This window comes from Chenopodium quinoa, unplaced genomic scaffold (genome assembly GCF_001683475.1).
Source record: "Chenopodium quinoa cultivar QQ74 unplaced genomic scaffold, ASM168347v1, whole genome shotgun sequence".
Classification (NCBI taxonomy): Eukaryota; Viridiplantae; Streptophyta; class Magnoliopsida; order Caryophyllales; family Amaranthaceae; genus Chenopodium; species Chenopodium quinoa.
In genome coordinates this window covers 9,557,116-9,628,286 of record NW_018745024.1, presented here as the reverse complement: position 1 = coordinate 9,628,286, position 71,171 = coordinate 9,557,116, and the positions used below count along the sequence as shown (strand labels likewise).

Sequence of the window (71,171 nt, the reverse complement as noted above, 5' to 3'; positions counted from 1 at the left end):
TAGTAAACGATGTTGAACATGTTATAACAATGGTCTAATTAAACTTGGGTTATGGTTAATTTTTTTTTTCAGGAGTTTATAAAACAGAAATAAATTCAGAGCAAGGGAAGGTGACGGTAACTGGGAGCGTAGACCCAGAAATATTAATCAAAAAGCTTGAGAAAAATGGCAAGCATGCTGAGTTATGGGGCCCAGCAAAAGGCTCTAACAACAACAATAACAACTTCATGAATCAGTTTATGAATGTTAATAATCAGATGAAGAACTTCAATTTAGACGTGGGTAAAAATGGAAAAGACAATAACAAGAGTCAAAAGGGTGGAGGTGGTGGTGGTAAAGATCAGAACAAAGGTGGACAACAACACCAGCAACAACAACAACCACCTCAGCAACAGCTGCAACATTTGCAGTTTCTTCAGCAACAACTTCAGCAACAGCAGATAAAAGCAGGGCAAGGTGCAAAAATGATGGCTGCTCCGCCGAAGGAGCAGCAGCAGAAGGCGGTGAAGTTTATGGGTCCACCTGAGGATGATTTCGATGACGAGTACGACGATGATGATGAGTTTAGTGATGAATTTGACGATGAGTATGATGAGGATGATTTGGATGATGATGTTTTTGGTGGGGGGCATCACCAGCATCAGGCGGTGAAGAGTGGAGCTGTTATGATGGGTAAGGAAGGAAAAGGCGGTTCGGGTGATAATAAGAAGGGGAAGAATGGAGGTGGTGGAGGTGGAGGTGGAGGTGGAGGTGGGGATAAGAAGGGTAAAGATGGAAAGGGTGGTAAGAAGGAAGGCGGTGGAATGGCTAGTATGATTAAGGGTATGTTAGGGGGTGGTGGTGGTGGAAATAGTGAGAAAAAGAAGGGTAATGATGGAAAGAAAGATGGTAAAAATGGTGGGAATAATAACAAAGGAGGTGGTAAAAATGGTGAGCATGGAAAAAATGGTGGGGGTGGGGGTAAACAAGGTGGAGGGGGTTTGGGTAAAGTGGTAAAACATGTGACATTTGAGAGTAATAATAAAGGTGGGGGTAAAAATGGTGGTGGTGGTGGTGGTGGTGGTGGTGGGGGTAAAAATGGAGGAGGGGGTAAAAAAGGAGGAGGCGGCGGTGGCGGTGGTGGAGGAGAAGGGAATATGATGAGTATGGGGCAAAAGGGTAATTTCCCAATGGCTCAAATGGGAATGGGCCCGGCCGCGGCAGGGTTACCAGCTACTCACATGATGATGAATGGTGGTGGGCCCGCAGGCGGAGGTGGTGGTGGGTATTATCAAGGGATGGGTCCAGGTCAAGGCCCAAGTCCAGCCCAATTCAATTCCCAGCAACAGCAGTATATGGCAATGATGATGAACCAGCAGAGGATGAATGGTGGCGAGGGTTATGGGATGATGGCGCCGCAGGCGGCTCAGCCGATGAATATGATGTATGGACGGCCACCGATGGGGCCGATGGGCTACGCACCTTCAATGGTTCCTCCTCCGGGGTACCATGACCCTTACACTTCCTATTTTAGTGATGAAAATACTGATAGTTGCAGTATTATGTAAATTCTTCTCTGTAATTTTTAATTTTGGTAATTTATTTTGAGGATATGTTTTTAACTAGGTTAGATTAATTAAAAATCTAGTGTGTGGGTTTTAGAGCCTAGTAATTTAGTTTCATGTGGGCTTTTAAATTTTATTTAGGGGTAATTTAGTATGAATGTAGTGCTTTTATTTAGTTCAACTTGAAGAGTTGATAATGATAAGTGTCATTCTCGTGTAAGAAGAATAGGAAATGGAAGTTTTTGTTTATTGGTAATATATGGTACTCCCACTAATCCACTTGAAATCTTTTATTGTGATTTTCATGTTACTTTCATTTTCATGCTAGTTTCTCCATTGTCTTTGTCCAACTTTTGATGTCTTTGTCAATTCATTTCGTGAGATTCATAATTTTGGTGAAGAGTTAAGATCGTGTTTTCATTTGTCTATAATAACATATCATTCCGCCAATTATTTAGAGTTTTCGAGCTCATGAAATGTGAACATGATTGTATTTATTAATGTGACAACTAAATTTGAATAAAGTGCAAAATGATTTGAATAAAGTGCAAAATGATAAGTTTTGCCAAAACCTTTGATTTAATTTTACTACTCCGTAGGTCCGATTATTACAATCCAACTGTGCTTCTAAAGCTGGTCCATCCAAAATAGAGTTTTTGACCCAAAGATGAACTTTAAGTTGACAGGATGAGTTCTCCCAACTGAGTACTGAACACCTGATCAGGTCATGTGTGGTATTGACTTTTAGATTAACTACATTGCTTTTTTGACTAACGGACTGATTTGGGTGAATTTGGCGTGGTTTACCAAATTTTATAAACTAAAGCTGTTTTTTTCGATTTTGTCACAAACTCACAACTAGTTTAATTGTTTAAAAAATTAATTCATTCTTATTATTATAATGTAGGTTTATGGAATTATGGGCATTCATATGGTACACTATTAATGTTTCAAAATTGCCACAACTATTGTGGAGTGTGCTATTTGACACTTGAGTCCCGAAAAAAGTACTAAGGTTTTTTTTTATTATTTTTTCCTTCAAATATCATAGATTATGGCATTATAATTTTTATTTTTTTTTGGGTGTTGCAATATTGGGCCTTTTATTTATTTATTTTTAAATTCGACTTAGGGCCTGTTTGACTGTTCTCTTCAGCTTATTTTCAGTTCGGTTGACTTCAGTTTTTTAATTTTCTCTCATAAAATATTTATTTCAGTTCAGTTCAATAAATCAGAACAAACCCTTATTTGGCTTATTTAGACCCAAAAACTCTTAGATAAACTGGAATATATTTCAGAAAACAAGTTTCGAATCTTTCAACAAGTTAAAATACTATGTTAAAATATTTTTCCCCTACACACAAATTCATTGATATCTAACAACGTTTTTATTTTTATTTTATTTTTTTATAAAAAAACAATATAACAATGCAATTATTTAACAAAGTGGGTCCTTAACTACGTACCCAAAAAACAATAAAAGAAATTATCAAGTAATTAACTAGCAAAATCGATAATTGATGATTTGGTTTGCCGGTGTTCCTTTTTAGAATTGGTGTGAAAAATTCAATTGACAAGATCAATATGTTATATTGGAGTTAAGTAAAATAAAAGGGACTCAGTTCTTGTACAAAGTGGGAAAAGGAACTCTATTTATTTTATAGAGAAAAAGAGGATTAGGGTTAAATTTTCGGTGGTAGAAGGTATTTTTAGGTGACTTAACTCACATTTAACCCAAGAAAAATTAAGTCCCTTGTAAAGAATTGAGTCCACTCATTATAGTTTTGATTAAACCAAACAAATAGCCCCCAAAAACCTTTAACGAAACAATTTTCAACACGTAAATCGATAAAAAATATTAATAAGTGAAAAGTGGTCCCCACTAATGAAACTTGTTAACGGCAAGATTTTTGTATAGAAACTAAATGTATTTTGGGATAACAGTGTGGAAAGTTTTAAATGGAGGGGTACAACTTAGAAAAGTGAAATTTAGAGGGTTACTATATAGAAAAACTCAAAAAAGAAGCCAAAGTATGTTTTTCATATCCTTGGTTTATTGTAGCTTATTTGTCTTGCATTTGTTTAATTGTGTGATTATATTAGGTGGTAGGTTTGTTGACCGTCCCCGTGAGTTAGAGTTAGGGATTGTTCACATTTACTGAACTGAGTTGAACTGATTGGAGCTGAATTGAACTGAACTGAAATGAACTGAGCTGAAATGAATATTTCATGAGAGAGGGAAATTAAGAACTGAACTGAAATGATTGGAGCTGAACTGAACTGAAATTAAGTAAATGTGAACAGACCCTTAGCTTGTGAGATGGTCGTGATTTTAAAGAGAAATGTGGAGTTGTAATTCTATGCCGTATGTTTGTTCCAAAAAGAGGAAGAGACTATTTTTTATTGGTCTTAAATTAAAATATTAAAAAAAAAAAAATTAAAACAAAGGGACTCAATTGTTTAACCATAGGAACTCAATTCTCTCCCTTATTTAATTAAAACCCACTGAAAACCTAAACTCATTCTAGCCCTGTCCCTTTTCCATCTCTAAAATAAATAGAGTCATCTTTCTCCATATTTTGCAAGAATTGAGTATCTTATTATATATATATACTACGTGTGTGTATATATATATATATATTAAACAGTTCCTTATTGTATACTTAACTATGTGATATTCGTTTTTTTTAACTTTTAAAAATAGACCGAATGAAATATCAAACCTCAACAATAATTCCTTTTCTCTAATTCAAGAAACCCGAATTGGAAGTTGCAGAGGTTACCAAAAATTGGATTCGTTATAGAATAAGAATCAAGGAACACTCATTCTTCTCTTAAAAATTAGATTACTTTGAAGAGGAATAATCAAGGAACACTCATTATTCACTCAAAAGAAGCTGCTTTCCCTTACAATTTCAAAGGGACTTTACATAATTGCACATAATAATAACCAAAAAATAAAATAAAATTGTTCTAACAGATAATTTTCCAATTATACTATGTCCAAGAATGAATTTTTTGATGGCCAAAATTGAATAAAAAGTTTTCCTCTTTATACAAATGTCTTAAACTAAAATACAAAGTAGAAGTATAAAAAAAAAATGTCAAAATTTGTACTAGAGATTTATTAAATAAAATGTCAAGTTGATACAATTTGGTGAAACAATTAATAGAGTATAATAAATAAAACCAACTAGAAGAGTATAAAATATGAGAGGGTATTTGACAAGTGAGGGAGCAGGAAGTGATAAGGTACTGGCAATTGAAAGCTCCATATATGGCATTACGCAACTTGGGGGCACATGGAAAGGGGTCCCTTCTCTTTAAGTTAGTACACCATTATATCAACAACACGTAACTCTTAAGCTAAACATGGCAACATGCTACCAATTATTGATAATTTGAGTTGGATTAGCTTCTTCACTCGGTTTTTTTCGATCGCAAAGTCATTGTGTAGATAAATTACATATAACATTTAACGGATATACAATAATAAGTTGGAAGTTTCCGTAGCAATAAATAATGAGACTGAATAGAACTGGTCATGAATGTGACTGTAAAAATAGGACAGGTGAATGAGCCTAATCCAATCCGTTGAGATTAGTGGGTTAGTAAAGGATAGTTTAAAAAGTAATAGGTCTATTATGTTGAGTCCCACGTATGTCATGTGTACAAACGTGTTGTCCATGTCTCACATAAGTTACATTAGATAAGATTATAAGAGGAGTAATAATCACTTAATTTATTGCTAAAAAAAATATAGATGTATCGTAACCATATGATTCAAGCATAAATTGTTTGAAGTATATATTAGAAATTAAGAGAACTAAGGGCTTGTTCACATTTATTGAACTTAAATTAGCTGAAATAAACTGATTGGAGCTGAGCTGAACTGAACTGAGCTGAAATGAATATATATTTTATGAGAGAAAGAAATTAGGAGCTATACTAAAGTGAACTGAAATTAAGCCGAAGTGAACAAGCCCTAAGTTGTATTCAAATTGACTTGAATTGAACCAACGTGATTCATAATGGCCATAAATTGACTATAGTATTTGGTTTAAAATTTACAAACATCCATAAAAGGTTACTAATAGAGCACATATGACCTAACTCAAACTTTAGTACTTGGCCATACCCGATTCAAGATCAAACTAAACCATTTAACAACTATAGAAATATAAACAAGATGGTCATAATCAAATCAAATATTGTGTCACTAATGAATTTGAGGGGTAATTCCTCAACGGATAATTGATTTGAAATAATAATACTTCGTCTATATCTCATTTGAAGTCATAAGTAATCTAACTATTGTCTTCCGTGAGTATGTACGTTATAGGCCATTTCACACATCCTTAAAATTAATCATAATTAAAAATTAAGTTTTCTACAAGAAACAGAAGATTCCTAAGGTGTCAAAGCATGATTAATTAAGCTTATGATTAAAGAATAAAACGAATTTCAAACTTTTAATTATAACAAGAGGGATATTTTCTTACATATCTCTTTGTCGGAAAATATTTCTCGGGGTTCCTTGTAAGAGCAAATTCAATGCATCATATGATATTCATTTGATTTTATCTTTCCTCTCCTAAAATTACACGTTTCATGATAATTGAACTAAGATAGACTTCTTAAAATCAATAAAAATGAAGTGGTATTACGTATTAATCCAAATGGGGCAGGGAATTGAGAGATTTGCGGAGGTTAGAAAGCATTCAATGTTTTCGTTGGGAATGAGATGACATCTTAGATTAGACCTTAGCTTCTTCCAAAATGGACAAACATTATGCATGTAATTTTTAGTTTGGGGGCTTTTGAACATTTTATTGACTAAGGAGACGTTTTTTTGTTCACTTCTCAACGTATCAGGTTTTTCACAAGGTATTTGTAATGTGTGAACGATCCCTTTATTCGAGTTTATTTAGGACCTACGCATTATCTTCACAAATGAGTCACTCTTGTATTATCTCAGTTTCACATTATGTATAACAATGGAGTATTATTTGTGAGAGATAAAATTATATTGTTGATGGTTGAGGCCTAGGAATATGTTTTATACTCTATCACTCCCCCTCACATGAAAGGTCCTTTTGGGCTTGAAATGTGGATGCAACACAGGCCCACCCATACCTGATGCGAATTAATTCCACTTTGAAGGAGGGGCGGATGAGATTCGAACCCGTGACCTTTGTGTCACGCTGGCTCCGATACCATGTTAGTGGACCAACTCAACCAAAAGCTTAAATACTCTATCATAATCATTTAAGTAGCATTATTTTATCTAATAAACCGACAAGATTATTTAAATTAACAATATAGTTGTGACTAAAGTGAATAACTTATATTAAACGATCTTTGCACTTATAATTATAATGTATATATCTATGTTAACTGCAATTGTTTGTGTATTACATATCCCACATTGGAAGATAAGGTTAAGATTTCATTAAGCACAACCCCTAAACTTTGTAAGTCAACTATCAAGATTAATACTTAGTAATCGGATATCTTATTAAAAAAAGGTCAATTATATAAACTATATCAATATGTCAATTATTTTGAAATGGAGGCATGGAGCGGCACGAGGGTATGCCCATGATAAAATAATTTTTCAATGGTTAAATTTGTTGTTCAAGCTTCTAAGGGATAGTAGGGCTATAGGGGCCAATGTTCAACTCAACAACGAATTGAGTAGGTACCTAAACTAGGATGCTAAATGATCAAGATTTCTCAATATAGACATGTGATGAATTCAATTTCCCTCTCTTTCATTTTAGGCGCCAACAATTAGGAATATTTTGCATGTGAAGATAATTTAATTTCACTTTATTATTTGGTGAGATTTGGGAGGGGGCTATTGTTAGTTAAACATAATTAAGCTTCAAGGGTAATTAAACCACCTATTTTAGATAATTATTAACGATTGCATATATAGGTAATGGTTACATATCATTTTGTACTGTATAATCTTATTTGATCACGAATCTATTTTTTTGAGTGTTTTAGAGAGCCACAAGTATAGTTGATGAGAATCTATCCCAAAATCTATTGTAACCGGGAAGAGATCTCAAAGCACTTGAGCTCTAACCCATTATTATCACGAATCTATGCTACCGATACTACTTCTTTTGTTCTTGACTTATGTATAAGAAGAGTGGGAAGCATAGATAGGGTGCCCATTTGCCCAACTTGAAATAACAAATGCATTCATAGAGGAATATCAATTATTCAATTAATTAAGCCATATTAGATATTAAGACCTAATAATACGTAAACCTTAGGACAAAGTAACATTAATTAGAACTTCAATTGAAATATTGAAGTGATATTATAGGCAAAAAATGGGATAGATAGATTACTTTAATATAAATCCTAGATGACACAATTAGTAGCTCCATGTGGGCTTGTCCATCATATTATAGTAACGATTACTTCGTTCTAGTAAATTAATTACATTTCAGAAGAATATTTATCGTTCAATAGAGAAATGCACGTGCTACATACCTATTATCATGTATGATTTGTGCGTAATTACACTCATAAACGTACAAGCAGCAGTCAATTCTAGACCAATCTTATAGCCTAATAGGTTGTTTCTTGTGTAAATTCCCTCCTACGTACCGTATATCAAGACTTTAACTATAGTAACATGATCTTGTCACACCTAAAATCTTATAGAAACCTTCACAAGGATTATATTATTCACATGATACAAGTAATAATTGCCTATATATTTTTAGGATGTTTGGAAATAATGGTCATGTAAGTAACGTTTTAAAATTGATTTTATTATCATCATATGAGCTAGGCTAAATAAACATCAACTTGATCTCTTACTAGATAATATTAATTATACACTCGATTGATGATCAATGCATTTAATCAATAACATCATCAAACCATTACATTTATCTCTTTACAATTTCTTAAAATTACTACAGATTTATTGACGGAAAACGCTATAACTTATTGATAACTTCAGCTTATTTATATACGTACCGTTGAAAATTTGGTCAAGATCTCAAGTTATACATTGTCATTCTAATAAGGTCTGTTCACATTTACTGAATTGAGTTGAGCTGATTGGAGCTGAATTGAACTAAATAGAGCTGAAATACTACGTAAATATTTATGAGAGAAGGAAATTAAATTAGGAGCTGAAATGAACTGAACTGAACTGATTGAAGCTAAACTGTACTGAACTGAAATTAATCTGAAGTGAACATGCCCTAATTTGAATCGATACCCACATAAATTGCTTCACATTTCAGTATACATCACGATTATTTGAATCTGTCAACCATCAACTAATGTTACGACATGTTACATTGAGCTAAAAAAGTCATTAAAAATATAGAATATCAAGCAATTGAGATACAAAGTGAATATTCAATTGATTTTCCTCACTATATTTGACCCTAATTTCCAAAAAGAAGGGGTACATAAAAACAAGAACAACTCCCACCTCATTGAATTTCTCCCCATAAACGCATGCAATTTATCCCCATACAAACTGAATATTCAATTGAGTTTCCTCAAGTTATTGTCGGAGGCATATATATAAATATAATTCCATGCTTTTTCAAACCATAGTGTATAATTAATTATTTGAGTATCAAAACTTTGAGACTTGTATAATTTCTGCGTCGTGGGGTGAATCGCATCTTAGTTGTACAATAGTACAAGAATCTATATTACCAAAAAAGGTGCAATGCATATGAAAATTAATGATTACATGCGCTAAATTTATATGAATTGAACCAAAAATAAAAAAATCTAGACCCACCAATTTGATTGAAAATTGTTAGTGTTAGGCATATTTCGCATTCTATTTCTACCGACCAAAGAGCCGTGTGATTGTCTTATAATATATGATAGATAGATGTAACTTTTATATGTAATGTAACTTTCATCATAATCTCTAATTTAATTAATGTATGTAACTGCCGCCAAGAAATATGAGGCTTATGTTACATAAATTCATCATGAGAAGTTGTACATTTGTGTGGTTAATTTTCATAGTTAGTCAAAGGTTTGTAAAGGTATTGTTGTATTGATAACTTTGTTTACATGCAATTATTAAGCACTTTTGGTTGGAATTCCATTAGTGTCAACTACCAATTATTTTTTCTTACAAACTCCAAATATTATAATATTAAATATATAGTCATTAAAACAAGAGGTTTAATACCTATTGGCGAGTTTTGGATTATGATAAGGTGGGACCGAAAACACATATCGGAGTTTTAAAGTTGAAATTACTGTGTTATTTTTCTTAGTGCGTTTAAAAAATGAAAAATATAATTTTTGAGTCTACATATTTATTGCGTATGTGGATATGCACAATGTATACGGGATATTGTTATGATTCTATTAAATAACCAAAAGATAATTGCTACTCATTACTTAAAAAGTTGATGAGCTCTTATTAAGCGCAATCTCAGTTAAACTTAAAAGATGTCCAAGTTCAAACTTATACAGTCCTTCACTCCTTCTGAATCTAATAAATGCATCACTTTGAATAATATATGTGTCAATGCATAACTTTGATAACTAACATCTTTCATTTTATATTGGTTTAATTTATAAAAAAATAATACTACTTCGTATGTTTTAGGAAGATATACATTGTGAGTTTATGACTTATTCAATAGAATTTCAAGTTTGGGCTACTCACACAAAATTTCAGAGTTTAGGCTCAACTTAGCTCTATGGACTGCTAGCAGAATTTATGGGCTTTTGTACATTTGGGCTATCTCATGTGATAGGCTGGCAGCCTATCATAAATGAACTTGTGCAGCATGTTTTAGTGATGGGCTTTTGAGTATTGGGCTAATTGACATTTTTTCTTCACCACTTGCTGATCATGCTTTTCAATTACAACAAATTATTTGCAATGAACCTTTTGGTTAATTAAATCCAGTTAAGCCACTAGGTGACTAGGATCAATAGATTTCTTAACTAGAAAATTCCTAAGGTTCCTAGCCAAATTTTTATTTCAAAAAAAAAAAAAAATTATATTAAATCAATCTCCGCCAAAGTAAGTAAGCTTTGGGGGAAAGCACTCGCACATAGGAGTTCAGAGTTAGGATCAGTAACCCATCGCGCAACTAAATGAGCTAATGAATTCCCACTACGCCTAACATGCTTACATTGAAAGGAAGAGAAAGAATTACTCATATGGAGAATATCCTCATAAATGAGAAAAATAGGAGCAGCACTCTTCTGATTTGTTTGAATAGCTTTCGTAACTTGCAAAGCGTCACTCTCCAGGATCACATCAGCATACCCAAGTCTATGACCCAGCTCCACACCAAACCTTGCAGCCCCTGCCTCAGCCATCACAGGACTCCAGCAAGCTCTACAATTCTTCACAGCAGTTGCCAATAACTCCCCATCTGACCCTCGAATCACAGCCCCAAAACTGACACCGCACCCCTGCGAGACATGAGCCGAATTTAATTCACCAAAAACCATGCAAAACGCTTCACACATTGCAGTGCTTACAGACCAAAACCCTCCACTAAAAACCAAAAATAAAAAAATAAAAATCCAGGTCATTGGACGAATGACGGTCATTAGTGAGCAACCGGTCTTACATGCATCCTTATGCAGCTAGGAAACATGCAACACCAGCCCAATAAAGAAGCAGCCCAATTGCTAAACTCGCCCAAATGCTTCAAAACGAAAACGCGACCCAACCGAATCCTTCACTTCCCAAAGGAGACCCACTCCAAATCCATATTATGGTTTTTAATTTACTATTATTTTTTTTAAAAAAAAAAAACCCTTTTACTTCTCATTAATTTTTCAAAAGGAAAATTCTGCAATTAATATCTCTGATTTTCTCTCTCTAAATTCCATTCTTCTCTCCTCTACATGATTTTTCTTCACTAAAAACTGAAAAATCAACAATGGTATGCGAGAAGAGATGCAAAATGAAAAGGATTGTCCTAAAAAAATGGTAGATTTTATCTGATTTTTGTCCTAATTTATGTAAATTTTTATGAATTTCAATGACTTTCATCGTTAATTTTCGTCAGAATTTTTCGATACTCTGTTTGAATTTTTTGTTTCATAATCATATTTAGAAACCAATGCTTATGTTCATATTTTGAATGATTATGTTCACTTTCTAAAATGCATATGTTAATATTTTTTAGGAAAATTTGTCAAAAATAACACCACCTTTAAGCGGTCTTCCCTAAATATCACCACCTTTTGATTATTTCACAATAACACCACCTTTGATACACATCTGCCAAAATAAAACATGACCGATTGGTAACCTATTTAACAGGTTACCTTGGACACGTGTCACTCTATCACTGGTTAATTTTTTTAACAATTTTTTAAAAAAATATCCTTAAAATAAAAAAAAAAACTTAAAATTGAAAAAAAAAAAAACAAAAAAAAGGAAAATCCCCCACCACCGCCACCTGTCAGGGTTGCCACCACCACGGCGCCTGAAAACCCTTCCCCGTGCCGGCTTAGCCTTTTCGCCGGTCGTCTGCACTATAAAATCCACCATCACAAAGTCGAAACCCCTAAACCACTTGATGATTTGGGGTTTTAAGGTTTTTGGATGGTGGTTCAAAGGGGAAAGAGGTGGAGACGGCTGATGGAGGGGCGAAATGGGTTCGCCGGTACAGGGAGGCGGTTTGTCCCAGGGGCGGAAGATAGTAGGGGCCAAAGGGGGCCAAGGCCCCCCTCAAGTGAATTGCTTTACATTGGTAATATTTGGATTTTAGTACAAGTAAAAGTATAAAAAATTCATGTGGCCCCCGCCAAACAAATAAAAAAAAATTAATACAAAACCAAACTCACACTTTATGTACTAATATTAACGCATGTGATGAGTTTGGTACTTGATATTTCTAGATTCTACTATATTATATTGTTAGATAAGACAAAATATAAATATTGCAACTAAATAAAAATAAAAGATAAAAGAATTATCTAATTAAAAAATAACAACTTGCAAACATTACAATTCACTTCAACACAAAATTACAAAAGGAAAGCAGTGAAAACCCCCAAAGTGACGAAACAAACAGTACATATCACCATTGAAGTTTCTTGCTTGCTGTTGTTGATTTTCCTTAATTCAGGTAATTTAATTATCAATTTCTACTTAATCTTGTTTGTTTACTTCAATTTTCATATTAATTACAGGTTTAGTGTGTTGAATAAATAGTTAGAGTGAGATTTTGAATTAGAAATTTTGGGGTTTAATACTCTAATTGTATATGTAAATCAGTAAATGTGTAAATCCAAACAATTATATGAAAATTGTGAATAATTAGAATAATTAATACAATTGCAATTATACTTGATATATTGCCCAATAATCATTAGATTTGATTATGCTTTTTTTGCTGTTAATTTTTGTAATTTAGGAATGACAAAGAGGACTATCACTTCTTATTTTCTTCCACAAAAAAAGGGCAGGGGTGATGAAGATATACCTGTTGTTGAGCCAAATCAGCCAATTATCATTGATAATGAAGAAGTCGAACGTAATATTAATAATGACAATGTTGATGAGCAAATGCCTAATGAAGAAGGTATTGGTCTTGATTTTTTAATGCGTGATCCTGGGTTGCGTAAGCAAATTGAGACATATGATTCAGATGAAAAAGATTTGATTAGGAGATCCTACATTGATTTTGGGCCATATCAACCTAAACTTGATAATTATCCATACTCTGGTTCCGAAAAACACCCACGTAGGTTCCAAAAAAGTTGGTTTGTGAAGTTTCCTTGGTTAGAGTATTCTCCCACAATGGATGCTGCTTATTGTTTCTATTGCTTTCTTTTTGCTAAAAAGCCTCTTGGAAGATGTGGTTCGGATACATTCACAGTGAAGGGCTTTAAAAATTGGAAGAAAGTAAATAATGGGAAGGATTGTGCATTTTTGTGTCACATGGGGAAAGATTCCAATTCTGCTCATAACTTTTCAACAAAGTGTTATTTTAATCTCAAAAATCAATCCGCTCACATTGAGAAAGTAGTAGAGAAAGTAACTGCAGAGGAGATTGTCAAGAATTGTTTACGCCTTAAGACATCAATAGATGCTGTTAAATGGTATTAGTAGTGAGATATGTTGATAGAAGTGGATTGGTAAGAGAGCGATTTTTGGATTTGGTCCATGTCAAAGACACTACATCAAAAACATTAAAAAGGGAAATTTGTGCTGTCTTGTCTCATCATAACCTTAACCTTCAAAATATTAGAGGTCAAGGGTATGATGGTGCAAGTAATATGCGTGGAGAGTGGAATGGGTTACAAGCTTTATTTATGAAGGAGTGTCCTTATGCCTATTACATTCATTGTTTGGCACATCAACTACAACTAGCTCTTGTTGCTGCATCTAGGGAAGTGCCACAGATTCATACTTTCTTTCAACAATTGATTTTTGTTGTTAATGTGGTCACTAGCTCTTCAAAGCGACATGACGAGTTACAAGCAACTCAATTGGCTGAAATTGAACATCTAGTTGAGATTGAGGGGCTTGAGACGGGAAAAGGTCTCAATCAAATCGGTACATTACAACGACCAGGTGATACTAGATGGAGCTCGCATTACAAGTCAATATCTAGTTTGTTAAGAATGTATTGTGCTACTCGCTTAGTTCTTGCTAACATAGCTAGTGAAGGAACAACTTATGCTCAGAGAGGAGATGCTCTTAATGGAGTTAAGTTGTTAATGTCATTTGAATTCGTATTTAACATACATGTTGTGAAGGAGATTATGGCCATCACCGATGGACTTTGTCAAGCACTACAATTGAAGACCCAAGATATTGTAAATGCAATGCATTTAGTTTGCACTACAAAGACATTACTTCAAACTTTAAGGAATGATGGGTGGGAGAGTTTGCTACATAATGTTAAAGTTTTTTGTGAGAAAAATGGTGTTACAGTTCCCGACATGGACTCTCCTTATGTTGATGTGCTTAAATCTATAAGGCAACAATCAAGACAAAAAGACAATGTGACAATGGAACATCACTATAGAGTTGATATATTTATGGCTGCTATAGATCGTCAATTGCAAGAGCTAAACGCAAGATTTAGTGAGCGAGCTACTGAACTTCTCATTTTAAGTGCGGCCTTGAATCCAAGAGATGGTTACAAGTCATTCAATATAGAGCATATTTGCAAGCTAGCTCGAGATTTTTATCCTATTGATTTCACAGAACATGAGAAAGATCATTTGAGTTATGAATTGCAACATTATTGGCTTGATATTCCTATTCATCCAGTGTTGAAGAACTTAACTACTCTTGGTGATTTATGTCAAGGATTAGTGACTACAGAAAAAATAAAAGATTATCCTCTTGTTTCAAGGTTAATTCGTCTCGTATTAACTCTTCCAGCATCTACTGCAACAACTGAGAGAGCTTTTTCATCCATGAAGATAGTGAAAACAAACCTTCGAAGTAAGATGGAGGACGATTTTTTGAAGGACTACTTAATAGTGTATATAGAAAAGGAGATAGCGGAAACACTTAGTGAAGATGCCATCATTGATGCTTTTTATATGATGAAAGAGAGACGAGCACAACTAAAATGATATAAGATAAATGATAAGGTATGTTTTTCTTCATGTAGTACTATGGTAATTTTTTTGGAATATGTTCTATAACTCTATATTCATTGCTTATATAAAATATATTTTTGTTGTTGTGATATGTGGATTAATAAATTGATGTGTGAAAATGTTCATTATTTTTATCGTCATCGTAGTTCCCTTTACTTTGGCCCCCGTTAAATAAAATTCCTGGTTCCGCCCCTGGTTTGTCCGGCAACCGATGAGAGGAGGGGGGTTTTCGAGGGGAGGGAGAATGGTTTTAGGGTGGAGGAAGGTGGTTTATGGGAAGGGGGGGAGGGGCTGGGTGGTCGGGCTGGTACCGCCGAGTACGTACAAAGCTCTAGTGAAAGGGGAAGGTGGAGACGACCGGTGGAGGGGAGGAATGGGTTCGCCGGCATAGGGGAAGGGTTTGGCCTGGCCGGTGGTTGGTGAGGGTAACGGGGTTTCCCAGGGGAGGGAGAAGGGTTTTAGCGTGGAGGAAGGTGGTTCAGGGGAAGGGGAGTGGCTGGGTGGTCAGGCTGGTACAGCCGGGTACGGAGCTCTGGTCGCCACGTGGTGGCAGCCCTGGCGGGGTGGCTGTGGGGTTGTTGTCGTTAAGGGGGAGGGGTTTTCTCTTTTCTTTTTTTTTTTTTTTAAGTTTTTTAATTTAAGTTTTGTTTTTTTATTATTCATTATATTTTAGAAAATTTGTAAAATTAAAAAAAAAAAAATTAACCAATCACATATGTGACATGTGTCAGATCTAACCTATAAAACAGGTTACCGGATTTTTGTTTCATTTTTGGCAAATGCAAGTGAAAGGTGATGTTATTCTGGAATAATCAAAAGGTAGTGTTATTCTTGAAGATCAGTGAAAGGTGGTGTTATTTTTGACAAATTTTCCTATTTTTTATGCCTATATTCACTCTCTGAAAAGCCATGTTCGCATTTAAGAGAACCTATGAATATGTTCATATTTTGCATGATTATGTTCTTTTTCTAGAATTTATATATTCACATTTTTTTTTAATATGTACATATTTTTAATACTTACTAGTTGTTGGCCCGCGCGTGTACGCGCGCGGTCCCCCAATGTGATTTCGTCTCGGTAATTAGTGTATAATTAGTCGTAGTTTTTATGTTAATGTAATTGCTTGCATTTTGTTTGTCGATTTTCTTTTACTCTTATTGGTTAGTGTATTATTATATAATGATCACTTTAGGTATAGTAAATAGTAAAGCAAGCATAGAGGCCAGAGTGGGCAGCGAGATGGCTTTTTTTTACTATACATTGGATGGCACGCAGAAGGCACATGATGTGAGTATTGCTGAGAATGCTGCTAATTGTACTGATGAGCTGGATAAATCTCAACAGAATTTACAACTAACTGCCAGTTTGGAAGATGGTAGTTTGGGAATAGCTGTTAAGGGGAATGATTGTCGAGATATTGCACGCAGAAGGCACATGATGTGAGTATTGCTGAGAATGCTGCTAATTGTACTGATGAGCTGGATAAATCTCAACAGAATTTACAACTAACTGCCAGTTTGGAAGATGGTAGTTTGGGAATAGCTGTTAAGGGGAATGATTGTCGAGATATTTAGAATTCTGTTATAATAGAGAGATTGTAAGAAATGAGCTATTAATATAGTCTCAATATTGTAATGGTTTTATCATCAATTAATCAAATCATTACAACTTTCCCATAATTTTCTCTTGAATACAGTCTTGTTTTTTTTTGTGGTGAACACCCTCGAGTATTCCTTTCTTTCTATGTGGATATTCTTTGGGATCATCAAGCTTGATCCTCATTACCTAGAGTGGTTGGATTAGCATAGAAATTCAGCAGGTAGTGACAAATAAATAATTGTATATCACTAATGCTTCAACTGAAACTGGAACGACTTACAATATAATGTCAAAGAAATGTGTTTAGATCACAGAATTTAGCTTATTCATTATTAGAAAAAAGTGTGATTTTGAAGCCTGTAACTATATGAATAGAAACTGAACAAATTGATGTATAAAATCTGGAAATGGATTAAGTAAATTAAATTAACAATTTAAAAGAATTAGGTATAAAATTAAACTAAAGTTTTCAATGTCTAAATTGTAGACAAATTGTAAAGTAATTCAATACAACAAAGCACCACAAAATATTTTTGATATGGACAATAATTGTAGGAAGTAAGTCTTAGGTGATATATGTTTTGGAAAAAAAATTATAAAGTATTATTTTATCATTATGTAAAAATGCACTAATTATAGAATACAAATTTCTATTGAACATCACGCAATATGCTAAATCTCTTAAATTAGAATTGAAATTCAATGATTGAATAATAAACTTCAATTATTGATTAACCTTGTAACTTTAAAAGTTTTACCAATTATTGTTACTTTATGTCACTTTTGTTGTAGTGTACACTTGGTCCCTTTCCTCCCCCGATTTTTCCCTCTCTCAAGTTCCCTCTATTTCTCTTGGCTTTTCTCTATCTCCCTCTTTCTTTTGTCCTCTCAATCTCTTTCTCTCTTGGGCCTTCTCTCTCTCTAACGGCCTATCTCTCTCGATCTCTAACCCCTCTCTCCTTGTATTGCTCTATTTCTTTCTCTTTTGATTCTTATTTCTCTTTTGTGGCCGCCAGTCTCCTAGTCTCTTTATTTTGCTCTCTTTTTCTCTCATCTCCTCTTTCTTTCTTTCTTTGTCTCTTCTTGCGGCTCCTCACTCCGGACTCTTTTTCACACTCCCTATCTCTCTCATGTCCACTCTTCCTTTCTCTCTCTATTGACCCCTCTCTTTTCCTAACATGCCTTCTTCTTTCCTCTCCTCTTCTAGCCTACCCTTTATACGTTAGCCCTTTTCTTTCTCTTGACCCCTTTTCTTTCTCTCGGCCCCTCTCTCTTCCACATCCTTTCTCTAACTTGGATTCTTCTCCAATAACGCATCCCTATATCCCGCCCTTCTCTTGCTCTCTCCCATGTTCCTTATTTTTCTCTCGCTCTCCCTCACCCCCCCCCCCTCTCTCTCCTACTCTTTCTCCCCCTCTATCATGATTTTACATTAAGGTTGATTTTTTTCCTAAACATATTATTAATCAATTTTCATTAGTATTGAGCACATAAAGTTGGCAATCAAGTGACCACATCTCTCTTTCTCAGTCATTTCTCCTATCACTCCATCCTTCCTTACTTTATAATTTTACAAAATTCATAAAGTTAATCTTTACTTGCATTCATACCACCTTTCCAACCCTCACTTGCTCTCCTCTCCCTTTTCATCTTCCTTTACATTTTTACACTTAATCAGTATGGTTTATTAAATTTTAGAATGTTTTCAAAAGTACTTTCTATCACCTTTTAGATTACATTGTAAAAAAAAAATAATCTTCTAATTAAAGTGATCTTCATCACATTCTTCTTTTTTGAACCCCCTCCTTATTTTTCTTTTTTTCATTTTCATTTTCACATTTCTAATTTCTCTCATTTATCTCCTTTATAACAGTTGTATCTAAATTAAATACTAAAAATGGTCTCTTAAAGTGTTTTGTTCTCACCTACTCCTATTGTCCCAAAGCTCTCCTCTCTTTCTCTGTTTTTCTTCCCCTGACCTAATCTACTTACTCATTATTTGAAATTATAGGTATATACTTGCTTACTTTTCACAACTTCCTTCCTTTATTAAACCAAACTCCCTCTTTTTTTAAAAAAAAAAAATTATAGGTAGTACTTGTTCCCCATTCCCTCTGCCTCCCCACCCCCCTAATTTAGCACAAAACCTTTGTTAAAAGTGCTTATGATTCTTATTGATTACGAGCCAATCAATAAGCTTATCATAATTATAAGTTTTACTTGTTGAACAATTACCTTAAAGATTTTCACTTATTATAACATAAATAGCTTGTTCTTGTGTCGTAAGACTGAAGTAACTGTTATAGATCATAAAAAATTCAGTAATTCTAGATCAATGACTGTCCAGGTAACTATGAGTAATAAAAGTCCAAGAATCATTAAGTCAATACTCAGATTTGTCTATAAAATTTTGATCCCAATGGAATTTCAGTCATTACATTGCATTTTCATGAAAAATTACCAGGAAAACAATTAACTCAGCCAAGATTTCACAGTACCAACCTTTTTTCTCACAGAATAAAGAAGAAGCAAGTTAGAAAAGAAAAGTAAATATGCAGCACATATAAATATAGAATTTGAAAACAAAGAAATAAACCAAAGTACATATTCAATATATTTTATTAGCAAAAAAAGTTACACCATATAAATTGCTCCAGCCCCCCCCATAAACAAAAATATTCATGTCTCAAATTTTAAAATAATATTAGAGTACATACTAAGCCCCCCCCCCCCCCCCCTATAAATCTATAACATATACGAAGCATAAAATACTTCTATCTACGGAGTATTTTTTTAAAATACACTCCATCTTCCAGTATAAATATACAGTTCTTGAACACAATCTCATTTTCCAGCCACAATCTCATTTTCCAGCCACAACCATCAATTAGTTGAAGTAAATACACTTTGCCCAAATTAAATTACATAACAAACAAACCACTTACCATTAATTAGTTGAAGCAACTACTAACCACACTTTTCCCAAACTAAATTACATTAGAAATCAGACCACTTACCATTAATTAGCCGTAGTAACCACACCTTTCCCAAACTAAATTACAAGCTTAACCAATTTAACCAGGTGAAAGTGCAAATTAAGACTCACAAACCTTACACCACGCAACAACCAGATGTAAAATTGCAGCACCGCAAGCTCCACGACACCACTCCATCGAACGAACTGCTGGAAAACAAAACTAAATCAGCGAAAAAGATTAACAATGGAAAATAGGGGGGGAAAAAAAAGAAAAACAAAATTAGACATAATTAACGAAGAACGAAAGAGAGGGTAGGTATGAGTGCCAAGCTTGCTGTCAGCAATGGAGAATTGCCCACGCGTCAAACTGCAAGGGGAACAGCTGGAATGGAAAAAAAAGACCAAAATAACCTTGGCAATTTGGGCAATCAAGAAAAGGGGCTAAGGGCAAGGGTGTCATTTCCCTGTTTATAAGGAATAGTAAAATGAGGAACAGTAAAGGTGTTTGGGACTTTTATATATGTTATAGATAATGCATACATTCATAATCATATTATTTTTTATTTCTCCAGTTTTTATGTTCATAATTTAATGCCTTATATTTATAATAATATTTTATATGTTCATAGATGATTTCAAATATTCATGATGTAAATATGTGTTGTTCATGAAATATTCTCATTAAGTCTGTTAATGTATATGTTATTTTTCTTAAATGCACATGTTCATATTTTTTTACGCATATGTTCACTTTTTAAATGCTTATATTCAATTTAAGGAAACCAATGCTTACGTTTATATATTGAATCGTTATGTTCACTTTTTGAAATGCATATGTTCATATTTTTTTACGCCTATGTTCACTTTCTAAAATACTAATGTTCACATTTAAGGGAACTAATGCATATTTTCATATTTTACATGATTATGTTCATTGACAAAAAAAATGTTGAGAATCAGATGAAATTCATACACAAATGAAATTGATCGAAGCTAACAAAATTCAATTCATATGATTTCAAAAACCAGATAAAACATAAACAATCGGAATTAAGCACAAATTCACCTCATAAGAAACCGAAATTCATACATAAATCGAAACAATTACAAATGAAGCATAATAAATCGCAAACAAGCCCCTAACTTGCATTGAAGATCGATCTTGTCAGGAAGAACAACAAATTCCGTATTGTAAGGTTCAAATTCAACCGATTTTTTTTTTTAAAAAGAGAAAAATATAAAAACCAAGGAGAGAGAAATTAAAAAAGGAAGGAGAAAAAAAACATAGAAGAAAAAATTGTAATGAAATTTTTGATCAAAATTTTTGATGAGAATTAGGAAAGAAAAGAGAAGAGAGAGAATTAAGAAAAAGGAAACCAAAAATTTACGCAGGAAGAACGTTAGAGCTGAGATGATTATGGATTGTATGATTTGAGATGGGTTGCGTTTCAGCGTGTTGCAGCTATTCTTACATGCATCCTATTCTTACATGCATGAGGTTGCTTGTAAAGAATATGCCATTGGCAATTCACTTTGTAAAAGGTTTGATGTGGATTACATGTCGATAGTAGGTGGGTCGATTAACAAGCTAAGTTAAAGAAGAGAAAGTACGTACATGTATATTGTGACCATAACTTTATACTTATTAGGTTTCTATATCCGTTAACACCCTCACAAGCAGTAATGATTATAAAAGGCTATAAAATATAAGTTGACTAGCTCATTTGGTCAATTGGTCATAGTGTTGAGATATACCTAATCTATTTCAACTCGAGCAAGATATTCCATAATAAAGTGAAGGTCATTTTTGTACATCACCGTCTTCTTCCTTCACCCTTCGATCCACAATAGAATTCAACCACCATCTTCCTGAATCCTATCCACCTTTATCTTTTTTCCCTTTTACAGTAGCACTGGCATTAACGACAACTTTGTTGCCGAATTAAGCGAAAATCCATGAAAAATGAAGAAATTCAGGGCATAGTTAATCCCTAAGGATAAGTGATTTTTTTTCTGAAGATATACGTTCGAATTTAGAGATTTAGTTTTTTACTCGACAATTTATGAGCTAAAAAATTATATCAAGTAACAAAACTGCATTAATTAATAACTAATCTTTAGTCTAATATGAACAAAATTGTACCATATCCTGCCGAGCTTTTTTAATGTTGGTCCTTCATATCAAGTCTCAACTATCTCAAATGCCATCTTTAGTTCTTTACTCATAGTTCAAACTCGACATTGAATATACTACCTCCGTTACAGGTGATGTGCAATGATTTGACATAAAACAGAGAGGAAAAATGTCTAATCGTTGCATATAACCAGTAACGGAGGTAGTAATACAATATTTTAATCAAACGCGTAAAATCTACCCAGAAGTCAGCTGTATTCCCCCAAAAATTGCCCGCAATCTCAACTGTAAACCCTTTACTCTAAAACAGTCAACTTCACCACTAAAAATAGCAACTTCTTCTTCAAAACGCCATTATTGGAGCTTCATCTCTAATGGCATGGCAATAATCTCTCTCCAAACCCTCCATTCTTCCACACTAACCCTCTTCATCCTCCTCACTCTCCTCTTCTTCTTCCTCACAACCCCATTTTCTCTCTCCTCCCCTTCTCATAGATCCCTCCTCTCTACCCCCACCTCAAAACGCTGTTCAATCCTATCCATTAATGGAGGATTCCTCAATTACCTCTCCCTCCATTCCTGCATCTTCCCTTCCAACCCCATTTTCTCTCTCCTCATCCTCTTCCTCACCCTATTACTCCATTTTTACATCCTCATCAAAACCGCCCAAACTCGGTTTTCAATCATCGTAACTACCCTTTCTTCTCACCTTTCTCTTTCCCCTTCAATGGCTGCCGTTACCCTCTTAGCTCTCGGAAATGGCGCTCCCGACGTCTTCGCCTCCGTTGCCGCCGTCGCCGGCGGAGAAACTCGAACTGGGTTTGGGGCAATTTTGTCGGCGGGAACTTTTGTGTCGGCTTTTGTTGTGGGGTTTGTTGGGATCTATGCGGCGCCGTTTTGTGTTGATCCGTCGTCGTTTGTGAGGGATGTGTTGTTCTATTTGATGGCTGCGTTTCTTCTGTTTTATGTGTATTTAAGTGGGGAGTTGTATTTTTGGCAGGCTTTTGGATTTGTGTTGTTTTATTTGTTCTTTGTTGGGTTTGTTTTTTGGATGGATTTTGGAAGTGGGAGTAAGAAGGTTGTTGATTTTGAGGCGCAGAAAAGTGTTGAAATGATGGATTCTGAAAAGGGTGATCATCATGTTCATGAAATTCATTCAGGGGTTTTTCCAGATTTGAAGAAGGTATATGCTTTTGATTTTTTAATTTATATTGCCTCTTTTGATTGAACTGGAATGAACTTTGATTGTTAGGAACACATTTTATTTACCTGAAATATTTGTATGTAGATGAATTTGCAGCCTTTGTTTGAGACAAAGGTTAAGTTTGATTTGCTGAGTTGTTAATATATATTATGCATGATTGAGCTGTTTCTGTTATTTACTTGATCAAGTATTGCTGGTGAACTTGCAAACATAGTTTAACACGCTGCTGCTGCTTTGCTTTGAGGTGGGATCCTTTCTATTTTCTTTGGAAAATGGATTAACCTATTCGTATATGAACGGTTGGGGATGTATGAAGAGGAAATATATGGATGGTGGTGGACAGCGTGGACTGGTGGTAGGGAAGGGGTGGTTGTTTCAGCAATTGGTTGGTTTCTGATTGTAAAGATGCATATATTGGCTTGTTTTGGTTGCTAGTTGTAGAACTAACTATGTAGTATAGCAAATAGTGTTGATTTGGTCTTTGTTGGGATTCTGATTTAGATGAGTCAGGGCAACTAGTGAGTGTACTATATGGAATAGCGTAGCTAGTAGAGTAGTTTACTGCGTTCGTAGGGTGCAAGTATACGAATCAGAATAAAAGGTCAAAGATGTTTTATTTTACAAGGCTTCAAGCTATAGTATATATCTGAAATATATGTATGTAGATGATTTTGCAACATTTGACTGAGAAGAAGCTTGAGTTTGGTTTATTTAGTCTTTAGTGTTGATATATTATGTAATATCGGGTTTATGGTGTTATCAGTAGTGAGCTTGCAAATATATTTAATATGCTACTGCTTACTTTGCTTTGAGGCGGGATCCTTTGCATTTCCTATGGTAATTGGATTGTCCATTTCAAGGCTGAGGATGCATGAAGGGTAAAAATTATTTGGGGGATATGGGATTAGGGGAGTGATTGTTTCAGCAATTGGTTGATTTCTGAATTTAAAGATGCATGTATTGGTTTGTTTTGGTTGCTAGTTTTAGAGCTATGTAGTACAGTGAATATTGTTGATTTGGTCTTTGTTGTTTGGGATTCTGGATTTCTGGTTTAGAATCAGGGTAACCAACTAATGACTGTGCTATTTGCCAGTAGAGCTATGTAGTACAGTGAATAGCATAGCCAGTAGAGTAGTTTACCGGGTTCATAGACCACAAGTATGTGAATAAGAATAAAAAGTAAAAAAAATGATGTTTACTTCAAGGCTTCAAGCTATAGTAGGTGTTTTTATTACTAGATAGGAACCCTGCCATTTTGGTACATGGCTTGCAGTTCATAAAAATGAGAATGCCGCTTTGAGGATTTATTGAGTCATAAGATTAGAAATGGTGGGGTGAAAACTTTGATTTTGTTCATAAGATATTCTCTTCACTTGGTGGTACTCTCCTATTTCGTGGGTTTGCCACCATTTCTTGTCATGTAGACTAAGATTAATATGGAATACTACTTGTTACAATGTTAAATTGAGATGACTGACCCTCTAATCTGATTCTGGTTAACCAAAATCTGGCCTGAAGGCCCTTACCATATGATTTTATTTTATATTTGCAATGATTTATATAAATAGTACTCGTTTTTATTGCTTGAATCAAGTTCTATGGAATAGTTGTTTGTACCTTGAAAAACAATTTATTCAAATGTTTTGCAAATAAAACATGATTCAAAATCACAAAACAGAACGGAGGAGAGCATGGGGAACATCAACTGGATTAATGGTCTCACACACAAAATTTAGGGATCGCAGTAGCCACTGGATCCTGTGGATTCATTTTGCTTACTCCAGTAGCATTACCTCGAGTTGACTAAGCCATTATTTGTAACTTTAGATAAGGGAAATAGAGAGGTGTAATTATTAAAGATTAAAGAGCCAAAGCATACTAGGTGGACTAACACTGTTGGTTATACTGTAGGGATATTGCTCAACAAATGCCATCTTGAGATGAGTTGGCATTCCACTTAAAAAAAGTCAGCTTAAAAATTATTCTCTTTGTTGCTTTAGCTTGGTGGAAACAGAATACTTATTATGTTAGATATAAGTAGAGAACAATCTAACTCGAAAGATTGTTTGAATGCCTTCGAGGTTGATATAATGTATGGATCAAATATTGTTGCGGTGTAGATACAGTTGTTGCATGTAAATTGGCTGCTGCTTTCATCCGAAATGATGAAATGTATGTATGGTTTTGCATAACGTGCTCTGAATTCTGAAAGAAAGCGCAAGCTTTTTTTTCTTGAGTTTTTGCATATTATGCGTGATTTGATTGCAGTTTCTTGCTTGACCAAATATATCATGTCGCTGCTGCTTGCTTTACTTTGGCAGCTGTTTGTTTCCTTGTTGTAAAGATGCAAACATTAGCTTGTTCCCCAATAGCTTATTGAATATTATACTACCTCCTATGAGCCATTTTTTGAATGATTAGAACCTTAACCTCGAATTGATCGTGCTCTGCTGGTTTCCTGGCATCTGCTTGGGACTAGAGCAACTTGTAAGCACGTTATAGCTTTGAGTTATACCGGTTCATAGTAAGCAAAGTTGGTGTGTTTCTGAGGCTAAAACAGCTGCTTAATCATATATTATTAACTGGATAGTGAACCTGGTGGATGTTCACACCACTGGACTCTGATACAAACCAAAAAAGCTAGGTGAGGGGAGGGGTGTCAGAATTATTGGAATGTTTAAAGTATTCTTGTAATTATAGTGGAGTGAAAAACTCTGTTCTTGTTGAGTTGATAGTATCATCTGTCACACTCAGATTTGATTGGTTTGTTAATGTTTTCTATCTACTAAAGCATAGATAAAATTTACAGCTCTAATTACTAGTCTTACCATCAAAAGCTGAGATGGATGATGACCACATAACCTGATTCAGGAGAATGAAAATCTGTCCTCTAAGGTTAGAAGATGGGATAAGTGTTGAGTGCTGAAAAGTAGCTACATGTTCAGCTTTGTAGATTAATTGATGTGCTTAAACCATGGCTTCGGAAATACCCAGTACATGGGAAAAGTTGGTATATCTGGTTCACTGGATACTTAGTGGTAGGATCCCATAGTTTAAAGGAAAATTTGTCAGAAAGGATCTTTTTAAGAAGACATTTTGTGAGAAAGGTCCTTTCATAAAAAAAGTGGCAATTAAGACCTTACTTTTTTTTTATTTTTATTTTTATTTTTTTTGTTAGGGGGCTTTTAGCAATTTAGCTGGAATTTGAGTTTTGACTTGGTTTTTCCAGCTTTGACTTCACGTGATTTTGGTTTTTTGCCTCGTTTTTATTCCTCACCTCCTCAACCTCCATGTCCACCGTCATCCCTCTACTAGCCCACCACCAACCGCCCTCCACCACCTCACCAAACTCAACCCCACCTCTTCTACCTCCCTAACTTTTACTCCCTCTTCCTCATCTGAACTCACAGCAGCCACCCCATCACTCTACCTAATACTAATTGTCGCTGCCCCAACAGAACCCATGACCCCCACATATATTTAAGCACCACCCACAAACACCCCTCTCATTTTCCCCTCTTTCTAGTAACTCTTTATTTTCTCATCTATTCGAAAACATCACAGTAACCACCATATACGAACCTACTACTACCTATTGGTGACCTGCCACTACCTAGCCTCCACCCAGGCAAATATCCCATTTCCACTCCTCATTATCCCCATTTGGATGTAATTTTAAGCATTTTTGCATATTATACTTGCAATTCATCATTGAAAAGAGGAGTTGAGTTTATTTGGCATGTGGTGAGTTTGAATGGTAGAGGGTATGAAGTTGGAAGAGATGATGATGATGAGAGGGGAAAGATTTGAATAGATGGTGGCGGGTTGGTGGTGGGATGGTGGGCGTAATGGTTGGGGAGAAATGGCAAATCTCTTTTAATAAATTTTCATAGTTTAAATAGGATTCCACCATCTAAATTACTTATATGAGCAAAATTTTAAACTACTTATTTTGTCATTTGCCCTTAATGTTATCTCAATGTGGTTGATGCATGGAATTTATGTGTAACAATTGTCTTTCTTTGATACTTTGCAAAGTATGTGATTGTAAAGTAAACACCCCCCCCTCTCTTGACTATTGGCGAGTCAGGTTATAATTGCCATCTTGCCCTTATCAACTCTTTCTATTTTTTGAACTATGGCAGTGCTTCATTGTTTAATACCAGTTTTCTCTTTGTTATGCTTAGATCTCAAAGATATGGGAGACTCCAGTCTCACTGCTTCTGAAGCTGACTATTCCCCAGACTTCGCCATCCGAGTGGAGCCGATTTTACCAATCAGCAAATATTGCTCTTTGTCCACTTGCGCTTCTTTACTCTTGCAAATCATTTATGCCCATGTCACATCCTGTTATATTTTTGATTCCACATATGCATCTTCCTCTATGGTCAGTGGTACTCTTCTCAAGCTCTTCTCTTGCAATACTCCACTACATTGTTGAAAAGGAACCTCCCAAGACCGAGCAAATCCATGTCGTGCTAGTTGCGTTTGTGATGAGTGTCTTCTGGATATCAAATGTAGCTGGAGAACTACTTAACTGTCTAGGAGCATTAGGGAAGATTCTGAATTTGCCACCCTCAATTCTTGGACTAACAGTGCTTGCATGGGGGAACTCAGTTGGCGATCTTGTTGCTGATGTGGCAGTTGCTAAAGCAGGCCAACCTGCATTGGCCATGGCTGGATGCTTTGCGGGCCCAATGTTTAACATGCTTATTGGGCTTGGCACGGCTTTAATGATACAGACAGCCAAGTTCTATCCTGAACCATATGTGCTCCATTTCCATGTCAGCATTGTTATAGCATTTGTATTTTTATTTTTGAGCTTGATGGGATCACTTTTAGTTGTAACTTGGTCGAGATTCCGGGTTCCAAGGTTCTGGGGTTTCTGTCTTGTTGGCCTCTATGTTCTCTTCATCTTTGTGAGCCTTGTCATAGCCAACTTTACTGCCTGATCAACTTACAAAGGCCACTTGGATGATACAGGAGGCCAAATATTCTTCTTTCCTAAACTTGCTAGTGCCAGGTATGGCACTTGGCAGTAATATGGGGTGTAGTGATAACTCAGATGATTAGATCATTTTCCATTATACGCTCTTTGTTTGTGCATAATCTGCTATCAGAGTTTGGAGCAACAAAGAAGCAAGGTCACTGGTTTTAGCCTTTATCAGATTTGAAGAGAATCAAGATCACAGGCTGATATTTTCTTCCACTGCAGAGTAATTGATTTGTGGAATAAATTGATGCTCGCTTATAAGAGTATAAAGGCTTCCGTCCTTCCTGGTATTTTGTTAGAGATCAGGTGATGTTAGCTGTTAGTAAAATACACTGTATATTACACAACCAGAGGTGATTCTTTTGGGATGTAAACTGCCACAACTACTTAAAGGTTTGCTTGGGTAGTAATTCGGCTTGTCCAGAAGGTGGGGGGGGGGGGGGGTGCGTAAGGGTGTGTGAGTTCTGGCTCATTTTTGTTGGCCGGAACGGGGGGATTAATGCCTGGGAATTGTCATCGATTTCCCCACTGTAACTGTAAAACTATACTTTTGATTTCTGAAATGAAATCTTTTCTCAGAGGTCAAAATATTGAGACTTATCCAGAGTCCAGACCTCTTATATCCTTGTTGCATGACCTGATTAAACCAGTTTGCTTAACCTATTTGCATTCTAACTGTCCCCTATTAGTTTCCTAACTAATATGACTAATAGTTTATTTCCAACTGTAAAGTGTATTCTAACTGTCGCGATTCTTCAATGATTAATCAGTTGGAGTGCTTTGATGCCCAGATGACTGGTCATGAATTAAAGTCATCAGTTGGAAAAGACATTGACTCCAACTGGAGTTATATTACTAGCTGATCATGCTATACTAGGAGTACTAGATATCCTCTTTTGAAAATTCTCCTTAGTTTTTTTTTTGGCCTGAACAAAACATGGATTGATACTCCCTTTATCCATGCTATTTAAAATAAAATTAAGATATTGTTTGTTGATTAAAATTAAGAATATTGATGGTCAATATTTTAAAAGGAATGTTTTGAAAACCCTTTAAATAAATTCTACTCCGTAATATTATGAGATAGAGGGAAGAGTATCGAAGAAGGGGTGAAAAAGAAAATAGGGAATTTTGAAGGAACAAACGCACGTGAGTCTTCTCATATTTGTAAGCTTACATTCTCGAGTACTTGGTTTTTACTTTGAAGAGTTTGAACTACGCTTTTTATTTGTTTAAAACTCTAAATAAATCACCCTTGGAGACTACAAGAAATTTAATAATTTGCACATTTAGTCATATACTTTAATACTTACCATACTTAATACAAAGTATCTAAATGCATATTGTAGATGCCAATAATTTTAGTTGGTAAAATTTTAGAAGGTGGTATCCATGTCATGTGATTAATCCTTGTCTACGTCATTTTCCTAGAATGACTCTCTGTTTCCAAAATATTGCAGTAATCCGTATGAAGGTTAGTTTTAACTTTTATTCATACATTTAAAATGAAGTCATTGAGCCAATTTAGTTTAAAGAATTTTACCTCAAAATTCCCAATAATTAAGATAAGTGAAAGTATTTCTAATTTTGAAGTCTAAATATCTAATTATATACTTTTGCATGTTAGGGATTGTTAGATGTGTTGTTTCATTCCTCATTAAGGTTTAGGTTTTACACATGGTTGATTACAAATAAATAGTATACATAAAAACCGGCAAGATTAATGAGATGGTGAGACCAATGTTGTGACTTTGTAATAATTTTTACCGAAATTTATTTAGAACTTAACAAAAACAGATTTAAAAGTAAATATGTAAGAAATAATAATGATTTTCCCTTATGTCACTATTATCAAACTTAATAATCGCCTATATGATTAGATTACTCGAAAGTGATAGTATCTTTCCCAACCAAAAACTTTAACAATTGCATTCTTCAAATTTCAAACATTACCTAAAATAAATATCATCATGAGTAAACCAATCAAGAAACTACATGACTTCATCTTTAATGATAGATTGATAACCTACCTAGATTTTATAGTACATTATTATTTTAGGGGGTGGAGGTGGCAAATGCTTTCAATTTTTTTTTTTTTTTTGTAGTTGGTAAAGTGAGAGTAGGACACATAATTTGTGACATGAAAGAAAAAGACAATTTTTCATTTAAATTAATTAATTCTATTCTTATAAACCAAGGTTTTTAATTTTTTTTAATTAATTATTTTTTCCATTTCCTTAAAGGGTAAAATAGTCAATGCAAAAAGGCTTCCCAATTTTTATTTAAACAAAATATAAAACCCTTCTATTTCTGACATTGCTAAGTCAGAACAGAATCAAACTCTCTTTTATTTCTTTCTTTTCTCTCAGCTCTTTGATCAAACAGAAAAATAAAAACGAAAAAAAAATAAATTAAATAAATAAATTCGAAAAACAACAGAGAAGATTTATTTGTTTGCAGCAGCCCGTTGTTCTTCATACCTCTGCAAGTGTACTTTCTCTCTCCTCAATTCTCTGATTTTTAAATTTTTTGGGTTTTCCCAAATCAAATCAAAACCCTAAATTTAGAAAAAGGAAACGATTTTTTTTTTTCAATTTATATAAAAGTTTCTTAATTTGATTTTTATTCATATCCCCACCTCCCCAAATCATGGGATCAATGTTTCAAAAAAAAAAAAAAATTTCAATTTTATTTTCTGATTCTAATTCTAGGCACCCTTTAATTTTTTTATTTCATGCAATTTTTTTTCTTTTCAATTTTCTATGTAATTAATGTTATTTTTTGATCGGTTGAATTTGTGTTCTTGTTTCTTATTTCAGGTGGTGGTGTACTAGTAGAAGGAAATTACTGGGAATTTAATTTTTTTTCATTAATTAAGGTAATTTGATTCTTTTTAATTTCTCTGTTTTAATTTTGCATGGGTATAGATTTGCATGTAATTTTATTGGATTGTAATTTTATGAATGATTATAATTTTGAATTTTAGACCCTATAATCTTGGTGTAATTGGTTCATGGCGAACTGTATTTGTTGCAATTTTTGGCTATTCGAAATCGAAAAAGATGTTTAATTATGTGATTTAAATCAATTTCAATGCTTTATTTGAATACCCACTCAAATTCGCAGAATGTAAATTGATGTTTGCTGGTCATATAGCTCAATTTTCATTCATTTTATGTCTATTTTCGACTGTTTCGATATCTCTCCCCTTGTGTTATTATCAAATTAAGGTTAAATGTGCTTTTATTGAATACCCTCCTTTTTCGTTGTATGTTTAATGCTTAACAAACGTGTTTAAGTATGTGTGAGCTGGGGTGTTTCTATGGACCACCTTCTGAGATGTCTAGTAATTCCAAACTAACATTTGCCTTTGTCTGTGTCTTTCTATACTACTAGTTACAACAAAACTGTTCCTATGTATGTTTTGTTTTCGCGTTTTTGGCTTTGTCTAGGGTATATACGGGTACTTTTTTGTTATGTCTGTAGTAATTATTTTTGTGACCTAATTGGGTATTCCCCAATAATATCTTGTGTCTAACGGTCCAATTTAACTTACATTGTCTTTGAAATCTTTAACGTTCACTTGTTTGGTTTGTTTGTAGCATGGAATTCTGTGAGAATATTAGAGTTTTAATTCAGTTAAAATATTCATTAGCTTGATTTCCTGCCTTTTTTCAATCGTAAAAACTATGGAAAACAAAATTGGTGAAGTTCTGTGTATAATAAAAGGTCTACGGTACTCAAACTTGCTCAGTTTTACTTATTCGTAATTTTTCTTCTCAGCACACAAATTTTGTCAAACCAAGGAATGCTTGGTTTTTTTCACTTTCACATTGATTTTCTTATTAATGCTTGGCTACCAAACACGCTGTTGAATATTTGCCTACTTCTTTTTTTTTGTACTTCTTCTGAATTTGGAACTTAAATAGAAAAATATGAGACCTGGATATATTTTCTTAAAAAAACCTTGATGTTTGTAAGAAAAGTTAAGGTACATCAATCAATCTAAGCCTTAATCCCATAAGTAGGGTCGGCTGACTGTTTTGGGGGGAGTGATGACTACATTTATGTATAGTTGGGGAAGTCACAAAGTACACCATAGTTGTATGACGAAAAGTGAGGCATCTTTGAGCACGAGTAATTGAAATGCATTTTGGGATGTTGAGAGACAGAACTGAAGTGGGTTCATAGCAGTTTATAGAAAAAAATAACTTAGCTATAAGTTGGATGAGTGTCTAATTAGTTTTGCTGTAACTATCAAGTTTAGTACAGCTTTAATTAAGGTTGTTGAAGCAGTAATTTTTCCCTTGGGCGAAAAAGAGAAAAGAGGGTATTGCACAACATTGTTGTGAATAATTTGATCTCTTGGACATTTGAGGTTCTAAAAATATGTTTTAGATAAGTACCTTTGGGCAATATTTGATCTTAAACTCTACAAAGTTATTTATCAATCTATGTTTTCCATGTTGGTTATTTTGTTTGTTTTCTTTTGAGCCAAGTGCCCACTTTGCTTAGATGTATGTGTACGTCATCCTGGCCTCATGAGAATGCATTTGGATTGTCGTCCATGGATTTGCTCATAGTCATTTAACCAGGATTCCAGTATTTTATCCATTTTAAGATCGTATTTGAGAATGTAAATCAGTAGATTGAGGGTTCCTTGAAGAGTTGAAGGGTGAAGCATGCAATTGGATTTGTTTGCTGAAGAAGCTTCTTTTTTGATCATTTTTGAAAATTTCCAGTTGAAGTACCTTGTGGAGCCTTGACTGTTATACATTGATTTTATACTGTTAATCTCAGATTTGCCTAGTGTCTTCATGACAATTCTTTCTGAAAGGATAATGATGCAGTCCATTAAACAAATAGAAAGGAGAAATAATTAAGATTTGTGGACAGAAGGAAAATATGACAGTATGAAATAGTGCCCTTGATGATATTGGTTTACTGGATCTTCGAGGTTGTAGTTCCAGTTTTTTAGATATTTTAATGAACTAAAAGGGACAATTGGATTAAGATGAATCTACCTTGGTGCTTCTCCATGATATCCTGGGACTGTTGGCAGCAATTTTAGTTGCTCTTTAACCATATGTAGGGGTTGGGAGTAGGGGAGCCATACATGGTACACGTTCTTTGCCACATGGCTCTATTGTTTTCTATGGGATGTAGCTGTGGTGTAACTTGTTAATGAGTTATTTGTATTTATGCCTATTTTCAAGATACTAGATCTTGTTGATTTTGGAGTAACTTAATTACTTGATATTTATGGATACCAGAATGTGAATTAATTAAATGACATGTAGTGAATATCATTTTTACTTTGGAGTATTTGAGTAAATTGGCGCTTTTATGAAGATTTTCCTTTTAGAAAACTTAATAAGCATTATTCCTAGAAAGAGCGACAGATGTCTGATTCCCAAAAGCCTGAATAAAATCTAAGGCCGATCTGAATGTGTTGCTCTTTATTGCAATATTGCGATAGTAAATTTTTCCTTTTCTTCAACAATACAACCACCACCAGACAGCAAACTTTCTCAACAGTGTATCTTAATTGTCTCTTAAAAGATGTGAGACATTTGAGTGGGTGGTAAGATTGTTAGACTACTATATTTGATAGTTAGGAGGGACTTTAAGTATATGTCTTGTAGAAAGTGTAACAGCCCATGAATGTAATTAGAGCTAGAAACCTGGTAAGTTAACTTGGATATGCTGGTGGATTGTCATATGACTTATGCTTTAGTGAACCTTCTCATTTAGTTTAATTGCTATTAATACTGCATTACTCCAGTTTCTGGATTGGGATGTTACTTGATTATAGTTGCCTCTAGTTCAAGGCAATGAAAGAGGTTTGGTGGGTTCTAAACTTACTATGGCTTCAACCTGGAAACACCAAGAATACTAATTATATAGCATTGTGGACTCATTGGTAAAGGGAATGCTGGAGGAGGTGGTTTGTTCAATTCAAATCATAAATGTATCTTTCCTATTGTTCATTACCCCTGGTTTGCTTGTTAGGCAACCTATCTATGGCTCAAGCTTTAGATTATACTTTCACAGATATATTATTTATAGTACATTATCTTTATTCTTTATTAAGTTATTGTTTGACGGAAATTCAATTATATTACGGGGTAGTTTTAATTATACTTCCCTATTTTATGACTTGTTTTTATTAAGGTTCACCGTATGGGCCGATGTAGGCTTGTTTTCTGGGCCGTGAGAGTAGAAACATAGAATTTGGACCGAACCCATTTTCCCACCAACTAGCTGGCATTTTGATCGATCATTCACTGTCTTTCGTAGGGTTTGTGTTATTTTATGCATTTTGCAGCCACAGTTTTGTAGAGAGATTTAGCTTTCATGAGTTCTGTTTAAAAGTTTGCTTACATATTGCCTAGGTGTGTTGTCTCATTTCTTGTTTATCTGCTTAATTGTGTTGTGTTATCATTCTTTGTTTTGTTTGAATTGAATTTGCAATGTTATCTTTTTGGTAATTCACCATGATGCAATCACATGTCCAGTTTGTTCAGCTATTTGAATTTTAAATCTCTTCATCTTGAATGCGTTGATCACATTTCTATAATTCTTTATGAAGATCCTTTGTTCCTTGATTTGCTATGCTGACACTTGTTGGGATAAAATTTGATGGATTACACAAGGACATGGAAATTAATTTTTATTGGCATTTTTCATTTATGATGCTATCATTGGAATTTTGTGATTCAGCTTTGAATTATAGAGATATACCTGTATATGCTATGTTTACAAATACCTAAATACATTGAGAGATTTTGAATTAAAATCAATCCGAATTTTATGGATAGTGTCTGCAAAAAAATCGGGTGATTTATCATCAAACTATGTGAAGCCGACCTGTTGATTACAAATGTAAAATTTACCATAGTATTGCTGGGAAATTTTGATCAGTTATTCTGGATCCCGTTTTTTTTTTTTTTTTTTTTTTTTTTTTTTTTTTTTTTTTTTTTTTTGGGAACTCTATAATCTTAGTTTACAAATACCTAATATGATTTGGAATAAAGTTTAAATTAAATGATATTTGTTTCTTTGTATTATTCCAGAATGGACCAGCAAGGGCATGGTCAAGCTCCAGTAGTAGGAACAGTGAGTGGTGCTGGTCAGGTTCCATATGTTGGTGCATACCAACCAAATCAAGTTACTGGGGCACCTGTTCATGGTTCTGCACAACCCTCTGGGGCACAGATGGCTCAGCACCAGCTTGCTTACCAGCAGATCCATCACCAGCAGCAGCAGCAGCTACAACAACAACTTCAGTCCTTCTGGCAGAATCAGTACCAGGATATTGAGAAGGTCACAGATTTTAAGAACCACAGCCTTCCCCTGGCAAGGATCAAGAAGATCATGAAGGCTGATGAGGATGTCCGGATGATCTCAGCTGAGGCTCCTGTTGTGTTTGCACGGGCGTGTGAGATGTTTATACTTGAGCTGACCCTGCGATCATGGAACCACACTGAGGAGAACAAGAGGAGGACCTTGCAGAAGAATGACATTGCAGCAGCGATCACAAGAACTGACATCTTTGACTTCTTGGTGGACATTGTGCCAAGGGAGGATTTGAAGGATGATGTGCTTGCCACTCTCCCAAGAGGAACAGGCATGCCTGTTGCTGGCCCTACAGATGCACTTCCCTACTACTTTATGCCGCCGGCACAAAACCCAGCTCAGGCTGGACCTCCAGGTGTGATGATGGGAAATCCTAATGCATATGCCGCACAGTCTCAGCCATACATGGGTCAGCCAATGTGGCCTCAGCAACCACCTCAGCGACAGCAATCTTCTTCTGATGCTTAGCATCCTTAAATGTAAAGGTAGGTGTACCCTGTGGTTTTTCCTAATTCAATAGCAATTGTCCAACTGTTGACTTGCACATAGCTGGATGCTTGACGACTGAAAGATGGAAGAAATTTAAAAGGTTCATTCTGTGTTCACAACGTTCACCATCAAGTTGGGAATGTCATTTACTTATTGTCTCAGGATCTTTGATTGAAAACCTTCAACTGTAGAAATTTATGAAATGTTGTTTATGAGTTTATCTGCATGCAAATGACTAAGAATGATGTTCAAAAATTGACACTTAAAATTGGTCATTTTGTTAATGGCACTGATGATTGGTGGTCAAAGGGCTGTGCTGTGAAAACTGTTTAAGAGTTGCCTTTTGACTGCAAGTTTGCAATTTAAAAGTTATCCTTCATTATTGGGGTGTGGATTTGTGTTTGGAGATCCGACTCGAAGGTGACTTTTTCTTTTTTCTTTTTTTTCTGTAGCTGTCCAACTCACTAACTAGGCATCTTCATTTGTAATTTTAGATGTTTCTCTTTTTAGAAGCAGAAGTCACCCCTTGTCTTGTAACAAGTCAGTGGTGTCTTATTGTATACCTTTTTACCCTAAAGTTATTTAAATTTGTTTGCAATAAGAGCCAATTTTTTTTTCCTCCACGCCTAGCTTGGCTGAAGTGATACAAATCTCCCCGCCCTCTTTTTCCTTCTCCCTCTCACATTCCTTTCCCTGGCCCAGTTGAAGGCTTGAAGTATCTTTCACTATGTTATTACTTGTAAAATTTGGCTAATTTTATTGATTTTTCTCTCAAATTTGTGAAATTCTAACTAGACAATTCTTCTTACTGGTTCTTAGCAGATGGGAATGAGGACGCGGGTGCTGAATGCAAGCTGGGGATAGAGGGACATTTTGGTTTTCTGTAATCAGAGTATCTTTATCTTTGGTAGAACATGTGTTTTGTTACCTTGTGTAGTCTGTTTTAACGGTTTAACCTCAGTTGTTACTGTGTGGTACTTGATTAAATGGCTGTCATCAATAGCTCTGCTACTAGAGATTAGTTGGTCTTCTTTACCGAATTAGAATGCATAAGTAGGACAGTTCTGTTTTGAGTTTTCTATACTCTGCCATTGTAGCCTTTTGGAAGGTTGAATGCATGACTTATCTTTACAGTTTAGTTATTGACTGTTTGGTGATTTGGTTGCTCTCTGGTGCCTCAAGCTGACTTAGTCCTCGTATGCTCGGGGGGTGTATGTAGGAAATGGGTTACTCTTCAAGTAAAATATGTGGGCTGGTATTTTAGTATTAACTAGCTACTTAGGTACCCTCTGTTTCTGATATCAATCTCCCTCACTCTCTAGCTGTACTTCGTATCATTTGAGGTGTCATTGGTTCATGTATTATTCGAGCAGGACTGCAGGTGTCAGTTCAATTTAGTCTTAGTATAGTTTTGAGTGAATTGGGTTAATACTTGTGATTTCTGTTTTACTTCAAGGGTGGGTTGGGTGATCTGAGACAGGGTTGGTTTTGCTAGGTCTAGTTTTGTGGAACTGCTGATAGAAGAATACAAGCAAAATTAAAATTTCACTATTTTTTAATATTACCGATTCACCGGAATAGGTGAAGTCATAGTACTCAAGGTTAACAGTCTAGATACATTTTGGTCTTACGGAAATTAGCTACTAGTGAAGTCATATTACTTGAGGTTGACAGTCTTGTTACATTCGGGTCATTCGAAAATTAGCTAGCAGCTGCGATAATTTACACAAGTCAGGATGTCTATCAGCTAGGAATTTACGATGGCTTACTAGTCATACATTGCTTACTGGGAATATCTAGCAATGCGACATTTTTACAGATTTTACTGCTCACCGCCAAATTTGATTAATCTTGTTGAAGGCATCTGCTTCATCACAACACCCTCGAGGATAGCATCAGAACCAAAACTGCCCTTGAATCTTTGGGGATCAACTGGACCTGGCAGCTGAAATGAGACAGAAAAGGGTCCTGTTGGACACAAGTTTTGTGTTTGCATGATGAATGTTTGTGAAAAGCGGTAAACTCTCTTCTCGCCTGTGATTGTTTCTCCCTTTATCACCACCCTGCCATCGCTATCTACCTCACATTGGAATGCTCCTGCATATACATGATCAAGGAGCAAATTTAAGCACAAAAACAATTTAAAGCAGTATTGGCATATGTCAAAATGCAGAGTATGGAGTATGGACTAGCTACTGCAATTAACCTTAAGACAACCAGAATCAACCCGAAAAAGATTTTGTTTTCAACCTGGAATCAAAATTAGTCCAACTTGTATCATCTAAAATTTGCCAACTGATTTTTTTCAGACAGAAGTTCTGGGATTAAGATAAAAAACAACCTGATTAAGTCAATATTGACCAAACAAACCAACCACCTGTATGAATAATCAGCTGCAATGAAAATTTGAGAAGTTGTGTAGAGGCACACAATTATGTAAATTAAAGATCATGTGTACAGCTAATACTTACTGTTTTCTCTTTTAACTCCAGGAAGGGCAACACGGAATAGGTATGAATCCTCAGATTCACTAATGTCCATCAGTCCGATAACAGATCCCACCTGACCCTTTGCTGCACTTCCAGTCACTGCATATGAGTTTCTTGCTATCTCCACAATGCGACGCAGTTCCTCTCGACTTGGCTGGGAAGGGAGAATAACAATACCAGGCCCATCTCTCACTCCAGATGGTGGCAAAGCCAATTGAAGTGACTGTGGTGACTTCAGATTCTCAGTTTCCAAAATTTCCTCTAATCGACGTTTCCTTTTAGGGCTTTTACACTCACGAAAGTAACTTCCGATGGGCTCCTCTTCAGAGTCATCATCATCGCCCTTCTCCAGATATATACCATTCGGCAGCCTTACAACAGTGTTTTCTATGAAGAGCTCTTCTAGTCCTGTCAGCTTCTTGAACCTCTCAATATCCTCCTGTTTGATATAAAAGATAGCTGGATTTCGAATAAATGCAACACTTGCTACAATTCTGCTATGGTTAAGTGACTCTGTTTGAGGGTGCAAATGAGAAGGAAAGAGTGTAAGGAAGTCTTCACCCTCGGAAGGATGATTTCCTTGAATGAACTGTAACAACACAGGTAGTTTGACGATGAGTGACCTATCTGCTTTCCTTACAAGATAATAGTAAATTTGCTCGATTTCAGAGGTTCTGATGTGGGAATCTGCCAACTGATTCAGTGTGTAAGGAGGAAGATCTTCTGCTATCCTCTGTAACGCAGATTTTTGGGTCTTCTCCCCTTTGAGATCAGGGCCGAAATATGTGCCCATGATGAAGTAAAGGAGAAAGCAACAATCCTCATTTGCATTCATCTTGATTATCACGTTGCTGATACCTGGATTATCAATACCAATTTCAAGTCTAATCAATAACAAATTACGTTTGAACTAAGCACACCATACAGTATTGCTCTTAGGAGATTGATTACAACAAAAACAACATACTAACATAGAATCCGATCAGTAATGACAGGGCGAAGCATATCATTCATTCCAACTTACTGATAATATAATTATCAGATAACAATATTTCAATTATGGGCTATACTATACATTAACACTATATTGCAATGTTATGACCAAGTTCACTTCTAGCAATTTGTACCTACACGTACATAGAAACTCTATTATGCACCCGAGTGTACCTCGAGCTAGGTGCACCCAACAACTACTAGAGAGTGTATCTCGAGCTAGGTGCACCCAACAACTACTAGAGGGTGTATTTTGTTACTACATTTGCTATTTAGCTCTGTAAATTATCTAACCAGCTGCTGAAAATCAATAGATTAAGTTGAAAGGACTAGATTCTAAATCATACAAATCTACAACATTCTAAATAGTACTCCGTTTTTATTTAAGCAAGTATCTGGTATTAAGAAATAATAGCACATTTTACTAAGTTGCAGTATCAAAATACCCAAAAATAGAAAGAAAAAAAAAATCATAAAGAAAAATTGGAAAGTAATCAGACAAATTCTAGAGAATCAGCAAGATATATACATATTTATTAAAATAATTTCAACAAAATAGCTATTTTCTGGGTTCTATACCCAGATGTAAAGGGAGCTTTTGCAGTTTAATTACACAATAATAACAGCATAAAATCACAATCCTACAAAATGGGGTTACTCCAATTGCTACAATATCCAACATTTTGAGCTCAATTAGTTGAAATCTAAGTGGGAAATTTACTGTAAAAAGAAATAAATTCAATCATTAAAACAAAAATACTAAAATTACTAAAATGCAGCTAGATTATTAGCGAAAATGAGAGAGGAGAAGAGAGAAAATGACCTGAAATTCAGAAATGGAGGATGAAAACCAGCAGAAGAGTGTGAATTTTGTGAGGAAGAAAATAAAAATAGAAAGGAAAAATAAATAAAAAGGGAGAATTATTTATTTATAGAGTAAGCATGCAAGAAGGCTCATGTAAAACATGACACATGTGATTAGTCAAGGATAAGTGATGGCAATTGTCATGCTAATTATGTTGTGGGTGTTAATAATATTTTACTAATTTGGGGAATGTGTGTGTTTTGTTTGATGGGTAATAGCTATTAAGGAAAGGTGATGGGTAGTGTAATTTGACACTTGCATAATTTAGTAATTTGTATGTTGTTTTGTTGTTATTTTATTGTGTAATTGTGATTATAGATGAGGGAGATTGGGTTACTACGATTATAGATGTTTGGGCTTATGGCATAGTGTTAGAATCCAACTCCTTTGGTTGTTTTCCTAGAGTTTAGTTTATGCTTTCTTAGCTTGAGGTTCCATTATTGTGTTACTGTCAGATCAGTGTTCACTAGACATTCTCCTTGTATGTCATTTAAAGCTCTTTAGAGGGTAAATGATTAGTGAAATCTTAAGCCTTCTACCAAGTGTTGCTTTGCTTTTATGCTTGTTTGTTGTTAGACCTTTATAGATATTGTGTCTTACTTGCATAATAGCTCCCCTCCAAACCAACTTGACGCATTAAGAACTCGTGGTTCGGACCCGCTTGTGCCCGCCTTGAAGTATCGGCCGTCACAAGCCCCGACCACTCGCACTCCGTCGCCCAAATAGACGCGAGTGCTCCTTTGATTTGATTGCCCGCTTATGTTGCTTTGTGCTCACAAGCCCCTCTTCCGCTCAAGGCTAGCGTTCTTGCCGTCAAAAGGCTAGAGCGCGCCGCACGTTTCGGGGTCCAAACTCCCGGACTGTGACACATAGCCAGTCGGTTCAATTCAGTTAAATAAATGTCTGATGAATTATTGATATGTACTCAGTGTACTCTTACGTCTCTATATACAAAATACAAGTATGTTGTTTGACAATTGACTGATGGCTGTTTCAATTGGTTGATTAGTTTGAATTATTGTTGGTATTTAACTATTAAATGTTTATACTTACTTTCTATTGTAAATAAGTTATAACAGTGCTAGGAGCCTAGTAATGTGCAACTAAAAAAGGTGGCATGGACTGACAACTGACTAGTGATTACAACTTTACAAGGCCATGATTAGGGAGGAATAAATTAAGGGACAGCAATATGAAGATTAATTATACACAATAATAAACATGGAAAGAATCAAAGAGTTAATTATTAGGATATGATATCATAGTCAATCCTTATCTTCATCTTATTCAAAATATGTTTAAATCACTAAAATTCAATACTTTTATAATAGAGAATTAGTAAAAATAAGTTTTATTGAGTAAAATAAATTTTATAAATACGGTGAAGGAGACATGGCTAATACTATTACTTATCAATTACAAAGTGTACTCTCTAATTTTAAAAAAAAAATATCCTATCTATTTTTGCACAATTATCATGCAAAATTATAATTAAAAATATATCAATACACGTAAAGCAAAAAAAAAAAAAATCTATAAAAAATTACATATTTAGAATATAAATACCGAGATGAATTTAACAAGATTCCACAAAAAATAAATTACATAATTAGATACTGGCTAATTGACCATATTGGTATAAAAGTTAACACCCTTATGACAGATTGGTATAAAAGTTATTGTCGGCGACATATTGGAATAAAAATTAACATGTGGCGACATATTGGTATATAAGTCAACAAATTGCGACATTTACCCCTATTTTCTCGTCGGAGGATATGCGTATGATACACGCACTTAATTTCAGTGCTAATAACTTTTATTTGACATTTTGATTTTTGTACCTTTCTCTACTTTTTATATTAATTTAAAAAAATTATGAAGTAAAAATCCAAAAAAAAAAAAAAAAGGTTGAAAGCCCAAAAGTGATGAGAAAGAAGCTAGGGGAAAACGAATGAATAGGAAAGCTTGAGCAAAGGGATATAAGCTTGAATGTATTGAGGGCGTTGGTCATTGAAACATCACAAGGGTAGATTTTTTTTTTTTTTTTTTTTTAAAAAAAAAACACTCATATATATATTTTTTCTTATTATATTGTTGATTTACAAAGTTGTGGGTATAATACAAATGAAGTAATAATGAAAGTTAGCGTCTACTAGTAATTGGTTTTGAAATTAAATAACTAATATTGAGATTTTGTTTATTGTTTATTAGTTCTTTGGGGTTTTATCGTTTGATTGATTTATCAAAGTTATTGTATTGGAAGGGAAGAGGGAAAAATTATTATTTGGTGCTGAATAAGTATATTATGATAATAAATAAGATTGCAAAAGTAATTAAAACAATTTTTTGAAGTATACAACACGCTCTTTCATCCGAAGAAAAAATAGGGGGTAGATGTCACAATTTGTTAATTTATATACCAATATGTCGCGCACATGTTAATTTTTATACCAATATGTCGCCGGCAATAATTTATATACCAATATGTCATAAGGGTGTTAACTTATATACCAATATACAAATAAGAATTGAGACGAATACAACAATATACATAGGCCAAATATTGTAGAACGGATGGAATGCTTACTATCATTATTTATGTTCACTATTTATCGTTTTTGTATTAAAATTAGAGGGGGGAGGGGGGGGGGGGGAGGGAGAGATGCAACAGGTGACATATATAAACTGTGACAAGTGACTCAATAAGTCGGGTGGTTATGTGTGACAATAGAGAATATATAAAAAAAAGAAATTAAAATAGAAGTGTAAAGTACAAGAAAAAAAAAAAAGGTAAAGAACAAAACGAAATGGAGGTACCATAGTTAATTCTTAATTGCGAACTATTAATTATTGATGCTTATTAATCGTCAATTAGTTATTAAATTATAAATAACTCTTTATTTTAGGAAAAATTACTAAAAATAATACAACCTTTATCCCATTCTTTTTTAATAATACAACATTTTGATTATTTTGTAATAGTACAACCTTTAGGGGGTGTTCATTTTAAAAGATAAAATCGAATTTTCGGTGAGTTTTGAGGTGGGAGAAGGGGAGGGGATATTCCATCATTCCTCATCTCCACCACCAAAAACTCGTTCTTCCTCTTTCCTAACCTCAAAGTCCATCGAAAATTTGATTTTATCTTGTTTAAAATGAACACCCCCTAAAGATTGTATTATTACAAAATAATCTAAAGATTGTATTATTAAAAAAGAATGGGCTAAAGGTTGTATTATTTTTAGCAATTTTTTCTTTATTTTATCCATCAATCATCATCAAGGGGGTGCAGAAGCAAAAAACCAACAGACTTGGGACTAGTTTTTTCACTTAACATTTTACTCCAATAGTTGAAGGAAATATTTTAGGATTTTTTGTGAAAAACTACCTTTTATATACAACTTTTTGTTAAAAACTACCTTTTAAAAAAAAATGTTGTAAATGTCTACCTCATTTAAAAAAATGTTGTAAGGGACTACCACTTGCCGGAATCTGGCCGTTGACTCACTTTTCCGGCGTTGACCACCCATGTGTCGGTCACATGACCTTTAAATTTTTTTTTTCTTTTTTTCTATGAATGCACCACCAGCATTGTCCTTATTTTCACCACCGCAACACCTCAACCCACCTCAAAACTCCATTACAACCACCCTCAGTCCCTCACGCATCCAAAACCAACCCAACCCCACTTGAAACTGCCTCCATCCCATCGAATCCAACACCAGCCCTCAACCTCTCCGCAATTTCGTGACCCTCGAAGAGCAACATCAATAACTTCCTCAATTGAGAAAAGGAAGGGAAGGGTTCTGATTTTCAAGGGGGTTTTTGTTGAAGCTCGATCTTCGAATTGAATCGCATAGCCAACTTCTTCCCCAACTTGGACCCCCATCTCTTGGGCAACGTGGCGTGCGATGGAGACGGCGACCAATTTGTACCAGAATCAGCGAAACCATGTCATAAGAGGATTTGGGAAAGTTGGGTACTTTTGCCAGAAATAGTTTCTATTCTCCAATTAAGACAATGACGAGTTTGTTCTTGAATGTTTCAACGATTTTGCCATCGAATTGAAGAATTGGGAGCTTGTCCATTGGATTGGAGTTGCAGTAAGGCGGAAATGGTGGTTTTGCCGCCGTTGGATGGAATACTTGGGCGGGACTGAGATGTTCTTACTGCCTAAATTGGACAAGGGAAGGGGAGGTGACGGCAAGGGGGTAGGGGTACGGTGGTCAAAAACTAGAAAAGGGAGTAGGAGGAGAGGATGGGGTGGTCAAAAAAGGGAAAAGGCCACTACGTGGTGTAGTCAATGCCGGAAAAGTGAGTCAACGGTCTGACTCCGGCAAGTGGTAGTCCCTTACAACATTTTTTTTAAAAGGGTAGTCATTTACAACAATTTTTTTTTAAAAGGTAGTTTTTCACAAAAAGTTGTATATAAAAGATAGTTTTTCACAAAAAATTTTTTTGCTTCATTAATTCTATTAAGCGTATATAGAATAATACCTCGTCGATAATTTTAATAATTCCTGCTGTGAAGAAGGATTTTGTTGTATTTGATTCACTTTATTTTGTTGTTTGGAAAAAATGATTTAGTAGTGGGTTTCATGGCTAATTACGATCGAAACTATAATCACCATATTTGATGTGATATTGATTTAACTCTTGCACACATTGTTTGGATAAAAGGAAATGAAGAGAAAAGAAGAGAGGGGGACAAACCACCTTGTGTGAATAATGGATTTACGGAAGGAAGGGGAGGGGAGGGGGAGGGAGAGGGAGGGGAAGTGTTCAACCCTTCTATATCCCTCCAAAGTGGAAGGATTTAAAGGAAAAATATAATGAAACTCCACACACTTTCTCCGCCCCCTCCCATTCCATCTATTTCTTACCCATCATTCATTTTCTCTTTTAAATTGTTCTACCATTTAAAAAGATGACGTAATTTAGTTGGTCTATAAGGGTTGATATGATCACTATTAGTGTACATTGTTTGATTATATTTCATAACATAAAGGCAAGAAAATATTTATTGGTTCATATACACATTGAACATGTGAGTTTTGTACTTATTTAAACCCCTACACTACAACATTTAATTGTAATTCTTGCAATATAATATCCATATCCATTTTTAGGTCAGGGTTCATGAGGGGAAGACAATGAAGCTTGGATTGATCCATATAAGACATTGTGGAGATTGATGATAAGTTTATGCATTGAATAAGAAAGTGAATTTGAAAACATATACTTCATCCGTTTTCTTTTACTTGTAACACTTTTCTAAAAAGGAAATGTCATAATACTTGCAACACACTATAAAAGAAAAGTTACTTTAAGGAAAAACTATACTATTTCCCTTATTTAAAGCACATGACCCATTAAATTACACTCCTAACAACCACTCATCCTATTTAAAATTTATTATATCATGTAAACCCCACATTTCTGAATTATCACGCTAAAGGGTGTGTTGCATCTAAAAGAAAACGGAGGAAGTAGTAGAAAAGTTCAATCTTCACATTAAGTTTCAATTTTATGTTAGGAGAATATGTGTATTTTCAAGTAGTTTACATAATACTTTCCTTTTTAAGTGTTCACATCTTGACAAACCGAAGCAAGTTTCAGAGTATGAATGCATGCAATTATTTACGAGCATAAAAATTATAAGAACATATTGGATCTTAATTGACATGACAAAACAAAGAAATTTCATTGTTTTAACTTCAAGCAAATACAAATTCCATAGCATCATTCATTTACAACATAGCATATTATTTTCTCATTTTAGTAAGAACATGCAATTGTGCATGTATATATTATTACGTTCTTATCTTATAACATAAGTTTAACAGTTACATCCTATAAAAAAAAGGTATAACAATTAAATACTTCTTTTTTTTCTCTTTAAAAGGAGCTCAGCAAGCCGGATTATTAGTATTAACAATTATGCACTTAACTTATAAGAGCATTAAAATTTGGAAAATGCTATACATAGCCTTTAGGGCTACATATAAGCATTAAATTTACACTTAAAAATCGTAAAAAGTTAAGAAATCATAAAAATATAAACACTAATTACACTGATTTACGCGTGTTTTTGTCATGAATTTATAATTTTATGCAATTTCCAAGAGTGTATTCAATGCTTATATATAGCCCTTAGAGTTACATATAACATTACCCATAAAATTTTTTATCAACATAACAAAAGATACCTATTCAATAATTGTCTACTAAAATACTCCACTCCGTAATCAAGAGTGACTCCTAAAAAACCTAAAGATACCTATTCAATAATTGTCTACTAAAATACTCTATTCCGTAATCAAGAGTGACTCCTAAAAAACCTCAAATACTCCGTATTATGTTTCCTTAATAAACACTTGGTTATCAACATATAATGACGGACTATAATCCTATATCCAATGCACTTGCATTTATTTTTAGTTGTTAATTCTCCAAAAATATTGTGTCGTGTTTCTTCATTTAGCCATTTTCAGGTGTATAAATAATGTTCTCCAAATAAAGGGCAAAGATATTACCGTTTTCCTCTCTGTTAAACTTTCCCCATTTCAATCTCCTCTCACTTTCTCTCTCCTCACTCACTTTCTCACTCTAGAGCTTCAACTCCAACTTTCATGGCGTTCAATTTCAACAGGTACCCCAAACAACGCTCTCATTTCTCTATTTTTTTGTACCAAATTTTTGCTCTTTCGTCTTTTCTTATCTGCTAAACTGTCGATTTTTTTCGCTATTTTTATGTTCTGATCTTAGCGTAATTTCTCAAATTCTTGCTTATTGGAAACTTTGTTTAATCTTAATTTAATTTCGTCTTTGAAGTTTATACTTGACATTTTTGTTGTTTGATTGTGGATTTCAGAGTGTTTTTTTTTTGTTTTTTTGGTCATGTTTTTGATTTTTTGATGGTTGCATTGAATGAAAGCTTTAGGAGATAATGAATGAATAGAAACCGTTTAATTAGGGCTGATTATTTTTGTGTTTGGATTTAGGTTTATTTTAATGCTGTTTTTAAGTTCTTCGTTTAAATGAAATTGATTGGTTGGCTATATCTGATACATTTCCGATGCTTGTTTGTGAGAAGCAAATGCTAATTTTGCGGCTTGCTGTGAAATTTAGAGTCCAGTTTCTGTGACTAGGTTATCGCGGTGTCGCGTTAAAAATCATATGAAGTATTATCGTTTGTTTATGTGTGTAGATAATTACTTTTTAATGTTGTTTTCATGTGGTTATCTTTTTAGTGAAATTGATTGCTTGGCTATTTTTGTTGCTTGTTTTTGAAAAACAAGTTTAGCAATTTGTGTATTCGCAATATTTAGTGGTATATAGAGAATTAGAGTCTGGCTGTGTAGAATAGGCCCTTAATGTGTGGTGCACTGGTGCCAGCGCTTACGATTTAGCTATCGTGTGGTGTGACCTTTTGGAGGAAGACCAAGTTCGCTTAATTTTGAGATAATTGAAGATCTTAAAGTTATTGTAAAAAATGATTTCCTATCTGTTGTTGACTTGTTGTGTGGAATGAATCATTCGTTACCATTAATGTGAAATATGAATCAATTTTTTTTTTAAATCATAAATGGGTTTAAAGAATCAATAGCTACCATAAATGTTAATATTTGAGATCATATAAACAATGAATACATCTAGTAGATAATGATTCAATGCTGAGCCAAATCGTGACAAGTGATTTATGCATGCTGTAATTCTTCATGTGTTCTTGTCCATAATCTTTAAGCTCCTAACACATTAATTTAACACTTAAAATATTGTTTGTTTAACTAGAGTAGATAAAGCAAACCTCTTCATTGAAGAAAATGCTCTAATATAAAGTTTTGGAAGCCTGTTCTAGAGTTTAACTACTGCCTACAGTGTGGCTCTTGTACATTGATATGATTCAGTGATTCTTATGCCATGTTGCTCTTCTAATTCTTGAATTGTTACTTCATAATATGGAAGTGTTTTTGTTCTATTATAAACCAATGAAATTCACAGCTCAAAGGCATTGATCTGATTTCAGATTCCCTTGCTCACACCCAAATTTCGGTAGCCATGATCCTTAGAGTCTTAGGCATACCATTTTAGGCTTGTCTTGACTACTACTATTGCTTTATAATCCTCCAACAGTGTACTGCTAGCAGTTCTATTGGCTGTCCTGGTGTCACAAGTCTTTTGGCTCTGGGTCACGGACTAACAGTGTACTGCTAGCAGCTCTATCGGTTCTCTGATCTCAAACAGTCATAGAATTATAGAATGGTGTAAGATACTAGACCTTATTCAATATGGGGTACATGGCTATTACTTGGTCTGTAGTTGGTCCTCTAGCTCAATCATTCATAGAATGGTTTAAGATACTAGACCTTATTCATAAACACAAATTAAGAGCTTGGTGGTAAATTAACAAATTTGGCACTATTAACTGTTTACATTTCATTAGTTTGTTTCTTGTTTGACCTAACTTAAAATGCAAAGTATAACATGCACTCATCTTAAAATGCAATTGCGTGGTTCACTTCTTTCTTTGATAAGCTGAGATAGAGCCCTGAGCATATTCATTTACAATTAGGTTAGGCTCTTGGATTTTCAAATTATGGAAGGTTGTAATTTAGTCTGGGATCAAAAGAAAACTCGTCTAGTATGCGGCTGAATTTTTAGTGGCAAATCTAAAACTTAGGGCCTGTTCTCTTCAAGATTATTTTCAGTTCAGTTCATTTCTAATAAGTTCAGTTCTTAATTTCCTTCTCTCATAAAATATTCAGTTCAGTTGTTCAGTTCAGCTCAGTCAATCAGAACAGACCCTTAGTGCTCTCTCTCTCTCTCTCTCTTTTTTTTTTTTAAAAAAAAAATTCAGTTCTAATTTTAGTCAAAAATATGGTTTCATGAATGATTCTTTTTCAATTTTCAACAGTAGTGGCTACATGGATGTACTGGGTTTTATAGATATGTTTATACTCTTGAATAAGTGATGCTCAAAGGTATCAAATGACATGAACTCTAAAACAAATGATGTAAGGATTTTTAATAAGTGAAGTAGTGAACTAGTTATAGATACAATTTCCCAGGATGATGCAAGTAATATGAGATTGAAATTTTCATTCGGTTTGTTGAAGAGATTAGTGACCTATTTTCCGTTACAACTATCTTTAGTTAAAATTTAATTTATCATCATACTTATCATTGCCAATTGGTTGAATACATAAGTATTCAAGAATTTGGTCAAGTTAAAATAGTTTAATCTCATATTTTAATCTATACCTTTTTTTATTTTATTTTATTATTTTTAAATGTCAGGAGGGGCAATACATGCCATCTGAAAAACTCAGCACAAGATTAAACTTGACTTCGCATCTTTAAACTACCATCAAGCTACCAAGTCAACTTCATAATAGTCCCATTAATATTGTGTTGGAGTACATGAAAATTCCATTTTTTTTAACGGCATCAGTCATCAGATGCACAATTGTTAGATTAACTTAAAAAAGAGAGAAAGAAATCATTAATCATCACACAATTTACATAGGCGTATAATGCACAAGAAAGGTAACTGATAACCCACAAGCCAAATGTTTCTTCTTCAAATTTCACTTCCTGTCTTAATTTATAGTTTTTTTTTTTCTAAGAATTATGCTGTACTTGTTGTTCTTATGTTATAAAGCTCACTTGGTAGCTTTGGCAGTGAGAAGTTGATAGATACTAGGCTTCAAGTTTTTTTTTTTTTTTTTTTTTTTTTTTTTTTTTTTTTTTTTTTTTTTTTTTTTTTCCCCCAAATGCAAATCACATACAAGTTTCATATATGTCATGGATGTGGGTCCACATCATCCATTGAAATGGTATGGCATGTCTTGGCCTTAAATTATATGAACAATGTTATTAAGTGACTAGAACTTAGTGGTCTTCTAGAATGATGGCACAAAGCTATTATGTGTTACCTAAAACGTTTGATACAGAGAGGAAGACATTTAGTACTTATTTCTAATAGGTTGTACAAATATATATATATATATATATATATATATATATTTTTTTTTTTTTTTGCATGTGATATTAAATTTTAAGCCACACAATCTATGTACTTCCTCCGTTCTTTTATTATTGCACCATAAGGGTTTGGCACAAATTTTTTGGTAGTGGAAAAAAGGATGAGAGAGAAAGGTAGAAATACCAAGTTGCCCATGTCAATGTATGCACAAAATAAAATTAAGGGTTGAAAAACAAGGGTATATTAGGTATTTATAGTGTGAACACATAAATTTCTTTTCCTAAAATGGATATGGTGCAATAAATGTGAAACTTGGTGCAATATTAAAAAAACGGAGGAAGTATATATGATGCTAAAGTTGTTAGAAGTAATAAAGATAATAAGAAACTTTGTAAATAACTAACTTCAAAACACACTATTTAGAAACTAACCACCCTTTTCTATGAAATGCCAAAATTTTAGTTTAAAGAGTTAATGATCACCACCGCTTCTCAGAATCTGGCCAATTTTCCGGCATGAGGCCCCCAACGGCTAGTTTATTTTGTTTTTTAAACCCTTGGACTCGTTTTTAGTCCTCTTCATTTTGAAATTTGAACTGCTGTGCTCCTCAACAAAACTCCCAATTCACCCACAATTCTCCAAATTCTCTAAATCCTGTCAATAATTCATCTTAAAAGTGTAATTCGGAAAAGGTTGAAGCGACAAATTAAGGTAATTGAAAAACAACTTACTTTGTTTGATGCTATTTAATGAAAGGCAATTCGATTAATAGGTTAATTGTTGCTAATTATGTGTTAAATTGCTAATTTTTTGCTTTAATTGTTATATGAAACATTCAATTTGACCTGGTGTTGGAAATTAGGGTTCTTGAAAATTATTTTGGGGATTTCTTGAACTTGACCCACGAAGCCCGATTAAAACCCGAAATGAGCAAACCACATTGTCTGGGTAAGTGGTATTGATATATTGGTGGTGGACCTTAGGTTGAGGGTGTAGCGGCGGTGAAGATGTGGTGCAGTGTTCTGGTATGTTGTGTGTGGTTTGGTGGAATCGGGCGAGTTGTGTGACGGTGTTGCAGACTTGCAGGTTGGAATTGCTGGCGTGAGCGAAGGTGGGAATTGCAAGGGTTGCTGCGGTTGGTGGTGGTGATGAGTGGTGGAGCTTCGAATAAGGTGGCGGTTTGATGGTGGGTTTCTAAGATGGATCTGAACGCAACAAGAGATGGAAAAAAATAAGGAAGGAATATGGTGGGACGGTGGTGATGAGCGATGATATGATGATGATGTTCAGTGGTACAAAAAAAATCGTGAAAACAGAAGAGAAAAAAAAAAAGGTATAATACAAAAATGGGCCCGAAGTCGGAAAATAAAATTGGCCGGAATATGAGCAGGGGTGGTGATCGCCCACTCTTTTTAATTTAAGGGGTGTTACTTCATGATTTTGTATAAAAGAGGTGGTTAGTTCTAAATAGCGTGTTTTGAGGGATGTGATTATTTACAAAAGTCTCTTTAAAATTTCTTATGTTGAATTTTATGGTTGATGTGGAAAGGCCATAACAAATAATGGTGATCACTTGTTTATGACTAATTGCATACAATACTCTCTGAATTAGGCATCATGTATTTTCATGGCTGTGGGGGTTATTTATCTGTTTAAACTCACCCATGTCCCTTTATTTTTTATTCTTTCAATTTAATATACTGTATAATTATCTTCTTTTTTTTGTTCATTATAGGGCTCCTCTGCAGCCAGCTCTGAATGTAACTCCTCTTAACAGCATGCCCTACATTGATCCCATTCCACCACAAGGTAGTGATATCCCATTAGGTCCTGTAGATAAGGCCAAACCAGCTTTGGTATATTTGCCTTCTGAACCTACTGAGGAAGAATGGGGTCCTATCTTATCTGCTACAAAGGGCGGAATTGGTTTGGGTGGCAGTGCAGCACTTGGACCAATTGGGCCGGTTCTTGGGAAGTTGGATATTAGTGAAAGTGAGGATTCTTACCTCTTTCGAGTGTCCCTTCCAGGTGTTGCAAAAGGTAAAATTATGCTGCCTTTCTCAAGTTTGCAAAATTTACTTCACTTTCTATTTGTTAATCTTATTTGTCTTTTTGGAGATTCTCTCAAATTTAGACATTGTTTAAAGATTCATTATTATGAATATCGTATTTTCTGGCTCCTTGCATATACTGGAACAATGTGTTTGGTTTTGATCATATTTTGAGATCTCTGAACAGATTTTATTTTAATTTATTTTATTTTAACTTTCTAAACAGAATTTGGCAAATTTAGTCATGATTTTTTAGATTCATCATTATCTTATTTTCTGGCTCCTTGCACATACTGGAATAATGTTTTAGTCTTGATGTTGGCTATGCATTGATAAAATTTGGCTATTTATTGCTCCTTGCATATACAGAAATTATGGTTATTGTTAGATTATTTATCTCCCCTGTAAGTATACTGAAGTACTTTGGAAATTTTCTGTTTTTATATCTAGGTTCATTAATCTATACGTACAAAGTTAACCCTGTCAGTTTCCAGACATTGACAGCATTAAGGCAGGTAGATATGCACAATTTCCCAAAAAAAAAAAAAAAAAAAAAAGAACTGGTTACAAACCGAATAGTTTCTGGATTGGGACTTTGGCTGATTTAAAAAGTGTAAACTGAGATCTGAGCTCTCACAAAATATTCCATTTTGGTCAAAGTGCATCATTTTACATATCCCATATGAGTATTATATTTGCTTAAGTCTGCATCCCACTGTAACACCTCTCTTGAAAATTGATTAACTTGATATTAGCCTTCAGTTCCTTTTCTCAAGATGAATGGTATCAAATGCATCCAGACCTTTTGAGCAGTAGTTGTCGTTGTAGCAGTTATTTGGTTGATGTGGGAAAAGCCAGAAATTGTACATGGGAAGTTATATGTAACCATGTAAGAAGCTGCTCTTATGGAATTTCTCAGTTCCCACAAGATGGGGAAAGTGGCTGACCTACCTCGCTTAATAGGCGATTGATTTCCTTTTAATGAACCAAACAATTTTAAGCACTTCTCACGAAATGCAATTGTATGGAAATTGAAATTTTCTTGAAATGTAATTATTTGCTTCCAACCAAATGGCAACTTATTCTATACGGAGTATTATACATATTGAAGTGCCTAGGAAATAGATTTATACATGAATTTACAAACTTCCATGATTTTGCTTCTTAACTCCAGCTTAATTTCCATGTTTTGTCTTGTGAAGAATAATCTATACACCCATATGAGCATTATTTTGGCTTGGAGTAGAATTCTTAGACTTGGACTTACTATATAAACTAGCTTAGATAGAAGGCCTAGAACATGATCATCACACTGCTTGGACTCAAGAATTTGTTGTTTAAACAATATTCTTTTGCTTGAAAAGCAAAAACACCGACATTCACAGAAATTCTATTCATGGTGACCTTGATGCCCTTGACCTGCTTATCTATCACCCTTGCTATTGTTAGAAAATGCCGGATTCTGATTAGTTGTCTTGTTTGCAGATGATTTCTCATGTACTATGGATCCTACTGGGCATGTAACTATCAAGGGTGTTACTACAACTGGAGAGAAGACTGTCTACAAGAATTCCTTGAAATTTGAGATGCAATCTCAGAACCTGTGCCCACCAGGTCACTTTACCGTCTCATTTAATCTGCCAGGACCTGTTGCTTCGGTACATCTATCCGGCCATTATGGAATTGATGGTGTTTTTGAGGGCATAGTGAAAAAGAAGAAACCATCAGCTTGATGTGTTTGCTGAATTCTATGTACATTCTTTAGTTGTCAAATCATATCATAGAACAAATAGATAGGCATGACTGCCTATTCATTTATTTAAATCATACCAGAAGTTTGCATTAGAGTCTTCTTAGAGCAACAGATGGGCCCATCCCAATAGACAGCTTAACAAAGGGAGGTTTGATTGATCCATTCTATCGAAATTTGCTATGTACAAGCAACATTGTTTTGGGTTTTTGCTACCGGTACTACTGGCAAGCAGGAGATGCAGTCCATTATGCGTTTCAAGCTTGCTTGCAGTTCTCAAGCAGACCTTCATTTTGTTGTGGCTTTTGTACTTGAATGTTGTAACAGTTCAAGTGAAAACTTAGAATTATTAAAGAATTGGGATTGGTTATATAATTTTCGGAGTTTTTCCTAATCATTACTCTGTTTCATTGGTTTGCATTATAGACAATGTCATTCTATCTGCTTCGAATCCAAAACTCTATATTGCAGGTGGTAGATTCTTATGGTGATTATCAAATTCTGCTGGCAGAAAAAGAATTATCCCTCTCGGAACAGCTTCTTTTAACACTCAAGGTATCCTCTTTTCAGTTTTACATCAAGAGTCTACAATTCTTGCACTCACTATACCATCTTTGTTTTCCAGCCAGCACATTTCTCGTGCTAGTGCTACTTTGTGATAGTTGTGAATGTTGGTAACATTGAACTGCTTGCAAACTTAAAAGAATGAACAATATAGCAGGCAATCAAACACTTTGCTATAAAATCATTTTTTCTCATTAACAGGTCTCGATTACAACTATTCGGGTTGCGCTAAAGCAAAAATTGCAACCCTAAGCCTAAAACAAGTAGTAAAAAAAACAGGGTAAACTGTAAACAACAGAAGATTACAGTACATTTTCTCTATTGTTCTTCATAGTTCATACCCATCTTCTACCTTTTCTTCTCTTCTTTTTTAAGATAGAGAAATTCAAAGAATTAACCCTAAATTCATCAACCAATCTCACAAAATTTTCATTATTTCTTAATCCAAAACCCATTAATGCAGCTCCACAAGAAAATCCTAACACCCAGTTCTTAGTCTCTCTCCTCCATCCTTTCACCAAGCAGTAAACTGCAAATGCAGAAACTAAAACCATGAAAACCCAGAAAACCAATTCACTATCATTTTCTCTCTCCAAAACAACCCACAATGCCAAACTTGATGAAATTAATAATAGCAACCAAAACCCTAATTTATCCCTTTTTCGATTTCTTCCTCCTCCACCGCTTCCGCCGAAGCCGGTCTTGAACCCGATTTTCCCGCCATTTCCACCACCCAAAACACAGAATTCTCTGACTATTGAATCCAATGGTTCAGGTAGAATCTTGAAGGTGGAAGCAATGTAAGCGATTGAATTGATGATGAGTTTGTGAGATCTTTGAGACCCAGATCGTTTTTTGCCCCATTTTGCAGAAATTATGGGGTTTTGGAAGTGGGTTTTGGATTTGAATTTGTGGGTTTGTGAAATTAATAGAGAAATCGAGGGTTTAATGAAGATGGGTTGAGCGATTTGTTGCATTTCTGTGTTTGATTTTTACAGGGGAGATCAGTGTCTTTCTTTCTTTGTGTTGAGAAAATTGAGAGAATTTTGAAGGCGATTAAAAGGGGAAAGTAACCGTTTCAAATGAGAGAACTAAAAGGCTCGGTCTGAATTCAAAAGCAGAAATTTTTAAAAAAATTAAAAATTAATACAGGGAGTTTTTCTTAAAGGAGATGATTTTGTAAGTAGTAAAAAAAAAAAAAGGTTTCTCTAGACTTGGCTTACTAATATAAAACTATAAAAATAACATTTTCTAGTCCAAAATTGTCATTAAGATTAAGAAATTTGTTAACTACAACTTATAATATTTTATTTATTTATTTTTGAAGCAAACTATAACGTATAATTTGAAATAGCAAAATACGGACCAAAAGTGGTACAACGAAAGGAAAAACAGAAAAATAAAAACCAAGGGACATCTATATCCTTGGTCCTATAATCATAGACAAATGTTGTTTTGTTTTGTTCGAACTCTAATTTATCACATTTTCTTGGGACATATTGTCAAGATGTTAGATGTTCTTTAATGGTTTAGCATGATGCTTTTGTCTAATACTCCTTTGCAATTTTATTGTAAACAAAAACAGGCTTAAATGCTCGACATAAAAAGTCGATTATGATGGATCTCATAATTGAGTCCCTCAAACGGCTAAAAGTAAGCTACATCATTTATAGCTTTATGTATCTTACTTAGAGCTAGGATAACTCTCTTGAGATTCACAAGTTATGAACGTAATTCCACTTGAATGATTTCAGCTGCAAGTCCTGCAGGTATGTCAAAGGGTCAAATCACATCCTAGCTTGATCTCATTTTCGTCTTGGTTCGTCTACTGCAGATTGTGTTAATATACATTCACGACTCAATCTGGCCTAAATGCGCTAACTCCTCCTACAGCAATGTAATATTGCAGTTGGGAGTCTTGGGACTGATTGCTTATTATGTTAACAAAAGATGCAGATATTGACAGTACTTGTGGTTCGTACTCAATCACCATGGTTCTCTAACCTTCTTTGTTGAAACATTGGTATAGAGGATACTACCCCAACATCAAAATTCAGACATTTCACACGAAGTATGTAATTTCTGAACTTTTCTACTGTGTAAACTTCAATTGTTCCTTGTGTCAGAGGTCTAGTTCAGCAACATATAGAGGTTAATTCAGGGAATTCCTCTGACGTTAAATATATTGTTAATACTACAAAATTACCATGAAGTTGACACACTTTTCATAGCAAAGCACCAGAGCTCTTGTTTCTTATAGGAGGATCTTGGGTGCAAAGCATTAAAACTTGACTAATCTTTCTTTGCTTATGTCAATTTAGTAGTTGTGCCATTATAGCTGCTGGTTATCTGTTCCTATCATCAACCTTGCCATCGACGATTTGATCCCAGAACTGTACATAGTATAATATCTTTTCTTAATATACTGTCCATTCATTTATGCTTTGTCATTTATTTTGTCTAAATCGTTTTCCATTTCTTTCAGAGTATTCATTACACAGAACCACTGCACATCCACAAGCATATGGTATAAGATTATACTCATATAAATCTAGCCACATATCTTGCATTTGGATCAATTCTACTAAAAAGTCATGCAGATGTTAATATCACATTTTGGGAGATGTTTAATGCGAAAACACCATAATGCTAGCCCAAATGACATTCTCTTGGTCCCCAACTGCAGTAAGTAAATCATTTATTACACATATCTCAGTCTGTTCTGCTCTGTGCAGAATTCTTGGCCATTGATTCACATATATATACAGTGTACAAGACTAGAAACAGTGTACAAGACTAGAAGTTATTTCTCCTCAAATCACTGAAGATATTGGAGTTTGGAACATAGCTTGCAATTCACAAATTTGCAATGAAGAAGAAATCTCTTCCAGTCGTGCAAGAGAAAGCCGCTATGCTAGGGAGGCGAAGTTATGTATCCGCAGATAAGCATAACCGCTGTATAATTGTTCCATCCACAGTTAATATGGTTGCAGAAGCTATAGAAAGAAAAGACACTAATTGGTATAATTTTGCCTCCTAACTCTCTCTTTTCAGTTCTCCATATCTTCGTATTGTTAATTTTTAGGTTATCTAGTTGTGCTGAGAACCTTCTGGCTGCAGGTTTGTTCGGACAAAAGTTCCAAGCGATCTGGTTGTACAAATTGGAAAGAAGAGAAAATTCCACCTGCATATTGTATACAAGTTTCCCTCTTCTTTATTTTCTAAATCCTGCCTTTAAATGAAAATCTTACACAATATATTCTCATGAAGTCATATTTCATTTAATTTACTGACTATATGTAATATAGCTCTCAGTAAATTTCATACATCGTATATTCGTATATATTAAGTACAGATTACTAATGTGAAACAATGAGAAGTTTTTTTTTATTAGGATTTTGGGGATTTTCATTGTTAATTTCAAGGATGTAGTTATAAAAAAGTTCTGTAGAATGTTTTTATACTGTAATAAAATAAAAATGTTTTGTGTAGTCCTTGAAGATTCAAGATTTTATGAAATTGCTAAGGTCCGTCTTATAAACTTGGATATGAATGAACAAAATCAGAACTGAACATCTTAAGCTTAAATCAGGGACATCTATTTTGCATATCATGATTCATGAGGGTGTTTTAAGTTATTTGGGAACTTATGGAGGATGCATTTGGGGAAACATAGAAGATTTTTCAGGACTTCTGGGTTGTGATACGGATGTGTTTACGTGTGGAGTTTTGTAGTTCAATCCTTTTACAGTTCAATCTAGTTATCTAAGCTACTTTCTTATCCTGCTAAATTCTTGAGAAGTATGGCTGCATTGCTTCTTGCTCTTTGCCGTCCTAAGCTAACATGTTACTTCTTTATTCTTGTTCACTTTTAGCTTCCTATGATCTCAAGAAGTGCCTATCTGAATAGAATTGTGTTCGAGAAGAAAAATGCTGGCATGAGCATTAACAACTTACATGTCGAACTGAATAACCTTCCTGGTGGAGCAGAGGTATTTGAGCTGATAGTGAAGTTCTGTTATGGTTGGAAGGTAGAGCTAACAGCTAATAATGCTGCACCATTATACTGTGCTGCAACTTTCTTGGAAATGGTTGATGATCTAGAGATTGGTAACCTCGTTTCCAGGACCGAAACTTTCTTAAGCTTCATAATATTTTCTTCCTGGAAAGACACATTCCAAGTTCTGAAAACCTGTGAAACAATTTCTTCATATGCCAGAGATTTGCAGATCCAGAGAAGGTGCTCTGAGGCGATTGCTTGGAAAGTTTGTACAAATCCAACTGCAATCTCTCTAGGCAATGATGAATCACAATGCTTCAATTTTTGGGTGGAAAATCACACTGATTTTTCATATGAGAAAAAAATAGCAGAGAATTGGTGGTTTGAAGATGTTTCATCGCTTAGAATTGATCATTTCATTGAAGTGGTGACTTTCATTAGGAAGAAAGGAGTTAAACCCGAGGTTTTGGGGTCCTGCATAGCCTACTGGACTGCTAAATGGCTATCGCGAATCTCATTTGGGGTTCGGATACCAACCCACAAAAGCATAAACCATCAAGTAAGAAGGGTGATTGTTGAGAGCTTAATTCGGATAATACCTGTTGAGGAAAACTCAGTACCTAGCAATTTCATGCTTCATCTTTTGAAGCTTGGTTTGATGATGAAAATCGATGCCAGTTTATTGTCTAATCTGGAGAAAAGGATCGCCTCAACCTTGGAGAACTGTCAACCAGTAGACCTCTTGGTTAAAAATTATGGAGAAAGTGAGACTTTGTATGATGTTAAAATTGTAGCAAGGATAGTGGATGCTTATGTTTCACTTGCCGCTAGAAATTCTGCGTCGAAGGTCTTTGTAGTTGCAAGGCTAGTGGATGGCTTTCTGGCACTTATAGCAAGGGACAAGACTCTTCCAGTTGATGATTTTCGAACGCTTGCAGAATTGTTCCCAAAGAATGTTCGATACTCTGACGACAATCTCTACAGAGCTATAGATAGATACCTCAAGGTATGCTCTCAATAAGATCATTTTACTAAGTTTGATTCAAAGGTCAATTTTTTTCACTAGTATTCAACTCTATGCTTAAGTATGGAGTACTGCATCCTATTTGCAATGTGTGTTGATTTGAGTCGATTATGTTTAAAATGCAGGCACACCCAAACTTGTCCGAGGAGGAGAAGGAAGGGGTATGCAGAGCCATGGAGTACCATAAGCTATCACAAGAAGCACGCGAGCACGCCATGAAGAATGATAGGCTGCCATTGAATATGAACGCACAATTTATGCTTCTTCAGCAAGTGAACATGGTGAAGTCAATGGTAAATGAAGGGTCGATGTATAGAAGAACAAGTGCACAGATGATTATCAGCAAGCAAAGTGAATGCTTTAAGGTTCAAAAGCAGATGAAGATTATGAAACAAGAGGTTGAAAGCTTAAAGAATGAGCTGAATAAGGTGCAGCTATGTAGAGTAAATATAAAAAAACTCGCCAGGAAATTGTAAGTTGAAAATAAGGTTAAATTCCTGTTTTATGTACTCTGATCTGTCTTTAAGCACCAATTTAACAAAATAATTCAACTTTAAACGTTTAGTCTAATAAGGTGTGTGTGCTAATGCATTGGTAAAAAAAATTATTTGTAAATTAGTAAATTTGATCCGAACATAAGTGATAAATTTAAGACAGGATCAACAAAAACAATGAGTTTACAATACTACTATATTACTAAATTGAATATGTATATATTCTATAGAAAAGAATTACAGCATATATGTCTTCAAAACCAAAAAGAATTACAGCTAAGGCATATAGCTTAAAATTTGGGCATAAACCATGTAGGAGCAAAAACCCTAGACAAGGTATCGTTGCCTCGGTGAAACCGTTTGATCTCTCTGGACGCCATGTCAAACATACTCATGTCCTTTCCACCATCATCGGTAAAGTAAATAGCATTATGCTGACAATTAGGGAGCTTTGATTTATGAACACTCATGTCAGAGTTCAGACCAACAAATACCATATAATCACCTAAACCTTTAACATCGGAGCAAATCTTCACGTCTCTATAATGATAAAAAAAGTAGAGCATCTACAAATCTAGGCACGATGTCTTCCAAACAACTCAACTTATAGACCTTGCATTGTTAAAATCACGAGTGTAATAGGGGTGTTGCTTCAAGTTCGTCACGAGCCAGACCAAAATTGTGTTGCCAATTTCCAAATCTATATCGTACTCGTACTACTATTAAACAATCACCGGCTAACTCAACCATATAGCAGCAGTCTTGACGAATACCCAAACTAACGTCGGTTAGAAAAGGGAAAGGAATGGAATTATAAGGCTTATTGGCATAAACAGTTTGAGAAAGACTATAGTTACGAATAGTGCTAACATCACAACAAGTGAAGAATCCATGAATGTCGTCCATGATCAACACTAATCCCTTCGAGTACAACACATCAAGAACATGACTACTACGAGTTATGGCTTTTTCGCCCCTGCTTGTTATAACCTTTGTCCATGTTTTATCTCCAGGTCGAGCCAACGATAATTGGTGATTATAGGCCACCATTACAACAAAGTCATCTTCGTCAATTTTTATTACAATTGCCTTGCGCACATTCAATCATATAACTAATATATAAAGCTAAACTTTTAGCCAGGTCACGAAATAGCGACACTTGGCATTCCAATTTTTCGCCAAGTGTCGCGCCACCTTTGATAGATTTAAATAGACTTCAAATGATAAAAAACCGTCAAGTGTCGCGCCACCTTGGATAGATTTCATAAGATAAATAAAATTAGGTAAGAATTCTATTTTCAATCAAATTAGGATAGCATTTTAGAATAAGATTATTAGTTTAGAGTTATTTATTCGATAAAATACCAAATAATAAATTTATAATTAGGCCACAAGACAACATCATTTAGCGTTTTAATTTTTCGCCAAGTATCGTACCACGTTGGATAAATATAGATTGACTTTGTAGCAAAAAAAAGTTAATTTAGAATTCTATTTTCAAAATCAAATTGAATTATAATAGTATAATTTTATCTTAAAAGCCCATAACTACCCGGGCATTGCCGGGGCACAAAACTAGTTCTAAATAACGTGATTCAAGGATGGTAGGGTTAGTTGATCTTTAGTGATGGGAATTTAATTTCAAAAGTTTCAAATTTTTAATTTGGGTCGAAAATTATTTTGGTACAATTATTATATGTAACTTTATTCTATAATTCATGTCCAAACAAACAAAGCCAAACTCACTCTATTTACTTAATTGACCCATTAATTTTATGAGGTCCAATCTTACTACTTACCCTACATCATTCTCTCTCTTATATAAATATTTCATACATCCCAAAATTTTCCCCACACAAAAAGGTTAGTATTTTCCTTTTCCTTTAATTTTTTTTTATTCCTTTCTTTTATTTTCTTTTATTTTCTCTTTTATTTTCCTTTTTTTTTTTTTCCCTTATTCCTCCATACGTGAGACTTCTCACGTCACTGCTCCTGCTGCTACTGTTCACCGTCAGCAGCCAGCTGCTGCTGCCGGTCGCCGGATCGCCGATCACCTGGTCTTGGCGCCGCTGCCACCCTGCCGGCAGCCACCCCTTTTCTCCTTCCTCTTTTATCTTATTTTGCTTAATGTTATTAAATTGTTCTGGGTTTTGATTTTGTAGTATAAAGATTATATTTTTAGTATCAAAACTATGTTTTTGATAGCTTAAACTTATAATTTCAGATTTTAATTATGTTATAAATTTTCAGATTTTATGAATTATAAAACCTAGGGTTTAAATTTTTTGAAATTGAGATTTTAGGGTTCTTATGATCAATTAATTTGGGGCTTTTATTCCTATTGTATTTCTATTGATTAAGTAAGCCTAAAAACATGTTTTTAAGGAAGTTTTAAGAACTTTTAATCTAATTTATATTGCTGAAAATTTGGTTAAGTATTAATTTATTGTTGTTGGTTGTTTTCTAGGAAATGATTATTCCCTAGGAGACTTTTAAATAATTAAAAGTGGCACAAAGAATTTTTTATACGAGGTACGTACATGTCTACTTCTTTGTAAGTAGTATCATGTTTAGGTACCAAAAGGAATGAACTTATTTTCATGTTTAGGGAACTCTTTGATGGAAATTGTTTGGCTATGCATTTAATTAATTCATGTGATTATATTTATGAGACGTGTTTTGGTGAATTGATTATGTTTGTATGGAATTTTGGATGCAAGCATAATGTTGAATTATATTAGATTGTTTGTATGGAATGTGGATACAAGTATATTTTTATTGGATTGGTTTATTAACCTAAGTGGAATGAATCAATTACATATTACTAAAGGCGAATCAAAAGAGACACTTCGCAACATTATACTAAAAATTTTCCCGCCAAAAATATCAATTACATATTACTAAAGGCGAATCAAAAGAGACACTTGGCAACATTATACGAAAAATTTTCCCGCCAAAAATATTTGCTTAAACTTAAATTTTTTTTTTTACCATATTAACTAACAATTATTGTATCTAACTAAAGTCATTTTCTGTACATAATAAACTAACCTAAACTTTCTATAATATTAATTTGGTTTATTATAACTATTATTATGTGTGGTTATTTTTTAAATATCAATCTATCTATAATTATATTATAAAATTATATAGTTAAAAAAATTCCTGCCAAAATAAGTCAGTGTTAACTTAAGAGATACTTCGGGCCTGTTCTCTTACGTTGAAATTCAATTCAGTTCAGTTCAGTTCAGCTCAGTTCAGTTCATTTCAGTTCAGCTCAATTCAGTTCAGTTCAGTTCAGCTCCTAATTTCCTTCTCTTATAAAATATTCATTTCAGTTTAGCTTAGTTCAGTTCAGTTCAGCTGAGTTCAGTTCAATTCAGTTCAGCTGAGTTCAGTCAATGAGAACAGGCCCTTCATATGTAATTTACTATAATGTTTTCCTTCCTACTTTACCATCATATTCAAGAAATATTATTCCATATCAATTATATTTAAAAAATTGTAATGATTCAAAATCAATATAATTTTTTGTAACTACATATATATAGAAAATTTAATAAATTATAAAAATCATAATATTTAATGGAATGGACATTATTATATTTTTTAATGAAAAGAATAGATTAGTAAAGAATTATTGAACTACATACAAATTATTGTAAATCTTTATAATTTTAGTAAAACCGTGCATTCCACGGGATTTAAACTAGTTTATTAATAATTCCACAAGGTTATTATTTATTTATTACTCCGACCTACGAGTTGCTCCACTCGCAACTCGCCCTCCTCATCTCCTCTGCTCCATTTTAAGAAAATCCAGGTCTTTCTTTATAATTGTTTTTAACCGTTGTTTTTGTCTTTTTGAAGTTGTTATATTGTTAATTTAGTTTTTGAAATTCCTCTCAAAAAATTTAGTATTTGAAATTGTTAATTTATTGGTGTATAAACTTAATAAATTGGAAATTTGATGATGTAAGTTTGAATTATTGTTGAATTGATTGAATCGTTTGTATCATGTAATTCCCTATTTATGCCATGTTCAATGTTCAGTTGCTTATAATTAAATCTGTTTTATATCTGTAGTACTATATAAAGAGAAAGAACTTCTTCGTCGCTAAATTTTGTCTTTCTTAAATTACCCCTCTACTTTTAAAAAATTACATTATTTACACACAATTAAATTTTTTAATTAAAAAAATAAATAGTATGAAACGATTTGAATAGTTACAAATAATATAAAACGATGAATCGTTGCAAATAATATGAAACGAAGGTAAAAACTTATACACTTTCATATGTACTCATACAGTTTTACGTAATTTGTTAATAAACATAAATATTTTAATGTTATTTGTTTAGGTATATTTTATATTTACTTTTAAAAACTTATACACTTTCATAATAATGTAAGTTTTCAGTTTGTATGACCAACTTAATTTTGATGTATGTGTATCACTAATGTGTTGAATTAATATATCTTCATTCTTTATTTTTACTATTTGAACCTTTATTTTAGGGTACGTCACTGTCTTGAAAATGAGTTTGCATAAGGGTCTTCAAATGTACAAAAAGAAAAATAGGATTATCGATGCTATCAAGTTAACTATGAGACATGTAATAACATGTTTTCAAGAGAACTCTACGAATGCTGCAAAGATAACTCAATTTTCTTCGATTATCAATACCTTTGCTTCAGAATTTTCTCGGTTGGGTTTACCTGCACAATTACCGAGTAGATTAGAGTACATGGTAGACAAGTTACTTTCTACTGACATGGTGGACGAAGTTTTACAGTTGACTAGTGCACCATATCCCGCCGCTTTTAAGGTTCCCTTCTTAGAGCTGCGGATGCGGGCCTATCATGTTGCAGGGGACATGGAGGGTGAGCTAATTACTGTTATTAATTTTTTTTATTGTTGTTGCTGTTGTTCTTGTTGTAGTTGAAATTTGTTTTTATTTTATAGGATTTTGGGAGGTTGCTCAAGTGTGGGAAACGAATGAGTTGTTTGCTTATACTGAAACAACTTATATCTTTGGGTAAAATTTACTTTCCTTATTCTTTCTACCATTCTGATTATATTATTATTTTTACGGCTATAGAGTTTCTCTTTGTTTATTTAGTTTTGAAACGATCTAATGGTTTTTTTTTTTTTTTTTTTTTTTTTTTTTTTTTTTGTTATAGGACTAAGTTGATGGACTCTGGATCTATGCAAAAGGCGATTAATGCCTTTAAAGCAGGATATAATATTGCTGAAAATGAAGAAAAAAAAGAAAGGATGAAAAATATTCTTAATGAGGCAGAGTCAAGAATGAAAGCTGTAAGAAAACATGCAACACCGGCAGAAATCGTATTTGTACCAGATGAAACTGAAACTGTCCCAGAAGATGTTCAACGGGTAGCACAAGATGATCACCAACAAGCTGAAATTGAAATAAACAAGGGCATACACATAAAGTAGTTAGAATCAAGTGTGTTTAGCCTACAACTTTTCCTTTTCTAAACAAGAAAAGCTAGTGTGGGAATACCATTGTTTGGGTCCAATTTAGTCAAAATTGGGCCTGAGCACTAAATGATCCAATTAAAAGCCCAAGGTCAAGGTTCAACTCTCCAATTGCTCAAAAGTCAAAAGTCAGCCCACAAAGTAAGCCAATTGGGCTAAAGCCCAACCTCTCCAAGTATGATGAGGTATAAAAGCCCTCATATTAACGCATTCAGGGGGACATCACATACATTATCACATACACTATCTCATACACGGATTATTCCAATTCATATGCTCATTCTTGCATTGAGAAATACTCCACAAAAGCCTCAAGCTACAAACTCTCTTGCATAGTGTCTTCCTTTTTACACATTGTACTGACTTTAGCATCGGAGGGGCCTTCCTCGGAAACACCCCCGAGGCCAGTTTACGTGTGTTCACTGTGCAGGAAACCTTCGGCCCAACACAGCTTGGATCGAATCCAGTCTTCTCCATTTCAGTGGACCTTCGGCAAGGTCCCATTGTTTTCAACCGAAACAATTTGGCGCCGTCTGTGGGGAAGACTTTCAAAAATCTTTAAGCCAAATTCCTAACCAAGATCATCTTGCAATTATCTTAGCAGCCATGGCTAAGAACCGCAAGAGCAAAAGCCTCCGTCAAGGAGCGGGCGAAAAGCCTAAAACCCCTACACCATCGCCCACGCCGGACCGGAACTCTCCCAAGGGTGCCGGCTCGGGGGGAGGATCACACAAGGAGGATTCCCTATCTCCTATAATGCATGACTCTCAATATAGGCCGGACCACTCTCGGTCTAGCAGGGGTCAGTCTGATCATAGGACATATTCAGTGTCCCGAAGCCAACCATCGGCTGCACGGCCTCATGCCCACACTCGGCCGGGGACCCCTTTGACGGGGCCCAGTTCGGAAGAGGTGGCAAGAGCGCTGGCAGTACTCATGGAGGCAATGAGGGCACAGAATATGCCACCGCCTCGTGATCGAACTCCTCCGCATACCCGGCATCAGCGGAGGAAGTTAGACCATGACGGTGGGAAGCTTCCTTCCTTCCGGGAACTGGAAGAGTGGGAGGAGGATTCTTGGAAAAATGAAAAACAGAGGAAGAAGAACTCTCAATTATTTAAAGGATCCTCATCCTCAAGACCAACAGCGCATAAGAGCGGCAGCTCAGCTTCTCGGCCAGAATCTACTCGCCGGGAACCCGAGACTGCTCGCAGAAGCGTCCTTGACCGACTCGGCGGCCAGGAACCGAGCGTGCGTAGTCGCCTCTCGTTCCCTGCAGCCGAGGCCCAAACTTCCCAGCCAGGGACGAAAACCACTCCTACCTCTGTAAGAGGGCGGAGCGCGGTCCCTTCGGCCAGGAACAAGGGCAAGGCCATTATGCTTCCCGCTAGTTCACCATTCGAGCAATGGATACTAGAAGAGCGCGTACCCACGGTTAAAATACCGTCGCATATCACATATGAAGGGACCACGGATCCGAAGGACCACGTGGCCTCGTATGAGACTCATATGCATCTTTGCCCCAGATCCGAGGCGACTTGGTGCAAATATTTCCCAACCACTCTCAAGGGGGTCGCGCAAGCGTGGATCTCCAAGGGAGTAAGGCAAGGCTCCATAACAGGTTGGGATGATCTGTCCTCCAAGTTCAGGAGCAAGTTTTCCACGGCAAACCGCCGAGAGAAGACTACCGCAGAGCTCATGGGTCTGCAACAGGGGGAAACTGAAAGCCTCCGAGACTACCTGACCCGTTTCAGTAACGAGTCATCAAGCGTCTCCCAGCTGGACCAGGGGCTAGCTGTTTTTGCAATGCAGAATGGCCTTCAGCCAGGAAAATTCCTAGACTTTATGGTCATGCATACCCCGCAGACCTTGGAGGAAGCTCTTAGTGCTTCGGATAAGTTCATCCGAGCCGAAGAATGGAATAAAGCAAAAACCCAACCTCAATCCGGGGGAGGGAAACAGAGGCAAATACCCTTGTCTGAAGGCCAAGGCCATAAGGCAAAGGGAAAATCAAAGGCCTCGGAGCCATCTTCGGCCAGCGACCTAAAGAAGGACAGGTTTGCCTCATACACAGGCAGATATGAGTCCTACACTCCGCTCTCTCTTCCACGCGCCAAAATTTACAGTGTGACGAAGGAGGAGCAGAGTTACCGAAAGCCGAGACCACTCCCAGAGTGGTATCAGCGAAAAAATAAAAATCAGTGGTGTGAGTTCCACGATTCTTCGGGCCACAACACTGAAGAGTGTATCCAGCTGAAGGACCAGATAGAGGACATGGTCCGGAAGGGATACTTGAAAAAATACATCGCGGATCACCGCGAGAAAAAAGAATCCGAGAGGCTAGCAAAGGACCCTCGGCAGGACCTTGATTTCCCCCGGAAAAACAGTAAAAAACCGGAGGGGAAATTCCCTCCGATCAATGTTATCTCGGGAGGAATATACTCTCGGAGGGAGCACAAGCGTCACCTTAGAGCTTTGACTCACCAGGTGAACAACGCTGACATTCAATCTCCCCAGTCGCCGGTGCCGAACATGACGTTCACAGCCGCCGACTGCCGGGGGATTACGTTTCCTCACGAGGATCCGTTGGTGATCATCGCCACGGTGGCCAACCACGACGTCAGTAAGGTCCTTGTTGACGGTGGCAGCGGAGCAAACATTCTGTTCCGAAAGGCCTACAACCAAGTTAAGCTGAAGCCCAAGCACCTTACGCCGGTACCCTATCCGGTATCCGGGTTCAATGGGGCTTCAACTTATCCAGATGGGAAGGTGACACTTCCTGTCACCATCGGTTGCGATGAGGCAGCCCGGAACGTCATGATTGAGTTTTTGGTCATCGACGCTCCTTCAGTGTACAACGTGATTTTGGGGAGACCCATAATTCACGAGATCCAAGGGGTCGTCTCAACTTATCATCAGCTGATGATTTACGTCTCAGACGCCGGCTTCCCCGAAAGGATACAGGGCAACCAAAAGGACGCCCGAAGGTGCAACTACCTCAAGCCATCCAGTGGTCGCCCAGATGACGACAAGGATGAGGAGGAGAAAGAAAGAGAGCCAAGCACAAAAAAGCCGAAAGGCCTAAGTGCTTCGGCCCAAGGATCAGTGCCCAGAGAAAAAGGTCCCGAAAGGGAAAAGGTTGACTCTTCATCTGAGCCGAAAGACTCAGAGAGCCAGCCGAAGAACACAAAGACTGGGACACCTGCTGACATTGGCAGCAGACCAGATTCTGAAGAGTCCAGTCCATCGGCAATGGACATGGACCAACAGACTGAAACAGCAGAGTTGGCCGAAGGAGATGCTGAGAAATGTGTAACAATCGGGATGGACCTTGATCCTAACACCCGTTGTGAACTTATTCAGCTCCTGCGGGATAACAGAGATGTGTTTGCTTTCTCGGCAGCTGATATGCCCGGGATAAGTTCAGACCTCATCTCCCATAACCGAAGGGTCCATGCAAGGCCTCTCAAAATTGGGGATCTTGTCCTTCGGAATGCTGCTGCAGTTCAGAAAGGCCGAATCCATGGGAAGCTCTCAGCTACATGGGAGGGACCTTATGAAATTTATGATGAGCTTCAGCCAGGGACATACCGACTTCGGCAGTTGGATGGAACTGAGTTGAAGAATCACTGGAATGCTGATGTACTGAAAAAATACCATGTGTAAACCCTTCGGGGCAGAACAATCTTTGTAAGTACATTTCGAACTAATGACAGGCCTTGGAGCCGCCATTTATATAAAATTTACAACTTTTTATCCTTTCAAAATTTTCTTTGTTCTATCTACTCTTTGAGGGTTTTTTATTCAGCCTCGTCTGAAGCCTTCGCCTTCGGGTAACTGGGTTTCAGATTGCTGACAAAACCTGTCTTTTTAAAGAACACCGGTCTTTCAGCTGAAGTCAAACTTCAGTAAGACTTGTTCTCCAAAGACATGAGTCCATGGACAATTCTGGGATATTGCCTTAACTGAGCCTTGTATCCCAGAGAGCCATTATCCGAAACATTGCCTTAAGTTGGCCCTGTGTTTCGGGTATCCATTTTTCAAAGATAGACAGAAAATCAAGGATAACAGCAACAGTTGAAAATTTTTAAATCAGCCTCGTCTGAAACCTTCGCCTTCGGGTAACTGGGTTTCAGATGGCTTACAAAACTCAGTCTTTTTAAAGAACACTGGTCTTTCAGCTGAAGTCAAACTTCAGTAAGACTTGTTCTCCAAAGACATGAGTCCATGGACAATTCTGGGATATTGCCTTAACTGAGCCTTGTATCCCAGAGAGCCATTATCCGAAACATTGCCTTAAGTTGGCCCTGTGTTTCGGATATGCGTCTTCTTTAAGAACGCTGGTCTTTCAGCTGAAGTCAAATTTCAGTAAGACTTGTTCTAGAGAGGTTAGTCCCAGAAAGCTAATATCCCAAGCATTGCCTTCAGTTGGCCCTGTGTTTCGGATATCCAACTTTCAGACAGTCAATCTTCAGTAAGACTTGTATCCCAGAAGCATTGCCTTCAGTTGGCCCTGTGTTTCGGATATCCATTTTGAAGAAGTTCAGAAATTGCTTATTCAACTAAAGTCATACTTCAATTTCTGTGGGGGCAAGAAGCACGCAGTGCAGCTATGTTCGGCAGAGTTGAAGAAAAGAAACAGTAAAGCATTCAAAAATAAAGCAACTGAAGAAAAAAAAAATTGAGCTACAAGTTCAATAATTCAGTATCGGCAGCCGCCCACAAGCGGAAAATAACAGCTGCCGAAATACGTACATAAGCAAAAAAATAAAACTGCTGTACGACAAGGCAAGCTGAAGCAAAAAACAAGGCAAAAAACTCAGAAAGCGGCAAGTCTAAAGTTAAGCACATGATGAACCGCAAGATTCTGAAGACGACTGCCCGAGTTCCTATGCTTCAGCCGGCGGATCAGACTGATCAGCGTTGAGTCCCATGGTGGCCTCAGCCCCAGCAGCAGAAGAGGCGGGCTTTGCACTTTGCCGAGCCTCCCTTTCCCTCTGCTCAGCTTCCAACTCCAGTCTTTCAGCTTCCTCTTCGGCTTCCTCAGCCTTAAGAATTTCAGCTTCAGCTGGAGTTGCATACTTCATGTGAGGGTCTTCGGGATTCTGGACCCACTCAGCACATTTAGACCAGTCCAGTTTCGGCTCAGCATGAAGGCAGACTCTTCGGCATACTCGGAATCCGTTTCTGAAACCCATCTCATATTCCTCTTGGGTATAAACATGGACCTTGAGTAAAGCCTCAGCGTCAGCCAGCTTCTTCTGGGTCTCCTCCAAGTCTTCCTTGGATTTCTTCAGCTCATCAGCGACTTTGGAGGAGGAACCCTTCAGCTCATTCAGCTCTTGCTGAATTTGGAGAGCCTTTGTCTGAGCTTGGGCCACTTCAACTTTCTGGATCAGCAATTGATCCTCAGCCTTTTGGAATTTAGCTCTTTGAGCTTCAGCAGCAGCAGCAGCCTCTGAGAGTTGGACGTCTTTGGCCAGGAGCAACTCTTCAGCAGCCATTCGGCTGGCTTCAAGAGCCTCTAGACGCCGC

The 71,171-nt window shown here is 35.4% G+C and overlaps 7 protein-coding genes across 10 annotated transcripts in view; 6 read left to right on the top strand and 1 right to left on the bottom strand.

The window, feature by feature from the left end:
* The window catches only part of LOC110708568 (heavy metal-associated isoprenylated plant protein 33-like), a 2,653-nt gene extending 816 nt beyond the window's left edge, over positions 1-1,837 (top strand). Inside the window, exon 3 of the mRNA XM_021886736.1 lies at positions 73-1,837. Within this exon, the coding sequence (XP_021742428.1) occupies positions 73-1,547 (1,475 nt within the window). The 3' untranslated portion in view covers positions 1,548-1,837. The remainder of the gene's footprint in view (positions 1-72) is intronic.
* Positions 1,838-13,814: 11,977 nt separating this feature from the next.
* LOC110708918 (zinc finger protein 862-like) lies at positions 13,815-15,128 on the top strand. Its single transcript, XM_021887144.1, has one exon. The coding sequence runs from the start codon at positions 13,815-13,817 to the stop codon at positions 15,126-15,128; it is 1,314 nt and encodes a 437-aa protein (XP_021742836.1).
* Positions 15,129-22,104: 6,976 nt separating this feature from the next.
* Positions 22,105-28,683, top strand: LOC110708567 (cation/calcium exchanger 5-like). The gene is made up of 2 exons (XM_021886735.1): positions 22,105-23,049; positions 27,258-28,683. The coding sequence occupies exons 1-2, from the start codon at positions 22,246-22,248 to the stop codon at positions 28,020-28,022; spliced, it is 1,569 nt and encodes a 522-aa protein (XP_021742427.1). The 5' UTR covers positions 22,105-22,245; the 3' UTR covers positions 28,023-28,683.
* A 1,695-nt stretch (positions 28,684-30,378) lies between these two features.
* LOC110708566 (nuclear transcription factor Y subunit C-3-like) lies at positions 30,379-37,049 on the top strand. Of its 3 annotated transcripts, none has more exons than XM_021886734.1 (4): positions 30,379-30,547; positions 30,883-30,941; positions 35,140-35,907; positions 36,734-37,049. In XM_021886734.1, exon 3 carries the CDS (start codon positions 35,141-35,143, stop codon positions 35,888-35,890), a length of 750 nt encoding a protein of 249 aa, XP_021742426.1. In that variant the 5' UTR covers positions 30,379-30,547; positions 30,883-30,941; position 35,140; the 3' UTR covers positions 35,891-35,907; positions 36,734-37,049. The 3 variants fall into 3 exon arrangements, with proteins under 3 accessions (XP_021742426.1, XP_021742424.1, XP_021742423.1); XM_021886732.1 differs by having other exon boundaries at positions 30,379-30,553; positions 36,731-37,049; XM_021886731.1 differs by having other exon boundaries at positions 30,380-30,553.
* On the bottom strand, positions 36,986-41,091 carry LOC110708565 (increased DNA methylation 2-like). Of its 2 annotated transcripts, XM_021886729.1 has the most exons (3): positions 40,217-41,091; positions 38,383-39,258; positions 36,986-38,008 (listed from the first exon to the last, which is right to left on the bottom strand). In XM_021886729.1, the coding sequence occupies exons 2-3, from the start codon at positions 39,233-39,235 to the stop codon at positions 37,734-37,736; spliced, it is 1,128 nt and encodes a 375-aa protein (XP_021742421.1). In that variant the 5' UTR covers positions 39,236-39,258; positions 40,217-41,091; the 3' UTR covers positions 36,986-37,733. The 2 variants fall into 2 exon arrangements, with proteins under 2 accessions (XP_021742421.1, XP_021742422.1); XM_021886730.1 differs by lacking the exon at positions 40,217-41,091 and having other exon boundaries at positions 38,383-39,352.
* A 5,622-nt stretch (positions 41,092-46,713) lies between these two features.
* On the top strand, positions 46,714-54,442 carry LOC110708564 (alpha-crystallin domain-containing protein 22.3-like). Its single transcript, XM_021886728.1, has 3 exons — positions 46,714-46,913; positions 51,985-52,289; positions 53,786-54,442. The coding sequence occupies exons 1-3, from the start codon at positions 46,894-46,896 to the stop codon at positions 54,031-54,033; spliced, it is 573 nt and encodes a 190-aa protein (XP_021742420.1). The 5' UTR covers positions 46,714-46,893; the 3' UTR covers positions 54,034-54,442.
* A 2,674-nt stretch (positions 54,443-57,116) lies between these two features.
* LOC110708563 (root phototropism protein 3-like) lies at positions 57,117-60,290 on the top strand. The gene is made up of 4 exons (XM_021886727.1): positions 57,117-57,635; positions 57,735-57,807; positions 58,490-59,620; positions 59,764-60,290. Exons 1-4 carry the CDS (start codon positions 57,484-57,486, stop codon positions 60,112-60,114), a joined length of 1,707 nt encoding a protein of 568 aa, XP_021742419.1. The 5' UTR covers positions 57,117-57,483; the 3' UTR covers positions 60,115-60,290.
* The last annotated feature ends 10,881 nt before the right edge of the window (positions 60,291-71,171 follow it).

Excerpts from the sequence above, each read along its gene's own strand:
- LOC110708563 (XM_021886727.1), top strand. The coding sequence starts at position 57,484 with ATGAAGAAGAAATCTCTTCCAGTCGTGCAAGAGAAAGCCGCTATGCTA. Across the intron at positions 57,636-57,734 it reads GAAAGAAAAGACACTAATTG|GTTTGTTCGGACAAAAGTTC; the intron begins GTATAATTTTGC and ends TTCTGGCTGCAG. Across the intron at positions 57,808-58,489 it reads GAAAATTCCACCTGCATATT|CTTCCTATGATCTCAAGAAG; the intron begins GTATACAAGTTT and ends GTTCACTTTTAG.
- LOC110708565 (XM_021886729.1), bottom strand. The coding sequence starts at position 39,235 with ATGAATGCAAATGAGGATTGTTGCTTTCTCCTTTACTTCATCATGGGC. Across the intron at positions 38,009-38,382 it reads TGGAGTTAAAAGAGAAAACA|GAGCATTCCAATGTGAGGTA; the intron begins GTAAGTATTAGC and ends ATGTATATGCAG.
- LOC110708567 (XM_021886735.1), top strand. The coding sequence starts at position 22,246 with ATGGCAATAATCTCTCTCCAAACCCTCCATTCTTCCACACTAACCCTC. Across the intron at positions 23,050-27,257 it reads TTTTTCCAGATTTGAAGAAG|ATCTCAAAGATATGGGAGAC; the intron begins GTATATGCTTTT and ends TGTTATGCTTAG.
- LOC110708918 (XM_021887144.1), top strand. The coding sequence starts at position 13,815 with ATGCGTGGAGAGTGGAATGGGTTACAAGCTTTATTTATGAAGGAGTGT.
- LOC110708564 (XM_021886728.1), top strand. The coding sequence starts at position 46,894 with ATGGCGTTCAATTTCAACAG. Across the intron at positions 46,914-51,984 it reads ATGGCGTTCAATTTCAACAG|GGCTCCTCTGCAGCCAGCTC; the intron begins GTACCCCAAACA and ends TGTTCATTATAG. Across the intron at positions 52,290-53,785 it reads CCTTCCAGGTGTTGCAAAAG|ATGATTTCTCATGTACTATG; the intron begins GTAAAATTATGC and ends TCTTGTTTGCAG.
- LOC110708566 (XM_021886734.1), top strand. The coding sequence starts at position 35,141 with ATGGACCAGCAAGGGCATGGTCAAGCTCCAGTAGTAGGAACAGTGAGT.